This window comes from Phaseolus vulgaris, chromosome 1 (assembly GCF_051622355.1).
Source record: "Phaseolus vulgaris cultivar YP4 chromosome 1, ASM5162235v1, whole genome shotgun sequence".
In the NCBI taxonomy this organism is placed as follows: domain Eukaryota; kingdom Viridiplantae; phylum Streptophyta; class Magnoliopsida; order Fabales; family Fabaceae; genus Phaseolus; species Phaseolus vulgaris.
In genome coordinates, this window is record NC_143498.1 from 11554357 (window position 1) to 11626445 (window position 72089).

Here is a 72089-nt window from a genome sequence, read left to right on the forward strand (position 1 = left end):
ATGTTCATCGCTACATGCGATAGTCCACCATCATGGACCTCAACTTACAACTTGTACAATCATAATCATTCCTTTTGTTATTCTAGAGCTTGTTTCAACTAGGCCCTTTTAAATATACAAACTCAAATACTAGATGTGTTGTATTAAAATCATGCTTAAAATGTGTTCATGAATATTTTTTATAACTTTTTCAACTTCAAAATGATTTGTTCGTCTTTTTAGTTTTAATCTAAACCATATTTTTTATAATAAAATGGCCTATAACTTAACAAACATATGTTTATTTTTTATGTTAATATGAGATAGTTTAGAAAAACAATTTTTGTTTTCAAAAAAAGTTTGTTTGTTTTTAAAAATAACCAATTAATAATTGATAAACCATTTTCTTTTGCTTCATGGCATATAAAAACCTACTCAAGAAACAAACTCTTTCCGTTGACAAATGTGCAGCATTTTCTCTGGTTCCCGATTCCTACTCAACTTTGGGCGAAACTCAAAGTCAAAATATAATCTGAGGAGATTCCGTGTGTGTGCAATGGACGCAGCAGCAGTAGCTAGGGTTTCCAATGGCGGTGGCGGCGTAGTTCGCTTCCCGTTATCTGCATCGAGCGCTTTGGTAATTCAGAAAGGGGACATCACCAAATGGTCCATCGATGGTTCCACCGACGCAATAGTATGTGACTTTTCCTCTCTCATATTTTCTTTTCTAAAAGAATGGCTCGTCGAATCAATGAGTTTCACGATCTCGTCCCCTGCAGGTAAATCCCGCGAACGAGAGAATGCTTGGTGGTGGTGGTGCCGATGGAGGTAACTCGTTTCTTATGGATGATGCTTTATATACAGTGAATTATTAGCAAAAAAATGAAGGTGTTTGTTTCTCTTGTTGCTGCGCTCTAACGGTCTTCTTCTATCACACTCATGTTATAAATAAATTATCAATTTGGTCCTTCATTCGTTACTTTCTATCGTGATTACGCTTTAAAATAATGGAATTATATAACAGTCCCTACTGTATTGAATATGTTCACCAGTTTAGTCTCTAAATTCGATATATTGTACTAGCATTGAGGGATTAGTTTGAATGATATTTCAATATTTAGAGACTGTGTAGCATGGTTTCTAATACTCAAGAGATTAAACATATAATTATTTTACTTTAAGGAGTGTATAGGAGAGTAGTACTTTAAGGATGGAATTGATGTTTTTTCTAGATAAAATTTATTGAAAACTACAAAATTATGAGTATTAAATAAGAAGAGGATTCACACAATTTTGTGATTTTCAATAAATTTCACACTGAGAGTGTTAGAAAGAGGGTACTAGATAGCATGTGGGAAGCATTTCTCTAGTTTTAATGGGTGTCACCCCTGCTCTCATCTCAGCTATACATAGGGCCGCAGGCCCACAACTTGTTGAAGCGTGCCGCACTGTTCCTGAAGTTAGGCCCGGAGTTCGGTGTCCAACAGGGGAAGCAAGGATCACACTGTGAGTTCTGCTTTAGCACATGCGGATGAGCTTGTCAAAATAGTTTTTGAATTGAAAAGTTGTCTTATTTTTTTTTAGTAATTAAAGCTTATTTGCAAAAGCTAAAATCAGCTTAACTAGTTCTGCTTGTCTCTCATAGACCTTGTAGTTGTTGATGTGCAGTGGTTTTATGCTGCCTGCTTCTCATGTTATTCACACTGTTGGCCCAATCTACAGTAGTGATAGTAATCCGTCTGCCTCTCTGGCGAGTGCTTACAGGTGGTTTTTTTAAAGATGTACTTGTTCAGCTATTCTTCATCCTCTTTGAATAGGAAAATGTTTATGTTTCATTTTGTGTTTTGGTTCGTTGTCATTACACTTGATTGAGACATTTGTAATGTCATTTGATTTCCAGGAATACTTTGAGGGTTGCAAAAGAAAACAACATTCAGTATATAGCATTCCCAGCCATATCATGTGGTGTCTATGGGTAAGTTTATGCTAACAAACATCCCTATGCCTTTTTAATTTACTCATTCTTCATTTGTTGATCATCAATATTGGTCATGTGGCAAAAGAAGACTAGTGTGAAAAAGCTTAGAAACATAGCCTGACTGTCTGAGATGTAATTGCCTTTCATGATGGAATTCTAAGCACAGTTATTTCCATCATGGTTTTTCATTTCAAAAGTTTGATTATTGGAAGAAGAAACAAGACATACTACTAAAATTTCTAACAAAATAGCTTTCTTTTTAATATACGATAAGCTTGCTATTTGTTATGATGACTAATATAATTTGTTCCAAAACCTAACAATTTGAATCTGTTAGCTCTCAAATCTAATGCTCCCTTTGATTTTTTTTTTAGACACAAGACTTTCATTACAATTGTATAACACTGCTTTGTTTCAGATACCCGTTTGATGAAGCTGCTACAGTTGCAATTTCTACCATCAAAGAGTTTCCTAATGACTTTAAGGAGGTAAGACATTACTTATTTTATCTGAATTCTGATACGAATAAATATAAAATTCCTAACCTAACTGTTACCCTTTTTGTTAGGAGAACCAAAAGCAAAAGTCCTAACACAATATGAATTTCTCTGTTACAAAACAGTGTGACTGAGAGGAATAGTATTTATTCACAACACTTGCAACAATTATCAAAATACAACAGGGTGAACAAAATTAACCTCAAAAGGAGCACTCTCCTTTTCACTCTAGAAAAATCAGATTCACCAATGATAGAAAACAAAAGCTAATAAAACCCCAATTACAATTGAGGATTAAAGTCATTCCCCTTTCTGCTCAGTCCTGCTCCCATTCTCAACAGTGCACTTTTCTTTTAAAACATCCTTGTCCTCAAGGTTGAAATCTGGAAATTGAATAGTAAAGTTTGAATGATCTTAACAAGTAGCTTCTTCTAGAGGTTTGTTCAGCCATGGCACTTGATGAATTACCTCTTTATTCTTCTTCACTGTTTGATTATCTAATTCTTGAAGAGGCTAAAATTGTTGATCTCCCCTTGTAACTTTGCTGGTAGTTCTATCTCCACTGGATGGTGCCTTCCAGCTTTCTTAAGTTGAGAAATATGGAAAACAGGATGTATATGAGACTATTGTGGTAGTTGTAAGTTGAATTTGACTACTCCAATTTGTTGTAGAACCAAATAGGGTCCCTGATATATGGCTGCTAGTGTAGGATGGAGTCTAGTAACCGTGGTAGTGCACCTATGATAATCTTCAAATATACCCAGTCCCCATGTCTGAATTAGTGCTATTTTCTGTGCTTATTAGCATAAAGTTTCATCTGATTTGGTGCTTTCTACAAATAAAATTTTAATTGCTTTAAAGCTTCATCATGATCCATAAATCTTTAACCATAACTTCCACTAAAGTTTCTCCTGGTACAAACTTAGTGAAGAAGGTGGAGGTCTCCCATAAACTACCTAAAAGGTAAGCCTTTTTGTCCCACCACTAACCTCAACGATGATGGCGAACAATGGCATTGATAGCGATTAACAAGGCAGCCGAAACAGGGTTTCCAAGATCGGGACTCTGATACCAACTTGAAAAATAAAGAATTATTTTATTGATATCAATCACAAATTATATTCTCACCATTTCTATTTGTAATAACCAAAACTGAAAAAAAATATGTTGAAATAAATAGAAAAAATTTGAAGATATTTTTTCCTACTTACTATGGAGATATTAAGAATAATTTTTATCCTAGTTACCTGCTATTTACACATATTTCTCCTTGATTTCCTTTAGGTGTCCAATTCTGGTTTGGATTTGGAGGCTTCCTATGAAGTATCCAGCACTTGTCTTGAGTGTGTTGTGACTTCTTCCAATAGGTACACCAAAGGGAGTCCTTATTATCTCCTTTGGGTATATCTATTCCTCCTACCTCATTTCCAGATGAAGTGATCTGCCCTTGTCAAACTTTCTTCCCCTTGTTTTGTACAAGCAAGGTTGAATTTTCAGTTGATGGGGGTTCTAACATTACTCCTCTACGAGCTTCTTCTTCCCAAAACACAACCATTGTCTCATTGAGTGAGGATAGTTGCTTTTGTAGCACTTGAATTCTAACATGGTTAAACTCATTGTTTAATTTATTCATGTGAGGAACTTGTAGATCCTGTCCTTTTCCTTGTAGCATTTGAGTAGGTCAGCATTTTCATTACATTTTGCTTCAAATTGCTCATAATGGTCTACTTTCTGCCGCAAATTTTGTAGTGTATGAGCATACTCATCGATTGAGTGATTCCCTTGTTTTGTATTAGAGACTCTTATCTTAATCGCATAAATTTAGGCAACATCTCCAACTTTGGACTAATTTTCTTTATAGCTATTCCACAACCACCTCTGGTGTGATGGCATTCCACAACCATGATAGTACAATCGCATCTACCTTGTCCCGCCCATGCTACAAATTTGGGATCTAAAGACCATGGAGATTGTTAGTGAGATGACCTGATTTTCCCTTCCCTTTTAAAATGGTTTGGACAAAGTGGGACCATTTCAGGTAATTTTTCCCATTAAGCCTAAGGCTTGGTTGAATATTATGGAGTTTGTTAAAGTCCACTTATTAGCATGGTATCAGAGCCATTTCGAGCATATCATAGTGAGTGTTTGTTGGACGTATCAGGCCACTCGCTATCGGGCCATTATCGGACCACTCATAATATGTCCCACGCACGAGCTGTCACTCTTGGCATGAGGTTGAGGTTTGCACCCACTTATATACAATGAAATGTCCTCATCTCTAGTCGATGTGGGATCTCCAACAAAGTTCTACATTACCCAAATTGTCTGATTGGTTAAGGATTCTTTGATTATAGGACATTTTTTGAGGTTTGAAGTATGACAAGGCAGACTTAGAAGGAATACAATGGAATAAATAAAGGGTTGTGGTGTTGCATGAATGCAAGTTGCGAAGGTGAATAAAAGGAGCAAAGAAAGGGGTGTGGTTTTACAGCAATGCATGCTGCGCAAGAGTTTAAATTGGCTCCCACGGATTTTAGAGTGCTGATACCATGTTAGAAATCCTGTTTTTGATGATATTCATGGAGGAGCAATTGTCTTAAATAGAATACAAAAGCTTAATAATGGAAAATCCTAATTTATGAAGGATATAATCTATCCTTATAATTTAGGATCAAATATCCTTTACAATAAATATAAAATATACTCTCAGTATTTGTCCTCCTAAGTATGGAATATAATTAAATATCCTAATTATGTAATTAAAACTCTACTGCGAAATATTATGTGTAGCATAAATCAAGGTTTCTGACAGTAGGGAAACAATGATTCACAAAACTAACTCTCCTAACCTCCTTTTAGCTATTCCCTTTCCTCCTATAATACACCTTTGACCCTTTTCCATTAAAGGTGCTTGCTCTGATTGGTCCTAACAGTTCCCATTTCATAACTTTTCAAATTTAGGAGTTTGTTTGAAAATCAAATCAATTCCTACTTTGTAACTTTTCAGAAAAGATAGCATTTATTTAATTCAATTCCCAATTTTGTGGTTCCAAATCCTTACACTTGTAAATTCTATAGAATTATGAGATCAGGCGAGGCAGCCCAGGTTAAAAGTTTGATTGATAAATTTTGTATATAATAAGGTGAAAATTCTTTGATTTGGTGTTTAGAATATGTATTTACGTATAAATGTTTAAATTTTGTGGTTCTGAACGTACTCTTGTAAATACTATATAGAAGTATGAGATGAGGCGAGATACTTTATTGCTATATCTGAAAGGTCGGAATTTGATTGATAAATTTTGTAATATATAAGAAAGTGTTTATGTCATTAACGTTTTAAAATATGTAACTGCGTTTAAATGTTTGTTTCAGGTGCACTTTGTTCTGTTCTCCCCTGATATATATGACATCTGGTTAAATAAGGTAGATGAGTTGTTGAAAGATTAGTGTGCCACATCCGTAATCAGCTACTCTATTGAACACAGAATCATCTAGTCGTGGTGCAAATGCATTATCGAGTTTCAAATGATTTTGTAAGGAAACGATATAAGCTTAATCTTGCAGATAATATACTCTATGAATAAGATTTTAATTTAATCTTGCAGCCTGCCTAAAGTTTGGTTTCATCAAAATCGGAACAGCTGAGTGCATTTTTACCTTTGGATGAAGGTTCAGGCTCCATTTATTTCCATTTTAGTGTTTAAGGATGTTTGATCATGATCTGGCTATTTTGTCTTAAAAAATTATTTTATAAAAAAAATTGTTGAAGAGCTTTCTAAAATCAAAGAGCAAAAAATTTGGATGAAAACACGACATTAAATAGTTTAGAAAGTTAGAGGACAAAGAAGAGGCATCGTTTGATAATTGGATTTTACTTCCTGCACCCTCTTTTTTGAACATGCACCCCCACAATTGAGTGAAATGACCAACTTGTCCTGCGCGCTTCTCCCTGCCACCCTACCATCCCCGCAAGTTCTTTGTACCATTATCACTGTAGAAGAAGAGAAGGAGAGTGCCACACTTAAAAGAACAAAAAAAAATCTCATTCTGAAAAGTTCTTTTTTGGAATACATTTACGTGTTATGGAAAGTTTGTTTTGAAAAATGCATTGCAGAAGGTATCATTGTGAAAAGTTTGCTTTTAGAATGTATTGTATGCGTTTTGAAAATTTTATTACGGAGATCTTGTTTTGAAAAACTTGTTATGGAATGTATTTCATGTGTTTTGGAAATTTTATTATGAAAATTTTGTTATGGAAAATGTGTTATGAAATGTATTTATTCTTGATTCAACATAAATATCTAGACACAACAATTAGTTCAATGGTTTTTGATTCTTATTTCACCCTCTCACTAATGGAGTTTCTTCTTCATGGTTGTGAAACTAGCACTGGTTGACTTGGAATTTGGTTGCAAAGCAATTGAGGAATGTAATCAAAGTAAAACTCATAGAATTCCCATGGAGTTTGGAGTGGTATGAGATGTATTGGAGAGTGATAGGTGAGGTCTAATCAATTGAAAAAATGAAGAGATCAAAAGGTGTATATCTTACAGAGGTTAGACAAAAGAGAGATAAGACTTACAAATTCAACATCATAACTCTAATGTATTGATATGAATTTTTGAAGAGCCAAGATGGATGGTGATTCAAATTTAAAAACTTCATATGCACCTTTTAGGTTTCTTATCACCAACCTAGGCTTTAAGTTGGGTCATAATTGAGCTCAATTAAACTCTAGGTAGGTTTAGAAATTCTAAACCTAATCCTAGTCTAGTTAAAGGTAATTACAAATCAAATTTCTACACTACTTGACCTAATTGTGTAGGTCATCATTATTTTACAAGAAATGAAATTCTATTCTAATATTTAATAACTAGAACAAAGTCTAAGATATGTAGGATCATCTGACCTATCTTTGTTAATTTTGTTGATCATGTGTTTGTCAGGCTGTGGGAGAGTGAGGTAAGAACGGAAAACCCTTGAATTAAATTGTTGTGATTTAGATTTTATGTTGAATCATATTGAATAAATACAAATATTTCTGTTAGGATCAGGAAAAACTAAAATTGGTCTCTCATGTAGAAAGTTAGGGAAATTTGGATGCCTAGCTAAAATTGAGCCTCTTGTCCTTAATTCTGGATTATTGCCTTTGTGCAACATTAGCTATGAGGTGGTGGACAAAGGGCTGATTTTTGCCTTTGTGGAGAGGTGACATGAGGAGACCAACACCTTTCCATAGGTGATATGACAATAACACTTGATGATATGTTGTTTCTTTTACATCTATCCATTTTGGACCAATTCCTTACATGTGTCCTTTTGGAATGCGGTGGAGCTGTGAGTGTGTTGGTGGAGTTGCTAGGGGTGGATGAGGGTCATGGTAAGGCAATGTCACATCACCTATGTATGACTGAGTTGGGTAAAAAAGTTTTATCGGGACTGTTGCATCTGTCACTCCTAGGAGTGTGTTGCAAGGGCATACTTGTTGCATCTAGTTAGATGCACCACATTGGCTAATAAGAGCGCCACATACACACAGACACACACACACACACACATATATATATATATATGTTTCATACTTGTTGTTACTTACTCATTTGTATGCTATGCAAATACGAAGCAGTTGGATAGTTATGTGATGCTGATTTAGGTATGAAACTATACAAATAATTTTAAAATACTTAGAGTCCAAAATGTCATATTAATTCCTATATAACTTTTTGTTCGAATTTACACATGCATGAATATATGAACACTTCCCAGACATGAGAATGAGGGATATTAATCCCAACTATGATGAAGTACACTCGTGGGCAACATGATACCTCATTGCAAATCATATTTTTGTTGTTGTTGTTGTGCGATGTAGTTGGATGAAATTACATATAATGCAGTCACTTGGACTCCGTATGGTAACCACTGCTTGAGTAGGCCTTTCGAGTTTATTTATTTATTCTTTGGCCACATTTGATTGAGCAGTTTATTATAGACATATGCTCAAGTGTGTGTTGCGCCAATATGGCTATGAGCATGCCATTCCACGACCTCTAATGTCATCTGAACCGACTTGATTGCCACTTTACCACATATATAAACCTGTTTGAACTGACTTTAAATGATGTCAAATTCTTGTTAAATGGACAACTCAGACGATGAATCACATTGCGATATATCTAGTAAACCTCAATCTAGTCCACACAACATTAACTTCATTCAGTGGGATGATACCCATAACATATCTACCTAGTTCACAAGCACATGGTAGATCGTGAGTCTGTCTCAGTACACATCCACAACGTTCACTATCAAAACTCACATGGTTCACTCGATCAAACTCTTCGGTAATGTGCATCAAAGCATGTTTAGATACAAAGCTAACTAGTCTTTTACACAAGTTCACATTGAATGTGTATCCTATAACATGTAAACTCATGAAAAGATGCCTTAATTTTATTAAGTTGAAGTATAATAACGTGTTTTGTTGCATCCCAAAACAAACACATGTCTCCAATGCTATTCTGTAATACTCGCTTCAAAGACCAGTGAACAAATTCAACCCTGCATATTACAAAACATAGAACAATTATACAGTCTACACCTTGTATACAAAGTAAAAGCATGCTAAACAAAGTTCATCACAAGACGTATAACCATACCTACTTGATGTTGTATTTTCCAAATGCATCAACGAATTTGTCCATGTCTTTGCAAACTTTTTCTTGTGTGGAATGACTCATCTGTTGTTGCATATTCACAAATAATGACCATGGTGAACAAATACTTTGAAAATGTTTAAGAAACTCATCAAATTCAGCAGACACAATACAATCAATCACAACCCCATGAATCCATGATAACTTGCCAAACTTCCACATAATCAACTAACATTTAACACTTTGCTTTGATATTCTTATTGATGTGAAATCAACACAAAATATTGATAACTTTAAGAAAGACAATGCTAATTGCATTCATCAAAGCAAGGTCTCTATCACAAACAATGACTTTAAGTCTGACATTCGATGTCAACAATGAGCATGTAAAATTTTTCTAATGCCCATATGAAGTTCTTTTCTCTTTGATAAGAACGCAAAATCAGCAGAGAAGGTCAGGCCTATGGAGGTCACATCGACAATATTAAGCAAATGCAATCTACATTTGTTGGTTTTGTAAGTGATATCCATCAAGAACACAATGCTAAATGCATTCAACAATTTCACAACATCTGGATGAGTCTAAAAACATCGCTAACAACTTGCGAATACTTAGGACACCTACTCTAGTGAATATAGTTGTCACAGGTTAACACCATCATTAATTGTTGTAATTCAGTTCTTGGTTTTCTAACTGATCTCCTGTATGAGCATCTCGCATTGTATACTTACTTTATTGTTGTCATATTATACTTGCTATTCTCTTCCAAATTACGTAATTTGTTAGACAACTTAATCATGCTTTTATTCATGTCAACAATAATGGAGTGTTCATTCGCTTTTAATCTGCCGACATAGGGATGGCCAACTAATGTTTCATACAAATCATGATTATGAGTACCACATATTACCTCGAGTATCCAACCTTCACCCTTTCCAATAGGTTTACCTTGTAATTTAGAGGGACAATGACATTTTTGAGTACTTGTTACAATAACCTCCAAATAATTCTTGTATTTTCTATACCTACTACCCCTTTCACAACCTAAGAAGACACATGTCTTTCTCCTTGCTTTTCATTTGCTGTATCATATTTAATAATGACTATCACAAAACCAAGTTCATAACCAACCCTATGCACCTATTGAAGTAAGTATTCTTATGTAGCAAACACAAAGTTATTACAACATAATAATACATCACTTGTTAAAATTATAATATACATCAATGAAATGTTATTCACCTCATCTGTTGTAAAATGGCTACCGTAGTCCCCTTCAACTAGTTCATGTTCAATGGGCACATAATTTACTAACTCTTCCATAACAGACATCTTATCTACTTCATTGGATCTTTTGGTAAAATTTTTGGATTCCATGTCTATACTTCAACAATCACTCTCCTATATTTACATTAACTAATCATAAATAAACATTTTATTATAATTTGAACAATAAAATGATCTTTATGTCTTACAAAAAACGTTCCATAGTAGAGCGTCTAGCGTTTGACTTCTGGATTGGCCAATCTAGAAGGTGTTTTTGGATTGGACAATCCAGAAGGTGTTTTTGGATTGGCCAATCCAGAAGGTGTTTCTGGATCCACAAATACATTATAGATTGGCTAATATGGAAATCAAATGTTAGGCACTCTAATCTAGAAGGTATTCTAGATATGAGAACACCTTCCACATTAGGTTTTCTTGACCATTGCACTTGAGATTGGCCAATCCAGAGCATTTTCCTAGATTCAGAAACACGTTCTGGATTACACAATTCAAAATGATTTGAAAATTGTTTATACCTTTTGCATTGGACAATCCAAAACTTGTTCCTAGATATGGATAAACATTATGAATTACGCAATATGAAATACAACATTATATTACAGATTGGTCAATTCGAAATGTTTCTCTGGATCCGAGAACACGGTTCGGATTGCCCAATCCGAAAGGTATACAAAAATTTCAAATTATTTTAGATTGTGTAATCTGGTGGATCTCCATATTACACAATCCAAAATATAATTAAAACCAAACCAAAACTTACACCAATAAAAAAATCACTGTAAATGCAAACCTCTAACTATTACCACCATGAAAAAGAACCACAAACCATCTTGTAACTCACGATGAAAGCAACGACCACCATGACCTTCACCAAACTCTTCACGCACTTATCCCACTCATCTCCACAAAGAAAATATCATAAAATTAATTGTTTTACATAAAGATATTTCTAAATTAAATAAATTATGGGAGTATTATAAGAAGATAAAGGTGCCGGAAGAAAGAACATTTAATGGATTGTTTCTTTTTGCATCATATAGTTTTTTTTTCTACACTTGCATAGGTGATGAAAAGGTTTAAATATCTAGATTTAAGAATATTTTAGATTGTAAAATTTGAAAAATCTTAAATACATTTATATTTTAAATTGAATAATTCAAAAATATATTTTAAATCAAATAATTTAAAAACGTATTTTGGATTATGTCATTTGAAATTCAAAAATGTAATATTGATATAGTATCTAAATATATTTTGGATTTTATAATTTAAAATACATGAAAATGTATTTTGAATTATGGAACTTAGAAAACGATTTTATATTGTGCAATAAAAAAATCTGATCTGATCCTATGGATGATTTAAATTTCTCCAAATTTTATGAGGATGTATGCAAAAATTATGGGGTGAAGGAAGAAAAAATATATTTAATAAACCAAGAGTTCTTACCCGTGTTTGCTAGATTTTATTGTTGTCATACGGAAACTTTTCTAAAGAAGTCATTTTTCTTAAATTACCAAAATTAGTTCTTGTACGTATAAAAGTAATTATATTATTAAATTTATTTTCGGCGTCACAATATTTGTATCATGCACATTAGGCTTTTATATGATTTATGAGAAGGTAAAAAAGTTGCATAAGAGATATGCTAACAAAATATGATAGATAAGTAAATTGGGGGTGGGTTGCCACCATTGTAAAGGGGTTGCTTGAAAGGAAAATAAAAGATAGAAAGGATTTTATAATACATCATGGTTAAGGTGAGAAATTACTAATTGTTATAACTTTGAGGTTTTTTTTTAACCTAACTCATGAAATCCATGGAGATATGATATTGACGAGAGAAAGAAATAATAGAAAATAAGATTTGAAAATAAAAATAAAAAATGAAGAAATGAAGAATAAATCACCTTACAAAAGAAAGATAATTGTTATGATTTTTTTTAAAGAGAAAATATGAAACTTATCAACACAGAACACATTTATTTCACTAAAGTGATATATTTCATATATGACTTGAATGTTAAAATGGTCTTGAAATACCTATTTCATTAACTACTTTAATTATTTATAAGCCAGAATCCACTATAAAAATTAAGTCCTTCTAGGAGAATATTTTCTAATTATACTAACTTTTAACAAATATGGTTAATACTCTCACGTAGTCAAATATACATTAAGAAGGCTGCTTTTTAGCTTGATTTAACTCTTAAATTTGTCCTAACTTGTTTCTAAACAAGAAAGAATATTAATGATATATAGGATAATGTTTATTTAATTGGTTTAAGCTCTTCTTTATCTCCCCTTCAAACACTTTACTCTTGTATCTTGTTAATATTCCTTTTTGCATTCTCTTGTATTGTGTGTAATTATTGTTTTTTTTTTCTTTCTCTTTTGCCATGCATTTTTTAGTTTCTTCTTGAGTGTTAAATACTCTTTTTTAGTGTTTATCATCCTTTCATTCTTAGATAAATCAACTTGCTAAGAGGAAAAACATACTTATACAAACACATGAACACACATTATATAAACTAAATCTTCATTCTTCATTTAAGAATAGGATTATAATTGGCAAAAAAATGGAGAGTATGCTTTGCCTCCTTGGTCATGCTTTCCTTACTCGGGATTTATCTTTCTATTTACTTTGTTTTAACCTTGGTTACACATGTGGGATGAAATGTCCTTTCTCGAGAACTAGTGGACTTCAGAGTTTTTTTTTTTTTTTTCTATTATTTACACTTCTAACTTTTTTTTAAACATATAGACTCAATTACATAAATGTATTATTATTTACATTTATTTTTACATAACAAAATTATAATTTCTCTCATAAAAAATACTACTTTACTTTACAAACATTTATTTATTAGAAATTTATTTAAGATGCTCTATCCTTCACCCTCAACCATCCACACGTGTGGTATATCTGATTTATGACATATGACACTACTATAAAATCATTAAACATAAACTAGTTTTTGAAAAAAAATAATTAGTTAGTATATTGACTAAATTAGATATTATTTTAGAGACTAAAAAATTATTGGTATCTAAATTAGTGTTTACTATTTATAAATAGTTTGTAAATTGATATCTAATTAACTATAAGTTTTAGCTACTACTTATTTAGATTCTAAAGTTGGTAGTTAAAATCTTGGTACCTAATTAGATACTAATTTAGAAACTATTTATAACCAATTATGTCACCCAAACTAAACCTAAATGAAATTTAAATGCTTATAAAAGACATAAAAATGTAGGTTAAGTTCAAGAGGGGAGAGTATGAATTGAACAATCAATATTTTCTTTGAAAAGTCGAGCTTAAAATGAAATTCTTTCCAAAATCAATTGATTAAAATATTTTAGGTTACAAAACAACATATTAAAACCAATTAGAGTTTAGAATTAAGGAAAATCACCCAATTAAAACTATTTTAGATAATGAGATTAACTTGTTAAAAACTTATTTTAATCAAGAACAATTAAAAAACACAATGTAGAAATTAAAGAGAAAGCGAGAGAAATATCACACGTTCAAGTTTATATAAGTTCACTCTTCCACAACAATTTCTTAGTTACACTAGTCAAGATTCTACTATATCAAATCTTTTACAATACACAAAAACTCCAAGAAAATCACTCTTGAACCCTAAGAGTGTTCTACCCAACAAGTAACCCGTAGTTACCCTACTGTAATTAGACACCCTATCCAATCACAATCAACACTATAGAAAACAAATACAATGGAGTAGTCATGCTTGAACCAATGCAGAAACAACAAGGTTATCAAATTCAAGAAATCTCCCTTAGTAAAGAATGTATGATCGAAAGAAACTCCAAGAATTTCTCCAAGAAAATAGTTTTTTGAAGAAGAATAACTATCTTAAAAGTTGAAGTATTTCTCAAAATTGAATTTCAAAAATCTCTAAAACAAATATTATAAAGGAAAGTTATATAAAATTTGTATGGTTTGTTTTAATGAATTACAACTTCATTTTAATATGTTGATTTGACTTGATTAATTTGTGTTTTCAATGTGTTAAGACTTAACATACATACTAAGCACATGAATTTTCAATCTATTAAAAACTAGTTTTAATATATTTAAAATACCTTATTAGAACCACTTGAGGTCTTAAGTAATTTCAACCGGTTGATTTGATAAAACAATTAATTAAAACATTCACTATAGTGTTTTAGGACCTTAATTAAGAATATTTTAACATATTAAATCATCATATTAATCCATTAAAATATCTTAGTGCCAAAAATGAGTTTCAAACAATTTTAAAACTTTTAAAAATTTTCTTTGATACTTTTAATAGATCAATCAACTTGCTAAGAGGAAAAACATACTTATACAAAACATAAACACTCATTATATAAACTAAATCTTCATTCTTCATTTAAGAATAGGATTATAATTGGCAAAAAAAGGGAGAGCATGCTTTGCCTCCTTGGTCATGGTTTACTTGTTCGGGATTTATCTTTCTATTAACTTTGTTTTAACCTTGGTTACACACGTGGGATGAAATGTCCTTTCTCTGGAATTAGTGAACTTCAGAGTTTTTTTCCCCTATTATTTACACTTCTAACTTTTTTTAGACGTATAGACTCACATAAATTTATTATTATTATTTACATTTATTTTCACATAACAAAATTATAATTCTATGATAAAAAATACTACTTTACTTTACAAACATTTATTTATTAGAAATTTATTTAAAATTCTCTATCCTTCACTCTCAACCATCCACACGTGTGGTATACCCGATTTATGCCATATGACACTACTATAAAATTATTAAATATAAACTAATTTTAGAGAAAAAAAATAATTAGTTACTATATTGACTAAATTAGATATTATTTTAGAGACTAAAAAAATATTGGTATCTAAATTAGTTTCTACTATTTATAAATAGTTTGTAAATTAATATCTAATTAACTATCAGTTTTAACTATCACTTATTTAGATTCTAATTTGGTAACGCTTAGAAACTATTTATTAATAATATAAACTAATTTAAATATTAATAATTTTTTTAGTTTCTAAAATAGTATATAATTTTGTTAATATAATAATTAATTATTTTTTTTCTTTAAAATTAGTGTGTTTATTTAATGATATTCTTGTAATGATAGAAAATAGGAATTATCTCCAGTAAAGTATGGGAGAGGTAATGTAAATATGTATTCATTAATAATGGTAAAAATAAAATAAGCTATAAATTATAATTTGATATACTACTTCAAAAACACTTTAAAAGGTTACTTTTATTTTAGTTAAATAACTTTATAAACCAAATAAATAAATAAATAATTAGCTAGCGTGATTAGTTAAATGCAAGTTTCATATTCATTTTTGTCTATATGAAATAAAATTAGTTTTATTTTAGTGAAGATAATTAAAATGTATGGCTAAATTAATTTTATCCACGAATTTTATAATGAGATCGACGACACAGTACCAAAATTGATTGATTAGGATTTTTTTTTAAATAACTTATCTTTTGGGTCAGAATCTTATTATTACAGGAATTTGTGCACGCGCAAGGTTAGATATCAATTCAAATTATTGAAACCCAATGTGACTTCTTGGAAAGGGGCATGCCTCCTTTTCAGTTAAGAGTTTTAATTGAAATGAAACAAATTTTGGTATTAGCTTATAAAATTTCTTAGTGTAGTTGTTTTAAGGAAAGTAATGATTAGTGGTAAAGACCAAGTCTTAGTCTGCAAGATTATACATTGTCTTCTTATAGAGATAGATATATTATTTTCATAAAATAAATTGAATGAACACTAGTTAAGAGAATCAACAGGAGTTATGATGGATGGTTAATGATGGTCATGAACTTACTATTTGCCTTTATATTTTTATTATTTGTTAAGATTTTCAAATTTTCTTGTAAAAAGGATTTTATATTTTTTGTTTAATTTCAACAGTATTATTATTTTTTTCACAAAACAAGAAACAAGAATATATTAATATTTAATAATTCAGAATAAAATATACTAAAAAAAATTAAATAAAAATTAATTTTAAAGATAAAAAATAATTAATTATTAAATTTGATTAAAAAATTATTGATATATAAAGTAGTTTTTATTTTAAAATATTATAAATTAATTTTTAAATTTGTATTTAGTTAGTTATTAATTATTTTATATTCTAAAGTTGGTAGTTAAAATCTTGATATCTAATTAGATATTAATTTTAAAATAAATTTATAAATTTTTATTAATACTAAAATTATTTTAATTTATTTTTTTAATTTATAAAATAATATATAATTTAATTAATATAATAATAATTTATTTATTTTTAAATTATTTTTTAATGGTTTTCTAGTAATGATAGCTTGTTGTTGTGTTGAGGTTCCTTAAAAAATAATATCAGTAGTAATTTAAGTGTGTAAAGTTTAGAATTTAGAATTTAGAAATGAAAAAAAACATTGACTTGAGAGTTAATTAGTTTTATTTTATAAATGCAATGAAGGGGAAAAAACATTATAATAGAGGAAGGGATTTCAATAAGATGTAGGTAAATCATCTAAGTGTATTTTCTTCAAAATAAGATATTATTTCTTAATAAACTTGTGATTTATATATATATATATATATATATATTGATATATATATTAAAAATTATTCTATTTTTGTTATATATAACTTATTGGTAGATTTTAAATAATGAGTTATTAACTGAGAATGCGCAGCTGACTATTAAAAAAAGAGTTTATTAGACATAAAAATGTTATTTAATTCATTTATGCATGAAATAAAGAATAAAAAAAAAAGAAAATTGAACAATAATCTAAATCTAAAGTTTGGGAAACCAGCCTATTTCTAAAGAAGTCTTTTACAGTAAAATTAGAATGAATCTTAACCAATAAACTTTCAATTATCTAAGTGATAAATTTAATTTTTATCTAATCCACTTCTAACTTAATTGTATTTCTCAATTTTTTTTCTTTTTTCAACTACATACTTATCTTTCTATTTTTCTTTTCTTTTCTACCAAACCACGTTTGAGTAATAAAAAAATACTAATCTATAACAAGTAATAAAAGTTAATTTAACTACAAAGTCATAAAAATATAGACTTTTCACTTTTCCAATGTAATTTTTAATATTTAGTTTTTGTAATTTAAAAAATAATATATTATTCTTTAATAAGATTTTGGAAACGGATTGAATTATCTTATTTCGGAACAACCGCAAACAGTGCAATCACATCACTTTGGATTTTTTTCCGACAATAATGCATGTCTCGTTCTATATATTGCTTTATTTGCCAATGGTAAAGTATGTATATTTACATTTTAAAAAAATCTGGTAATTATCTATTTGTTGTCAATCAAAAAATAATGATCAAGAGATCAAGTTGATGATATCGATATATGTTAAAGTTTTAGTAAATGAAAGATATTATGAAAATGACAATACATTATCAACAATTCATCATTAGAAATTATACAAGTTTTTCTAAATTAAATAAGGGTTTTTGTTCTTACAAGTTGAGCTTCCTCTTATAGTGACTTCTTTTATTTTCGTTTTCTGGTCTTCATGGTCTCCAAGCATGGTGATCTTTGGTTAGTTCTTTCTTTTATTGAGATGAGTGGGGGGAACCTACAAAGGCACTCCTACGATCAAGTTAGTCCCAATACAATATGCATGTGAGTTGAGAGTGAAAAATTACCTTTGACACTAGGTCTCTTATGGTATTTATACCTTTTGGGTGGGTCTCAGTTGTCATGGGCTTGCTCGTGGGTCCAAAAGAAGGTCCAATCATGCCTTAATCATGATTTACCACTGACATGGCTTAATTACAATTAATTGTGGATTTACAGGTTGTGTTTGGATTAAGGGGGTCATTTGGCCTTCTCGACAATTAAGCCATGTTGGCTTTCTTGGCAATCCGGTAGTACATTTGCCCTCCAGGCTCGACTGGAGTGATTTGAGTGTATCGTAGAGTTTGTAAAAGAAAAATTGCTTTATTTTTGGCTAGGCTCATCCCGGGTCATATACGCCCCAGACCCTAGTAGAGGAACTTTATGTAGGGTCTTATATGGCCGATAGACCGAGTAGCCGCTACTCGGACTGGCATCTCCACATGATTGCTAGTCGTTTGATTGTGTATATGTGCTGGAAGCCAAGTAGGAGAGCTCATTGTGGTGTTCGAGGCGTGTGGATGTGACTTGTTGTCAGGAGTTGCAAAGTCGCGTGATCTGGACTGTTGATGCCGAGTTGATCCAACAGTGCAGATCCAGATTGACGGTTCATATTTGCCCTTTCCCCCACCTATAAATAGGAGTGGTGGTGGGTTCCATTTTTCACGCGTTAACCGTGAATTTGCTTCGAGAATCCAAGAGTCGAGTAAGTTTTCTTTACAATCTATGTGTACCGTTTGAAGAGTCTTCGTAGGTAACCATGTCTTCCCTTTCTGTCACCACTTTATTTTCATCTGTGTCAGGGGTCCGAGTAGGGGAAGGCCAATGGCGTAGATGTTAGTTATAGTGATACCGAGAGCACTAAGAAGTCCTCTCGGGTTGTCGGTCCTGTAAGTAGGAATAATCTGGAGGCAGTAGTGTCATCTTCTTCTTCCCTAAGTGCATATGAGGGGGAGGAAACCCGAGAGGTTGAGTATGTATGGGTAGATAATAAGGTTCGAGAGTTTTTCTCCAAGTATAAAGAAGCATCCATGCTCCAAACTTTTGCCGAGAGTGTGGATATCCTTTTAGAGGGTGTGCCGGATGGTGCATTATCCTTACGAAGGTGTAGGGAGTATGAAACCGTTTGTATGGGTAGGGGGAGAGAATCCAAAGATTTTCTTTTATTCTTGGTGATCTCAGACATGCATGTTCGCTTTCCTTTTGATGAGTTTACAATGGAGGTTTTGCGCGTTTTAAACGTGGCTCCAACTCAGTTGTATCCGAATAGCTGGGCTGCACTTTAGGCCTTTCAGTTACTCTATAATGTGCTAAGTCTTAAGGCCACCCCTATGTCTTTTTTACATTTTTCGATACGAGGTTGGAGACTGGATAAGTTGGGTATCTTTAGTCAGCTAGTCGAAACACAACCTCCTTGCTCCTTTTACCACATCTTATAAGAACTTCAAGGGTAGTTTCTTCAAGGTCGTGATTGAGGAGGAAGGTCGCCAGTTTTTTTATGATGGCGAGACTCCCAGGTTTCCCTTATTGGACAAATGATTCGACATGTTTTTGTTAGAATGTATGACTTTAAACTAGAGGGGGGGCGGTGAATTGTTTAAAGGGGGTTTTCACAAACTTTTTAAGCTAGAATGAAATTCTTTGGAAGAAACCAGATTAGGAATTCAGTTAGCTAAGAAACAAAGCTCAAAACAGTAAAGCACCAGAAAAACAATCAGTTGTTTCGCAGAAACAATCGGTTGTTTATACCAGTAAAAATAACAACAACTGAATTTAAAGAGTTTAAGGAAGAAAGAGATGCACAAACAGTTTATACTGATTCACTCTTAAACCAAGAGCTACATCCAGTTTCCCAGAAACCACTAGGGAATCCACTAAGTAATCAAAACCAGATTAAATACACACACCACCAAAGAAGTGACCTTGATCCCCTCAAGAAACACACTTCCTTTGGCTCAACACACACACCAAGAATGTTGATCTTGACAACCTGAAGAGCTCACAAACCTTCTTGGCTTTACAACAGAATGTGTTATTATGTATGACTTTAAACTAAAGGGGGGGTGAATGGTTTAAAGATGTTTTTCGAAAACTTTTAAGCCTTGAATGAAATTACTTCGAGAATATATTGATTAAGAAATCAGTTTTTCAAAAACAATCGGTTGTTTATACCAGTTTACAAAAATAAAAACTGAATTTAAAGAGTTAAGGGATAGAGAAAAAGCACACAGAGATTTATACTGGTTCACTCTAAACCCAGAGCTACATCCAGTCTTCTCAGAAACCACTGAGGAATTCCACTAAGCAATCAAACATAGATCACTTACACCACAACCAAAGAAGTGACCTTGATCCCCTCAAGACACACACTTCTCTTGGTCAACACACCAACACTAAGAATGTTGATCTTGATCCCCTCAACAACACACAACACTTCTCAGTAATCACACAAGGTTTCTTTCAACAGATACAAGGATTACACTTGTTATATAATGAATCTGAAATCAATACAAGAGAAAATCCTAGCTCACACTCTTTGATCAATCTCAATCTCTAAGCAATCTCAACTTTTCAAAAACTCAAAATCAGTGAAAAACTCAAATATGTTTTTCTGTATATATCAAAGATGTTGTTTGTTATCAAATCTTAACAAACTATTAATTGCATTTAAAGATTGGTCAAAGCATTAAAAACTGGAGCGTAAACAGTTGGAAAATCATTTAATGCTCAGTCAAAGCACAAACCATTTTTCTGTTATGGTACCAAAACAAACAATCGGTTGTTTCCTCGAATCAATCGGTTGTTTTGGTTTTGACAGCTCAACCATTTGAAAAACAGTTTTCAACCTTTTCTAAAAACACCTAAGTATAAAACAATCGGTTGTTTCGAAAAAACAACAAGTTGTTTTTCACTTAGTTTGAAAAACACTTTTCTTTTAAAAGGATTGAGAGTGCTTATGCTTTGTATTCAATCAAGAGTGGATTACATATTAAATCTGCCTCAGATCCTATCTAAAGGACAACTCAGCAACAACAAGCACAACCATCCTTCGTCATCCTTCAAAGGGTTTGGATTCTTCAAAGCTTGAACACCACTTGGTTCAACAATCTCCCCCTATTTGATGAAAACAAATCCCTGGTGATTGTGTTTGATCTGATTGAATCTGAAGCAGTACCTGCAAAAATAACATATATACAATCCAATGCTTCTTACAGCAGCAGGTTAGATTTTCACACATTGAAAGAATAAATCTTGATAAACAATCAGTTGTTTACTCGAAACAATCAGTTGTTTCTATCAGCAGCAGCATAAAACATTTTATATAAGAGATTTTAACAGAAATAAACAGTTTCAAATAAAGATATACCAGAACCAATTAATTCTCCCCCTATTTGTCTTTACAAATAGACTTTAGCATGTATTTAAAACAGATTTAGGAGAGATTATTAAGATCAAGGATACCTAACTCATTTCTTAGGAAGAAGAACCTTTCTTTTGGTAGTGGTTTGGTGAAGATATCAGCTAATTGCAGTTTGGTCTCCACAAACTTCACTTCACAGTTCCCATTGTTTACATGATCCCTGATGAAATGATGCCTTATCTTAATATGTTTAGTCCTTGAGTGCTGAATTTGATTTTTGGTAAGATTGATGGCACTTGTGTTATCACACATCAAAGGGACTTTGCTGATTTGTAATCCAAAGTCTGCAAGTTGTTGTTTGAGCCACAAAATCTGTGCACAACAGCTTCTGGCAGCTATATACTCAGCCTCAGCAATAGAGAGAGCAACACATGCTTGCTTCTTGCTATGCCATGAGATTAGGCTTGAGCCAAGAAGGTGACAAGTGCCACTTGTGCTCTTCCTATCTAGCTTGCAACCTGTAAAGTCAGAACCTGAACAGCCAATTAAATGAATTGGAGTGTGAGAAGGATACCATAACCCAACATATGATGTTCCTTTGAGATATTTCAGAATTCTTTTTGCAGCTTTGAAATGTGATTCTTTAGGATTTGCTTGATATCTTGCACATAGACACACCACAAACATGATGTTCTACCTACTAGCTGTTAGATATAGCAAAGAGCCAATCAATCCTCTGTATTTGGTTTGATCTACACCCTTTCCAGCAGCATCAACATCCATGTAGCAGCTTGATGGCATTGGAGTGCTTGCTTCTTTGCAACTTTCCATTTCAAATTTCTTGAGAATCTCCTTGCAATACTTTGATTGACATAGAAAGATCCCATCCTTTGTTTGCTTAAACTACAATCCAAGAAAGAAAGACAATTCTCCCATCATAGACATTTCAAACTCACCTTTCATTGCAGCCACAAATTCTTTACACAAACTATCTTGTGTAGCACCAAAGATGATGTCATCAACATAGATTTGCACAAGAATTATTTCTGAATTTGACATTTTGATGAAGAGAGTCTTGCCTACCATTCCCCTTTCATAACCATGAGATAGCAGAAAGTTGCTAAGCCTCTCATACCACTGCCTTGGAGCTCGCTTCAGTCCATACAAAGCCTTCTTCAACTTGAAGACATGGTTGGGATGTTGATGATCTTCAAAGCCCGGTGGTTGATCCACATACACCTCCTCATTGATGTAGCCATTCTAGAAGGCACTCTTTACATCCATTTGGAAGAGTTTGAAACCACTCATACAAGCAAAAGCCAACAGCAGCCTCACAGCCCCAAACCTTGCAACAGGGGCAAAGGTTCACCATAATCTATGCCCTCCTCTTGATTGTAGCCCTTGGCAACTAGCCTTGCTTTGTTCCTTATGATCACACCATCTTCATCCAACTTGTTTCTGAACACCCACTTCGAACTCAGCTCAGCTGTTCTAGGTACAAGAAACCATACCTCATTCCTTGTAAACTGATTCAACTCTTCATGCATAGCTTCAAACCACTTTTCATCCTTGAGAGCTTCATCAATTAACTTTGGTTTAATTTGTGAGACGAAAGCTGTGTGCCTGCAGAAGTTTGAGATGGAGCTACGTGTGGAGACACCTTCCTTTATCTGCCCTATGATGTTTTCCACTGACAGATCTCTAGGACTCCTCCACTCTTTGGGCAACTCACTCTGTTGCAGAATTTCAATCGGTTGTTTCTGCGAATCAACCGGTTGTTTTTCTGCACAGATTTCCAGCTTCTCCAAACTGATGTTCTGTTCATCCTCTTCAGCACTGGTCTTCGGGATTTGGATGTTTCTGCGATCTACCTCATCAAAGACAACGTGAACTGATCTTCTACAGTCATCAACCTGTTGTTGTAGATTCTGTATGCATGACTTGTGAGAGAATACCCTATGAAGATGCCAAGATCATCTTTTTCATCAAACTTCCCCAAGTTTTCTTTTCCATTGTTGAGAACGAAACAACTGCAGCCAAAGACTCTGAGATGATTGATGTTAGGCTTCCTTCCATTGAAGAGTTCATATGGAGTCTTCTTCAGAATAGGCCTAATAAGCACTCTATTAATCACATAACAAGAAGTGCTCACTGCATCCGCCCAAAAGTACTTAGGAATAGATGATTCACTAAGCATTGTCCTTGCTAGCTCTTCAAGAGACCTGTTCTTCCTCTCTACCACACCATTCTGTTGTGGATTTCTTGGAGCAGAGAAGTTGTGCAGAATCCCCATCTTTTGACAGAACTTGCTGAACTTCTCATTTTGGAATTCTCGTCCATGATCACTTCTAATAGAGCCTATGTTGTTGTTCTTTGTATTTTGCAACCTTCTTGCTAGCTTCTTGAATGCAGAAAAGGCATCACTCTTTGCTTTCAAGAAAAGAGTCCAAGTGTACCTAGAAAAGTCATCAACAATAACAAGAGCATAGTAATTTCCACCAAGGCTCATAGTTCTTGAAGGTCCAAAGAGATCCATGTGAAGTAGCTCAAGAGGTTTTAAAGAAGAGACAACATTTTTTATTTTAAAAGATCTTTTCACTTGTTTCCCTTTTTGGCAAGCTTCACAAATGTGATCCCTCTCAAACTTGAGCTTTGGTAGCCCAATCACAAGATCCCTTGAAATTAACTTGTTTAAGTGATTCATGTGAATATGAGCAATTCTTCTATGCCAAAGCCAAGATTCATCTTGTTTGGATAGAAGACAACCAATTGAGCATGGTGAAGAGATATCTAGAAGATAAACATTATTGATTCTCTTACCTACCAACATTACCTCTTTGGTGTTGGGTAGACAGATTTCACATGTGTTTGTCTTGAACATCACTTGATATCTCTTGTCACACAGTTGGCTAATGCTCAACAGATTGTGCTTTAGCCGTTCTACACAAAGCACATCATGGATGACCAAGATGTCTTTATCTCCTATGGATCCTCTCCCAAGAATCTTTCCTTTGTTGTTGTCCCCATAGGTGACATGCCCTTCTTGCCTAAAGGAGATACTCAGGAACTTTGATTTGTCCCCTGTCATATGCTTGGAGCATCCACTGTCCAAGTACCATTGTTGCTTGCTCTCCTCCAAGTTTTCCTACAAAGAAGATTTTCAAGTACAAAGATTTGGTCCCCTTATGAATGTGGGTCCATTTGGTTTACATTCATTAATTGAACCTTTACTGCATTTAGGAATCCACTTCATAAAGCCCTTAGGAAATGCATATTTTCTAATTTCATAGAACCTCACAGAATGGTCTCTTTTCATGCAATAGAAGCATGTAACAATCGGTTGTTTTGATGGTCCAATCGATTGTTTTTCTGGCATTTTCGAAAATGATTTGAAAATCTATCTTGTTTGTTTTGTGGGTTAAAACCCAATCCAGCTTTTCCAAATACACAGTTTTGAGATGCCAAGACATTCTCAAAGTTGGATTGACCTTTAGAAAGCTTATCCACAATTTTGACAAGATAGTGGACCTTCTTTTCAAGATTTTCGCAATTTTCACAAACAAGAGTATCACTCTTGCAAGAGGAGTTTTTGTAAACTATTTCAAGGTTTTCAAAATTTGTTTTTGAATTTTCTAATTCCTTTTCTAATGATTTGACTCTGTTTTCAAGCCAGCTATTCATTCCCTTTAACCGATTGTTCAAGAGGGCCAATCTGTTGGCTTCTTCATGTGTTTCTTGAAAGGCTTGAAGCAATTGACCATAATTTTCAGAGTTTGAGGAGTTAGATGAACTTACACTACTTGAGTCATCTTCCTTTCTGGCCATGAAGCAGAGGTTGATGCTTTTCTTGTTTTGCCTTCTTTTCCTTCTTGCTTGACTCTTTGACCTTGCCTTCTTTTGGTTCATTGTTTCCATGAGCAGCCTTGAGTGTGTCCCACATCTCTTTAGCAGTTTTGCATTTTGATACCCTGAAAAACTCATTAGTATATAGTGCAGAAGCTATTATGTTTTGAGCAGTACAATCAAGCTTGGCCATTTTACATTCATCATTGGTCCATTTTGAGACCAAGGTTTTGCAATGAAAGAACCATTCTTTTTGAACTTTGGAATGTAAGGACCATTCTCAATTGAATCCCAAATTCCTTGATCAATAGATTCCACAAAGATTTTCATTATGGCCTCCCAATACTTGTAATTCAATCCACAGAATAAAGGTGGTTTGTAGATTGAAGCACCTTCCTCAAAAGATTGTTTTCCAGCCATAGAAAAAAGATTTTTGGATCAACTTGAATAATTTTCAAGAACCAAGCTCTGATACCAATTGTTAGAATGTATGGCTTTAAACTAGAGGGGGGTGAATGGTTTAAAGATGTTTTTCGAAAACTTTTAAGAATTAAATGATTTTCCAACTGTTTACGCTCCAGTTTTTAATGCTTTGACCAATTTTTAAATGCAATTAATAGTTTGTTAAGATTTGATAACAAACAACATCTTTGATGTATATAGAAAAACAAATTTGAGTTTTTCACTGATTTTGAGTTTTTGAAAAGTTGAGATTGCTTAGAGATTGAGATTGATCAAAGAGTGTGAGCTAGAATTTTCTCTTGTATTGATTTTAGAATCATTCTGTAACAAGTGTAATCCTTGTATCTGTTGAAAGAAACCTTATGTGTTTACTGAGAAGTGTTGTGTTCTTGAGGGGATCAAGATCAACATTCTTAGTGTTGGTGTGTTGACCAAGAGAAGTGTGTGTTTTGAGGGGATCAAGGTCACTTCTTTGGTTGTGGTGTAAGTGATCTAGGTTTGATTGCTTAGTGGAATTCCTCAGTGGTTTCTGAGAAGACTGGATGTAGCTCTGGGTTTAGAGTGAACCAGTATAAATCTTTGTGTGCTTTTTCTCTATCCCTTAACTCTTTAAATTCAGTTTTTATTTTTGTAAACTGGTATAAACAACCGATTGTTTCTGCGAAACAATCGATTGTTTTTGCGAAACAATCGATTGTTTTTCTGGTGCTCTGCTTTTTGCTTTGTGTTTTGAAAAACTGATTTCTTAATCAATATATTCTTGAAGTAATTTCATTCAACAATCTCCCCCTATTTGATGAAGACAAATCCCTGGTTGCTTGTGTTGGACTTGATTGAATCTGAAGCAATCTCTGCATAAACAACACATATACAATCCAATGTATCTTACAACAGTAGGTTAGTTTTCCATATTTTACAAAGCAGTATATCAGACAAACAATCGATTGTTTGCACGAATCAATCGGTTGTTTCTATCAGCAGAAGCAAAAACAGTTTTGATTTCAGAGTTTCCAGCAGTTTAAAACAATTTTCCAGAGAAAGACACACAAGAACCAATCAATTGTCCCCCTATTTTTCTTCACAAATAGACTGTAACAGTTATAAAGCAGTTCTAGGAAAGATTTTGAGAGTCAAGAATGCCTAACTCATTTCTAAAAAAGAAGAACCTTTCTTTTGGTAGAGATTTTGTGAAAATATCAGCCAGTTGCAGTTTTATCTCAATGAACTTCACTTCACAGTCTCCATTGTGTACATGATCCCTTATGAAATGATGGCAGATCTCAATGTGCTTAGTTCTTGAGTGCTGAATCTAATTTTTGGTAAGATTTATGGCACTTGTGTTGTCAATCATCAAAGGGACCTTGCTAATCTTCAATCCAAAATCTGCAAGTTGTTGTTTAAGCTAGAGAATTTGTGCACTGCAACTTCCAACAACAATGTATTCAACTTCTGTAGTAGAAATGGCCACACAAGCTTGCTTCTTACTATGCCATGAAATGAGACTTGAACCAAGAAGGTGGCAAGTACCACTTGTGCTTTTTTTGTCCAGCTTACACCCTGCAAAATCAGAATCTGAATAGCCAATTAAATGTATGTGAGAGGGATACCATAGAACAACATTTGTTGTTCCTTTGAGATATTTCAGAATCCTATTTGGAGATTTGAAGTGGGATTCCTTTGGATTTGCTTGATATCTTGCACAAAGACATACCGCAAACATTATATTCGGTCTACTTGCTGTGAGATAGAGCAATGAGCCAATCAAACCTCTATATTTTGTTTGATCTACCCTTTTTCCAGCAGCATCTGCATCCATATAACAACTTAAAGGCATAGGTGTGCTTGCTTCCTTGCAACTTTCCATTTCAAACTTCTTGAGAATTTCTTTTCAATACTTTGATTGGCATAAAAAGATTCCATCCTTTGTTTGCTTGACCTGCAATCCAAGAAAGAAAGAAAGTTCCCCCATCATAGACATTTCAAACTCACCTTTCATAGCTGCCACAAATTCTTCACACAAACTATCTTGTGTAGCACCAAAGATAATGTCATCAACATAGATTTGCACAAGGATAATTTCAGAGTTTGACTTCTTGATGAAGAGAGTCTTGTCAATCATTCATCTTTCATAACCATGTGACAAAAGCAAGTTGCTAAGCCTCTCATACCACTGCCTTGGAGCTTGCTTAAGCCCATACAATGCCTTTTTCAGCTTAAAGACATGATTAGGATGTTGATGATCTTCAAAGCCCAGTGGTTGATCCACATATACTTCCTCATTGATGTAGCCATTGAGAAAATCACTCTTTACATCCATTTGAAAGAGTTTAAATCCACTCATACATGCAAAAGCCAACAACAACCTCACAACCTCCAATCTTGCAACAGGAGCAAAGGTTTCCCCATAGCCAATCCCTTCCTCTTGATTGTAGCCTTTGACAACTAGCCTTGCTTTATTCCTTGTGATCATTCCATCCTCATCCAGTTTGTTCCTGAAGACCTATTTTGATCCAATGATGTTCATCTCAGCTGTTTTAGGGACAAGAAACCATACCTCATTCCTAGCAAACTGATTCAGCTCTTCATGCATAGCTTCAACCCACTTTCATCCTTGAGAGCTTTTTCAATAGACTTTGGTTCAATTTGAGAGGCAAAAGCAGTGTGCCTGTAGAAGTTTGAGATAAAGCTATGTGTAGAAACACCCTCATTTATCTGCCCAATGATGTTCTCCACTAACAAATCTCTAAAGATCCTCCATTCTTTGGGTAACTCACTCTGCTGCAGAATTTCAATCAGTTGTTTCAAGCATTCAATCGGTTGTTTCGAGCATTCAACCGGTTATTTTTCTGCACAATAGTCCAGCTTCTCCAAATTGATGTTCTGCTCATCCTCTTCAGTGCTGTTCTTTGAGACTTGAATGCTTTTGCGATAAACTTCATCAAAGACCACATGAACAGACTCTTCTACAGTCATTAGCCTCTTGTTGTAGATCCTATACGCATGACTATTTATGGAATAGCCAATAAAGATTCCATGATCAGCTTTTTCATCAAATTTCCCTAGGTTTTCCTTTCCATTGTTTAGAACAATACAGCTGCAACCAAATACTCTGAGGTGACTGATGTTTGGTTTCCTTCCATTGAAGAGTTCATAGGGAGTCTTCTTCAAGACTGACCTGATTAGCACTTTATTCATCACATAGCAAAAGGTGCTAACAACATCAACCAAAAAATACTTGGGTAGAGAAGATTCACTTAGCATTGTTCTTGCTAAATCTTCAAGGGATCTGTTCTTCCTTTCCACTACACCATTCTGTTGTGGAGTTCTTGGAGCAAAGAAGTTGTGCAGAATACCCATCTTCTCACAAAATTTGCTGAATTTCTCATTTTAAAATTCCTCTCCATGATCACTTCTTATTGAGCCAATGTTGTTGTTCTTTGTATTTTGCAACCTTCTAGCAACCTTCTTGAAGGCAAAGAAGGCATCACTTTTTGATTCCAAGAAGAGAGTCCATGTGTACCTAGAAAAGTCATCCACAATAACAATGGCATAATGATTGCCACCAAGACTCATGGTTCTTGAAGGTCCAAAAAGATCCATGTGAATTAACTCAAGGGGTTTTAAAGAAGAAACAACATTTTTGATTTTGAAAGAGTTTTTTAAACTTGTTTCCCCTTTTGACATGCTTCACAAATGTGGTCCTTCTCAAACTTGAGCTTGAGCAGCCCAATCACAAGATCTTTTGAGATTAATTTGTTTAAGTGATTCATGTGAATGTGAGCAATTCTTCTATGCCATACCCAAGACTCATCATGCTTAGAAAGAAAACAGCCAATAGAACAAGGAGAAGAGATATTCAAGAGATAGACATTATTGATTCTCTTACCAATCAACATTACCTCTTTTGAGTTGGGAAGACAGATTTCAATGAGTTTGTCTTGAAGATCACTTGATATCCTTTGTCACACACTTGGCTAATGCTTAACAAGTTGTGCTTTTAAGCCTTCTACAAATAAAACATTATGGATGATCAAGATATCCTTGTCTCCTATAGAGCCTCTTCCAAGAATTCTTCCCTTGTTGTTGTCTCCATATGTTACATGGCCTTCTTGTTTAAAGGTGATGCTTACAAACTTTGATTTATCTCCAGTCATGTGTTTTGAGCAGCCACTGTCCAGATACCATTGCTGCATGCTTTCCTTCAAAGTTTCCTACAAAGTAGATTTTCAAGTACAAAGATTTGATCCCCTTATGAATATGGGTCCAATTGCTTTACATTCATCATTTGAAACTTCACAACATTTGGGAATCCACTTCATGAAACCTCTAGGAACAACATATTTCCTTATTTTACAAAATCTGACAGAATGGCCTCTTTTCATGCAATAAAAGCATGTAACAACCGGTTGTTTCGACAAAACAATCGGTTGTTTTTCTAGCAGTTTTGAAAATGACTTTGAAAATTTGTCTTGCTTGTTCTGTGGATTAAAACCTAATCCTACTTTTCCAAAAACACAATTTTGAGATGCCAAAACATTCTCAAAGTTGGATTGACCTTTAGAAAGCTTATCCACAATTTTAACAAGATAATGAACTTTCTTTTACAATTCTCACAAATAAGAGTGTGACACTTGCAAGAGGAGTTTTTGTAAAGGATTTCAAGGTTTTCAAAATCTGTTTTTGAATTTTCCAATTCTTCTTCCAGTGTTTTGACTCTGTTTTCAAGCCAATTGTTCATTCCCTTTAACCGATTGTTCAAGAGAGCCAATCGGTTAGCTTCTTCATGTGTTTCTTGAAAAGCTTGAAGCAATTGACTTTAATTTTCAGCATTTGAAGAATTAGAGGAACTTACACTGCTTGAATCATTTTCCTTTTTGGCCATGAAGAAGAGGTTGAGGATTTTTCGATTTTGCCTCCTTTTTCTTCTTGCTTGACTTCTTGTCTTTGCTTCCTTTTATTGAGTGATGTTTCCATGAGTAGCTTTGAGTATGTTCCACATTTCCTTAGCAAATTTGCATTCTGATATCCTGAAAAATCATTAGAATCCAATGCAGAAGCTATTATGTTTTGGGCAATACAATCAAGCTTGGTCATCTTACATTCTTCATTGGTCCATTGGGACCAAGGTTTTTTAATAAAAGATCCATTCTTTTTAATCTTTGGAATGAAAGGGTCATTTTCAATTGCATACCAAATTCCTTGATCAATGGATTCAACAAAGATTTTCATTCTAGCCTCCCAATACTTATAGTTCAAACCACAGAACAAAGGTGGTTTGTTAATTGAAGCACCTTCCTCAAAAGATAGTTTTCCAGTCATTTGAAAAAGATTTTAGGATCAAACTTGAGTATTTTCACAATCGGTTGTTTCGCAGAAACAATCGGTTGTTTATACCAGTAAAAATAATAACAACTGAATTTAAAGAGTTTAAGGAAGAAAGAGATGCACAAACAGTTTATACTGGTTCACTCTTAAACCAAGAGCTACATTCAGTTTCCCAGAAACCACTGGTGAATCCACTAAGTAATCAAAACCAAATTACATACACACACCACTAAAGAAGTGACCTTGATCCCCTCAAGAAACACACTTCCTTTGGCTCAGCACACACGCCAAGAATGTTGATCTTGACAATCTCAAGAGTACACAACCCTTCTTGGCTTTACAACACCAGAATGTACAAAGTTCTTAGAACGAATTACACTTGTTACAGAATGAACTGAAATCAATACATATGTAATCCTATTCCACTTCTCTCTTGAAATAACCAAAACTCAAAGTGAAAACTCAAATCTTTGAAAAGCTTTTTGAAAAACTCAAATATGTTTGTCTTTCTTCTTGTTTGTTATAAAACATTAACAAACTATTTATAGCTTTCAAATCTTGGTCAAAGCATTTAAAGCAGGAGCATATTCAGTTATAAAATCATTTAAAGCTCACTTAACTAACAAAACTGTTTCTGTTAGGATTTCAATCAAACAATCGGTTGAAAGAGCGAATCAATCGGTTGTTTTGGTTTGACAACAAGTCAACCATCCAAAACAGTTTTCAAACTTTTTCAAAAACATCTAAGTATAAAACAATCGTTTGTTTCGACAAAACAACAAGTTGTTTTTCACTTAGTTTGAAAAACACTTTAAACTTAAAAGATTTGAAACACTAAAGCTTTAGATTAAAAAAAGAGTGGATTACAAAGATAAACTACCCCAGATCCTACTCTAAAGCACATCAGCAACTTCAAGCAACTTCAGCCTTCCATCAAATTCTAGGATTTGGATTCTTCAAAGCTTTTGATCACACTTGATTCAACAGTTTTCATATGTGGCCGAGATCTCTGATGGCCGAGGACAACCTTAAAGTGTTGTCGGTCTTGGACAAACTTCCCCACAAGATCCCAACCCGACCTCTCCTCCATGCCTACTTGTCCCCCCAAAAAGTCATTATGTTGATGGTATATCATTTTACTCGTCTCAGAGTGTTTTTGAAATGTGACGTTAACTTACCCTTTTTTCGTGTGCAGGAATTATGGAAGGCATGGCACCAGAAGGAGGTAATAAGGATTACTTTTGAGAGCTTCACCTGAAGAGACAAACACAAAGGGCCAAGAGAGGTGTTGGATCTTCCACACTTATCGCGGAGGCAACCATTCTAATAACTGTGGTACCGACATCAGAAAACACCCTTCCTCCCGTCAATCCAAAGAAGAAAACAAATGAAGACCATGGGAAGGATCGTGGTCGTTCTTCTTGGCATCAGGGAGAGCACTTCTCTTTGGGCAAGTCTCCAAGAAGAGGTCGTGTGACTGGGGGGTCAAGCTCAATTGATCTTAATTTCTTGGGTCACGATCTACAAGTGGCCAAGGGGGTGACAATTACATCCAACCCCTTCGAGCAAGACACTTACTTTTCGGCTCGGCCTTCCCAAGTCCATGATGCATTCATGGAGTTATGCTCGTGCACCCTGGTACTCGGTAAGCACATGACTTCCGACTTGATGAGGTGAGACAAAAACACAACCGAGTTGGATAACTTGCACTCTTAGATGGAGGAGTTGGTTGCCAACCTTTAGTCGGCCTTAAATGGGAACAATAATCTCTTGGTTAGGAATCAAAACCTAGAAGTCGAGATGAATCACTGAAAGAACTTGTGCGCCGAGGCTGAGAGGGTGGGTAAAGAGCTTTCTATGAAGGCGAATGAGGAGATCTGAGGGCTTAAGGAGAACCTTTCGGATATGACCCTCTCGAACTACCAGTCTGAGGAGAAGGTAGAGAAGTTGCTAAAGGACTTGGAGGTCGCCGAGGATAATGTTTTGGACCAACATGAACTCGGCTTCCGGAAGGCTCTTGAACAAGAAACCTTCTTCTACAACATTCCCTTGGACGAGGGAAAGTTCGATGTTGACAAGGACTTCTATCAGGGTCAACTTGTGACCATTGAAGAAATTCCGAGTGGCCGAGAAGTCGTGTCGACTCTGCCAGGGATTCTAGGCGCCAAGAAAATAGATGTCGACTCTTATGCTATTTTGTTTCTCTTTTTGGTTGGGCACACATGTTTAATCTTTTGTAAACATGTTCCCTTTTTTTTTATGTAAATAGGCCAGCTTTCAGCCTTTCGAGTTATATCTCCTGGACGCCCTTTGATTACATGTCTCTTCCCGTATCTTTGCTTTATCGTGCAACTCCCGCAGTAGATCCATCTCGGTCTTCAGGCATTCATCATTCAGATTGAGGTTGTCAAGTTCACGTTGAATTTTCTGCTCTCCGAAATCAATTGGTAAGATGGTGTCTGTTCCCTAGGTAAGGTTATATGGAGTTTCCCCTGTAGCCGAGTGCGGGGTGCACCTATAGGCCCAAAAGACTTCGAGGAGCTCTTTTGTCTACCTTCCCTTCCCGCTGCCTTACCTTTTCTTTAACTCGATTAGAATAACTTTATTTGCAGATTCGACCTGTCTGTTAATTTGTGGGTGTTCCACTTAACTTGTTTTGTGCCGAATGTGAAGGCTGTCATAGAACTTAGCAAGCTTTCGATATGTAAACTGTCTTCTGTTGTCGGTGATAATAGTGTGTCGGATGCCGAATCGACATACTATATCTTTCCAAACACAGTTTTGAACCTGTCGAGTGGTGATTTTTGCGAGAGGTTCCGCCTCAATCATATGAGTGAAATAATCCACCGCCACCAGCAGGAATTTTATTTTTCCATTTGCTGGAGGAAAAGGGTCGACTATATCTGTCCCCCATAAAGCAAACGACCATGGAGAATTGATATTTTTCAAGTCGTGAGGGTGGAGGTGTATGAGAGGACCATGTTCTTGGCAATTTTGGCATCGTTTAACAAAACCAACACTATCCACTCTCAAGGTGGGTCAGTAATAGCTTGCTCTAAGTACTCTCATCGCCATTGTTCACGCTCTCGAGTGTAGGCCGCGTGCACCATGATGTAGCTCCTTTAAGATGTATTCGGCCTCCGATTTGGATACACATTTAAGCAGCAAAGCCGAGAAACCTCTTTTATATAAGTCATCACCCACCAAGACAAATCGAGAGGCTTTCTTTGCAATTGCGAGGTCGCGACATTCCTTCTCGACCTCCTGGTGTTCCAGCACACCCTTGATCTCAGAAATCCAATTTACTTCCTCTTGCCTTGCCGTCATGCATTCTTCAATTGCAATCGATGGAGGAGATAAAGTTTGTTGTATGACAGTGTTGTGCCGACCTTTCTGCTTACTACTGGTCAATTTCAACAAGATGTTAGCTTAAGAGTTATCTTATCGCTTTATGTGATGTATGGTGGCATTTTCAAATCCTGCCATGATGTCGACCAGTCGGTGATAATACTTCAAGATCAAAGGATCCTTCACTTGATACTCTCTACTAATGTTATCTACTGTTAGTTGTGAGTCTGTCTTGAATTCGACCTTTCGGGCTCTCGTGTCATTAACCAATAACAACCCGGCTATGAGAGCTTCATACTCAATTTGGTTGTTCGATGCTTTGAAACCAAAGTGTAAAGATTTTTCTATTCAGAGACTTCCTAGCCCTTCGAGAACAACTCCTGCTCCTTCTTTGTGTTTATTGGAAGACCCATCAACATACAAAATCCATGGTGCTTCTGGCTCAAGGTTACTTGCAGCTCTGAGGTAAAGTCGGCCAAGCATTGCGACTTTATAGGCCCTTTAGGTTCATACAAAATTCTGAACTCTGATAGTTCTACCGACCAACTGATCATTCTACCTACCAGCTCAGGTTTTCGCAACACCTTACTAATGGGACAGTCGATTCGCATGATAATTTCATGATTGAAAATATAGTCGAAGCCTTCTGAATGCATGAACAAGGGTTAGAGCTACCTTCTCAATCATTTGGTATCTAGTCTCAACATCTTGTAATACCCGACTTACAAAATAGATCGACATCTGGTCATTTGTGCCTTGAACGATTGCAACACTCATGACTTCTGGTGACGCGACAAGATACACCAGTAAAGGAAGTCCTAGGATAGATTTGCTCAATACGGGAGGTTGGGATAATGTATTTTTGACAGCTTTGAACGCTTTTTCACATGTTTCATTCCATGAAAACTTTTCAACTTTCTTCGTAAGATTTAGGATTTGCTTTATCTTATTTGCTAACCTTGGCATAAACCTAAATAATGATCTCAACCTTCATACTAGTCGTTGGACCTCATTCCGGTTATTCGGACTCCTAGTGGTCTCTAAGGCTTGACATTTGTCAAAGTTTTCTTCGACTTCTCGACTAGTCAGCATGAAGACCAAAAATTTGCCACCCTCTACTCCAAATACGCATTTTTCTGGATTATGTCACATGTTGTACCTCCTAAGTTGGCCAAAGATCTCGGTCAGGTCGGCAACATGTAGTTCAGAACTGTCAGATTTCACAATCATATCATCAACATATACCTCCACTATCTTCCCAATCTGTTCCCGGAACATCCAGTCCATCAACCTTTGGTAGGTTGCTCCTGCATTATTCAATCCGAAAGGCATAACTTCATAACAAAAGTTAGCCCTTTTAGTTAGGAAAGTTGTCTTCTCACTGTCTGCCAGATTCATAGGTATTTGTTTGTGCCCATAATATGCGTTGAGAAAACTTAAGACTTTGTGACTGGCAGCTCCATCCACTGGTCAATACTAGGTAGCGGGTATGTGTCTTTAGGGTAGGCCTTATTAAGATTAGCGTAATCAGTACACATATGCCACTTCCCATTATTCTTCTGGACCAACACTATATTTGCCACCCACGTCGTGTAGTGTATCTCCCGGATAAACCCAACATCTAGGAGCCTGCGTACTTCTTGCTCTGCGATAAATCTTTTCTCTTCTCTCATTCTTCTATTCTTTTGGGCTATCGACTTTGCCTCCTTGCAGACTGAGAATTTGTGGGAAATAATTCTAGGATCTATTCCTAGCATGTTGACTGTCGTCCAGGCAAACATATCAGAATTTTTAGTCAACATGGTGGTGATCACACCCTTCTCCTCTTCCTTCAAAGTTGAACCTAGACGAGTATTTTATCCTAGTTGACTCATCTTCCATTAGACAGTCTCTTCCTCCGGTTCTATGCGAGGCTCATCATTCAGCCCGAGGTCCAGATCATTCATGACTGTAATCTGATGAACTTCAGGCCTTCAACTTGGTGTTGGTGGGGAATTCACAAACTTGCGGCATAACATTCTCTCGCAGTCTTTTGATCTAAATGAAGAGATACGATATCCTTGCATCGACTTCCACTCTCAGCGGGGAATATCATGGCAAGATGAGGAGTCGAGACTATGGCTCCCAGCTTGTTAAGGGAAGGCCTCCCTATAAGGATGTTGTAGGATGTTTCTGCGTCCACCAATAAGTATTTGATCCAGATTGTTTTATAACATTCATTACCTTCGCCAAACTTAGTGTCGAGATCAATGTATTCTCAAGTGTTTACTCTTTCTCCCGAGAATCTGACTATTTGTTCATTAAAAGGCTCCACGAAATATTGGGATAAACCCATTTTCCTGAATGTTTTCCTATAAGGAATGTCGACAGAGCTTTCTTGATATATCAATGTTTTCATGACCACAAAATTGGCCACTTCAATGGTCACCACCACCAGATCATCATCCTTCGGATCAATACTTCTGAAGCCAACATCAGTGAAGATGATGGGTGGCATACTTCTTCCCCTCTATGAATGGAGTATATCGAGCTGATAGCTCGAAGATGTCTATTTCGAGACAAAGAAGTTGTCCCTCCTCTAGCAAAGCCACTTGTGATGGTGTTTATCACGTCACGTACAGGTGCGAAATCTCGACGATTACGTACTTCCCTTCTCTCCCGACCATCCCTTCTGATCCTATCCTCACGACGGTCCCGTGTTCTTCCTTCGTCGGCTCTCGACCTCCTGTCATTTTGACTGCTTTTGAACAAAATGAAGTAGGTGACCGACTTGCACCAACTCCTTGATTTTGTCTTTTATGGCCCAACAGTTCTTCGTTGTATGTAAAAAATTTGGTGATAGTGACAATGTTTATCTGATCTGCATTGCGAATAGTGGTCGTTCTCTTTGGTGCCGTCATGAGGTCGGCGTTAAGGGCCTCCTCCAAGGTTCTCGACCTGTCGGCACTCAAGGGGGTGTAGCGAGTGAAATGTGGTGATTTAGGTAAATCTCTCGGCCTTCCGAACGACATAGGTCTGCTCTTGTCGACCTTCCTCTTGGCCTCCTCAGGTGCCCGAGCCTTGACACGAAACTCTTTCAACTATTCCAGCTACATGAACTTGGCAGCTCTTTGACATAACTCATCTAGATTCATTGTCAGTTTCTTGCATAGACTATCTAAGAAAGGACCAAGACTTAGGTTCTGTATATTCCACACCACTTTTCCAAATCTTTCCATATAGGTTCGTGAGGATTCCGTCTTCTCTAGCGTATATTAACCAAAGCAATGGATGTTGTTGAACCAAGTGGTGTTCAAGCTTTGAAGAATCCAAAACCTTTGAAGGATGTTAAAGCCTCTGCTGTGCTTGGTGTTGCTGTGCTGGTTTAGCTTAGTTCTAGGGTAGTTTATATGTTGTAATCCACCCTTTGATTAAATCTAAAGCATTAGCAATCTCAATCTTTGTGAAAGTAAAATGTTTTCAAACTAAGTTAAAACAACCGATTGGTTTGTCGAAACAACCGATTGTTTATACTTAGGTGTTTTGAGAAAAATATTGAAAACTGTTTTTAAAATGGTTGAACTGTTAAGAACCAAAACAACCGATTGATTCGAGGAAACAACCGATTGTTTGTTTTGGGACCATAACAGAAAAACTGTTTTAGCTTTGACTGAGCTTTAAATGTTTTAACTGCTTACACTCCAGTCATTAAATGCTAAGAGTTTTTTAAGATTTGATAACAAACTACATCTTTGAATAAATTTAGAAAAACAGATTTGACAATTAATCTTTGACAAGTTTTTGCTAAGAGTTTTTGAGTTTTTCAAAGAGCTAAGATTGCTAAGAGAGTGTGATTGATCAAATTTTGTGGAATAGGATTCTGCTTGTATTGATTTCAGATTATCTTTTGTAAAACAAGTTTCGTTTCTGTGTTTGCTAAGATTGGCTGTGTGTTCTTGAGGGGATCAAGATCAGCAATCTTGGTGTAGGTGTGTTGGCCAAGGAGAGTGTGTTTCTTGAGGTGTTCAAGGTCATTCTCTTGGTTGTTGTGTAAGTGATCAAGGTGTGGTTGCTTAGTGGATTTCCTCAGGGTTTGTGAGAAGACTGGATGTAGCTCTGGGTTTGGAGTGAACCAGTATAAACAACTGTGTACAATCTCTCTATCTCTAACTCTTTAAATTCAGTTTTATTTGTTGTTTGCTGGTATAAACAACCGATTGTTTCTGTGAAACAACCGATTGTTTTTCTGGTACTACAGCTTTTGCTTGCTGTTTTGGCGAACTGAATTTTTGAATCAATTGTTTCGTGAGATAAATTCATTCTTGTTTTAAAATTTTACGAGAATCCTCTTTAAACAATTCACCCCCCCTCTAGTTTAAAGCCATCCATTCTAACAGATGTGAGGTGGTGTGGATGACTTGTAGCGAATTGAGCTCCAAACTTTGTCACCAAAGTGTCTTACAGTGAGCTGGCAAGCGAGTAAACAAACTCAAAGATGCTCCTTTAAGAGACGTGGGGAATACTCGGCATAACAAAGCATCCTTTGCAATGTATAAACTGACTTGTGTTATGTGCGCATCTACGTGCTCGTTCGGGTCGGTAGTGCCATCATACTTGCCAAGCGTTGGATTTTTTCAGGTACTCGGTTGGGGCACCTCTAGGATAGATTCCACGAAGGGACTCCACCGAGATGGCATTCCCAAGGTGCTTAATCATGTCGACCGAGTATTCTCTTGATAAGAACTCCTGGCTTCTTCAGTTCCTGGATGGGTGCTTTAGTTTGTGGACGCTCCCCTTCTATATTTTCTTAGAGTGTTGGCTCTCTGTTAAGTTTCTGCTTCATCCGAGTATTTGACGAGGACCTGAGAGAGAGCGCACCCACTGACCAAATCTAACCTTCCAAGAGGATGACTCGGAGCATGACTTAAGATACAGGGCTAGGTCAAGATCCACTTCTAGTCAATGCTTCAACACCTAGACTTCCCCAAAGGATCACGAGGAGTAGAGCCCAGGCCATGGGAGTTGAGCATTAGCTAGTGTTCTTATTTTTAATCTTAGTAGAATAGGTTTATTTTAGCATAATAGGGGGTGTGCTTATAATTTTAGCCTGTGCCTTGCCTTTTAGGGTAGAAAGTTGACCTAACTTCTAGAAGATTAAGCCTAGGGTGCGGCCTTGACTTTATCAACCCTAGATGCCGCCCCTCCCTTGTTTACAATCTTGGCTTTGCTCTTCTTGTTTTCTAAGGCACTCATTTCTATAAATAGTGTGCTTACTCGATGTATTCTCATGTTGAATTTTGATATAAAAGGAAAACTCTACACAATATGTGTGAGACTTGTGTTCTCTTAGCTTAGGTCTTATCTTGTGAGAGTGAGAGCTCTTCAAGTGGCAGTCCTCCTCACTTATCTTGGAGAATCCACACTCAAAGTGGCGTGTTCACTCTTGTCCATCACCATATTCTTTCCTTCATATTTTCTTCCATTTTCCATTACACCTTTGCTCATTTTGTTTATGTTCTTGCTTTTACTTCCATTTTTCAATTTGGTTCCCTTTACCATAATTGTTTCATTTTATGTTCTTTCAATTTCGCAACTCTACATCATTTCCACTATATATTGTATTTTTCCCTTTTTCCTTTGAAGTGAACCTTCACACCTACTTAACCACTTGGTTAAGTTCGTGTCTAGTGGGAATCTTCCCTAGGTCTCACCTTACATTTGCTAAAATTCAAATCATAAACAAAGTGTCACCCTTAAAATGGACAAATCTAAAATCAACTCACATCAGTATTTTCCCTCTTCAAGGTCGTTATCTCTTCCTCATTCTTCTTCTTCATCCCTTATATCTCTTCCTCATTTTTCCTCTTCAACATCTCCATCTCCCTCCTCATTTGCATTATCAACACCATTGATTCAAGTTGGCTAGTCTCAGCACCTCTGATAAAATCCAAGTAGCCAAGAAGATGACCAAGGACTCAAGAGACAATTCACATTGTGAGCAGTCATCTCAGCAATCAAGTCAAGACCCCACCAAATATCAGACAGACCTCACTAGAAGAAGAACTTGGCATAGACCAGAACATCAACAGTTCTTTCTTCTGGTCTTCTTATAAGACAAAAACATGTTTGTAAATAACTCGGGCTCACTTTTGGGGTCCAAATAGAAAAATAAGCTAGAGAAAGTTCACATAGCATAAAAGGGAGTGTACTTAGCGAAATGGGCTTATACCAAGCCCATTTTTTACAAGACAAGGCACCTAAAATTAGGGTTTTTAACCTACCTTCTAAAAGTTATGCCTAAAGGTGCAGTTTTGACCGTGGTCAACACCCTAGGCAACCCCTCTCCCTTGCCATTTCTACCCTTCACCCATCTTGCCCACCAAGGCACCCCTTCCTATAAATAGAGTGTTTTGCCTCATGTATTTTCACATTGAAATTTGAAGTAAAGAAACTCTGCTTGAGTGAATTTGTGAGTCTGAGTACTCCTTTTATATGGGTCTTATCTTGGGTGGGCAATATCTTAAGTGGCGTCTCTGGGTCTTAGCTTGGGTGGGTAATATCTCAAGTGGCGACTGTTACATCACTCATATTGGAGTTCATCTGCTCCAAGTGGCGTGACAACTTCCATTCTCCCTAAGCTTTCTTATTCCTTCATCTTTTCTATTTTATTCTCTCTTTTGCGCCACTCTTATCTCTCATCTTCTTTATTTTCGGTCCATATATTATCATCTTCATCTTTGTTCATGTTACCTTCCCGCACCTTCATCATCATAATCACCATATATCTGTGTTTTTTTCTTTGCCCTTTCTGAAGTGAACATTTACACTTACTTAACCACTTGGTTAAGTTCGTGTCTTGTGGAAATCTTCTTAAGGTCCTCACCTTAAATTGCTAATCTCAAAATCATAAACAAGAGCAACCAATTAAAAGGTGCAATCCTAAAATCAACTCACGTCAACCTCCATGCGTATTCCTGTCGTTGTCCATCATGTTCCTTGTTGTTACCATGTGGACACTTTGAAAGGTTTCTTCCTGACCCCACAGTGGATGCCAAAATGTTCTTACAAGGTTGGGTTCCTCCAAGAGTGACTCCTTCTGTCTTCGTCTTCCGGTCTTCGCGACCTTAGTTGGTTCTTCATTCATTGAGATGAGTGGGGGAACCTGGAAAGGCACCCCGAAGATCAGGTTAGTCTGAGTACAATATGCAAGTGAGTTGAGAGTGAAAAATTACCTTTGGCGTTTGGTCTCCTTTGGTATTTATACCTTTTGGATGGGCCCCAACTATCATGGGTCTGCTCGTGGGTCAAAAGAAGGCCACAATCATGCCTTAATCATGATTTATCAATGACTTGGCTTAATTACAGTTAATTGTGGATTTACAAGTTATGTTTGGATTAAGGGGGTCATTCGGCCTTCTCGGCCATTCAGCCATGTCGACCTTCTCGACAATCCAGTAGTACAGGTTTTATGTGGGGTATCACTATATATATAAAATAATGAATGTGAAGATAAAAAATTGAATTTTGAAGATTAAAAATATTGAAGTTAGAGATATAGAAGCAAAAGATTGATTAATTTAAAATAAATCAAGAAGAATGTTATAAAATAAAAATGTTATAAAACAAGTAATCCTATCATAAGCATTTAAAAATAAATAAATACAAAATTATATTTTAAATATTTTGAAAAACTTCTACAGAACTAATGTGAGTTGATTTTAGATTGACACATTTTAGAGGTTTCACTTTTGATTAAGCTTTTTTAGATTAATAATTTAAGGTGAAAACCCAAAGAAGATTTCCACTGGACACAAACTTAACCAAGTGATTATGTAAGTGTGAATGTTCACTTTTAGAGGGTAAATGGAAAAACACAAATAAGATGATTATGACGATGAAGGTAACTTGCGGAAATGAAAAGAACATAAGATGAAGAATGACAAGTGAAAACCAAAATAAAAGACAAGCATAATAACATAAAGAGGAAAGGGAATGGTGGCACAAAAAGAAGATAAAAAAAAGGAAGGGATGAAGGAAGCTTATGGAAGAAGAGGAGTTGTCACGCCACTTAGAGAAGAAGGTACTCCAAGATCAATGGTGAAAGAGTCGCCACTTGAGGTGATGCACATTAAAGATAAGACTAAAGAATAGGAGAACACTAGACTCACTAAACACTCCTGTAGAGTTTCTTTACTATATCCAAATTCAATTTGCAAGTACATGGAGGAAGACACTCTTTATATAGGAAGGAGTTACTTGGAGGGAAAGATGAGTGAAGGATAGAAAGGGAAGGGGAGAGAGGCAACCTAGGGGTTTGACTAAGGTCAAGGTTGCCCCTTAGGCATAGCTTTTAGAAGCCAGGGCTACAAAAGACCTAAACATAGGTGCTCATGAAGAGAAAATGGGGTTGGCACAAGCCCAAATGCTAAGCACACCTTATTCTAGCTATTTAAACCTAATCTACTGAAATTACAAATAAAGAAACTAACTGATGATCAGCTCCCATCAGATGGGCTCTACTCCTGGTGATTCTCTGAGGAATGATAGGCTCTGAGGCACTGGCTAGTGGATGGTCTTGACCTAGCCTTGGGTCTTGTGTCTTGCTCCGAGTCATCCTTTTGAAAGGCTGGGCTTGGTCAGGGTATGTTTTTTCTCTCAGGTCTTCATCATGAGCTTTATTGAAAAACTTTATACTAGACGAAATAGTTTTAAATAGAGTATAATAAAGACCGTTAGACACAATTTTAAGTATAACAAATGTAATATCAAAACCGTTTTTCAAAACTTTTGTTTTACAAATATCTCATTCTTAGATCAGTTATACATAAATAACATGCAATATAAAATATATTAAAAAGGAAAAATATTTACTCTTTAATGTTTTCATACTGGTTTGTTTGTAAACACTTGTCTACGTCCAGTTTTCAATCAACTTGATTGAGTTCGACTAAGCAGACTAATGTTGCAAAGATATAAATGAGTATTGTTTTGACCTCACTCATGGCTAAATTAAATTGAGTATTGGTTGAACATGTAGTCACTCTCGGCTAAATATTCAAGTATTATTCGGATGTAACCACTCCTGGCTAAAACTCGAGAGCATTATTTGGAACACAACCACTCCTAGCTAAACCCTTGTTTGGAACATAGTCAGTCATGACTAAACCTTGAATATTGTTTGGAACACAACCAGTCCTTGTGAAACTAAAAAATATTGTTTAGAATGCAACCACTCGGAACTAAAAAGTACTGAGTATTTTTTGGAATGTTGTCACTTTTGACTAATTGACTAGGTATTGTTTAGAACACAATCACTCTTGTCTAAAAACGTAAAGGTTTACAAGGAAGTGATCTAAAAGATTTATGGGTGCTCCGTAGAAAGAGGATAATGTCTTACAATGGATAGAATATAAAACACACTCTTATGACCATGAACAATGTTCTTTCTCACAACTACAAAGCTAAGGATTGCTTAGGATTACAAGAGTTTGCTCACATTCTTATTGCATCATTGCAATTCCTTTGTAGCTGTTGTGAGGTCTTCTTTTACTATTATTTTTTCTTGCATTTGATCAAGCTTTGAAGCTGAAAAACTCATTAAATGCTCTTGACTTAGGATTAAATGTGGCTTCATTGACAACACCTCTAGAACATGGAAGAGCTTCACAAGCTTCTTTTTCCTTTTTAAGCAAAATACAGGGCCTAACATGTTGCAGACTAAGACTATTCACATTTTGGCAAAGAGTGTGTTTGATGAAGCAAATCGTTTTGAAGATTGTTGTATTGTAATTCATGGTTTCTTGTAGATTAGAGGTGGCTTAAATATGCCTTTTGCATTGTGATCTACCTCATATCTCATAACCAAGGTGATGAGCTTAAGCACAAGGGTATCCTACAAGGTTTTCTCAAAATCTGCTTTAAGTTTTTCAAAACTAGTTTACTGCACACACAAAAAAATCTGTTGTTTTATAAAACAATAGATTCTTTTTATACTGGTGCAAATTTGATAAGCTTTTTCAAAATTCTGTTTTGGGACCAAAATCAGTTTTGCTCATTGTTACCATTGTAAACTGATCTGGAAGTAGTTATGTAACCACCAACTATATTTCAAAAAACAATTTGTTTAGTTAAACTTCAATATGTTATTTTTATAACAACTTTTAACTGTTTTTTGAAAAACTATTTTGATCTAAAAGCTACAAAAGGAGAAATGTATTTCATATCAGATAACACTTAGAAATTACATTTTTTAATACAGTTTTAAGTGCTTTCAGTGATAGTTTGAAATTCTTTTTGGTTTTTGAAAGTTTCTCTAAAAAACTACAAGTGTTCTTGTGCTAGCAACTCTTGTTTTGAGATTTCCGGTTTTGTCACAATGGTGATGCATAAAGTGTTATGTTCTTGACCTCTTGCATCTGCAATTTAGGTGTTTTCATTCCTACTCTTTTCTTCTATAAGGATGTTTGTAATTGCACTTCTTGACAGGGTTTCTTGAAGTGTGGGTGCTGCTGAAATAAAGTTTTTCAGCATTGTGTTCTTTGTTCTTGGAGGGTTCAAGAACCAATAAGGTTTTGTAAAAAATTGATTTGATTTAGTGGAATCCACCTTGGTGTAAGGTGGGACTGAACGTAGCTCTTGTTGATTGAACCAGTATAAACTGTGTGTGCCTTTCTCTCTTTTTGATCTCTACACTTAAATCTGAAAATTGATATTATGTGATAAAATAAATCTGTTGATTTGAAATTGAATTTGTTTTTTTTTTTGGGCTGGTTCATATATTGTTCTTTAAGATTCTGGAAAAATTCTTGTCTGATTAAGAATCACTAAATCTGTAAATACTGGCTGGGTAAAACAAGTAATAAGGTTTTCTAAATAGTTTTGTTAAGGATTCATTTTTTTTTCTTTCTTTCCAAAACTGATTTCCAATATTTGAAGTTGGATTTCTTGGTTTATGATCTTTCTCAAATATCTTTTTTGTTGTTGTGATTGATTGAACTGCTTGTGCTCAGTTTTGTAAAGTCGGAAATTAAACACATTTATTCTAAAACTAATCTGTTTAATTTCTGGAAGTGCTTATGTAATCAGAAAAATAATTTGTTTTACTCTGAATCAATCTATTCTTTTTGTCAGGATTTCTAAAAACAATATTCTTTGCAAAAAATTTATAAGCTCAATTCACCCCTCTCTTGAACTTAGACACTAATAAACCCAACCTAATATAGTTGGCTGACTTTGAAACATTGATATTCACCTTTTTAGAAAAGTTGTTTGCGTGAAGCAACTTTCAACACATTCTTCAAGAGATCTTGATGTAGTCAAAACATTTTGAGATTCTTTTGAACGAATAAAGAAACATACATTCTCTGCAATCATATAATAAGCATTTATTAGTTTAACATGTACTATGAAATGCTCAAGGCTTGCTTCTATTAGACGAAGTATACTTATTGTATGTTTAAGAAAAAAAAAACTTATTAAACTAGGTATACTCGCTTGTGTATTTTCAAGCAAAAGCTTATCTAAAGAAAAGCATACACCCCACGCTTGCATCAATTAGACGAAACACTTAAAAAACAACATTTGCATTTGTTCAACCACTCAACTTGCGTTTGTTAGGCTAAACTTGACACTTTTCGCCTAGCATGATTTTATATAGATAAAATTATGTTCTACACTTAGTTATTCAAGCACACAATGAAAATAAAGTAAAAGATTTGTTAAACTTGGATCTAACATATCAAATCCCTAAATAAAAGAAACTAAATAATGGTCATATTGCATCCCACAAAGAGTTATGGGAAAAAAAGTTATATATTGCAATTGCATAAAAAATACGGATAAAAATCGAGACATGAGTCTTCAAATGTTGAAAAATAATAATTGTTGGTGAGGTATTGATACACACAACCACGATAAGCAAATGACTAAGGACACAACAGACACTTTAAAATTATATGAGTCATCTGAGCATACAAGACCATGCCCCACCAAATATCAAAAGAACCTCAACAAAAGATGAACTAAACATAGGCCAGAGCATTAAATGCTATTTCTTCTGATGTTTTTACTAGACAAGTTTATGTAAATAATTTTGGCTCTTTTTGGGGGTCCAAATAGAAGAATAAGCTAGAGTAGGGTGTGCTTAGTAATTTGGGCTTGTGTCAAGCCCACCTTTCATGACATGTGCACCTAGGTTTAGTGTTTCTTTGACCTACCTTCTAGAAGGGGTTTCTCACAAATGACGCCCCTATCCCTCTCACTCTTGCTCCCCAAGTCACTCTCTCCTTTATAAAGGGTGTCTTGCCTCATGTATTTTTACAATTGAATTTTGAAATAGAAAAGAAACTATGTAAGAGTATTTAGTGAGTTGAGTCTCCTATCCTTGGGTCTTATCTTGAGTGCACAACACCTCAAGTGGCAACTCTTCACCACTCATCTTGGATTAGGCCATCCTCCAAGTTGCGTGATTCATTGCCTCCCTCCATAAGCTTTGTCTAACTCCCATCTTTTCTTTTTTATTCCATTGTGCCATACTCATTCCTTTTTCGATTTGTATCTTGTGTTCATTCCCTTTAAGTTCTTTAAATTTCGCACCTTTATCATCATAGTCACCATACTTTTGTTTTTCTCTTTGCCGTCTAGAAGTGAACCTTCATACTTAACCACTTGGTTAAGTTCGTGTCCAGTGAGAATCTTCTTTGGGTTCCTCACCCTATTCTGCCTAAAACAAGAACTTATAAACAAAGTGTCACCATAAAATTTACAATCCTAAAATCAACTCACATCAGGTATATAAATATAAGGGGGTCAATAGGGTGGAAATAAAAGGATTTTTACAAAAAAAAAACACATATTTTGTAATGCCTATGAATGTGACTAATGAAATTCTAGGTCTTATGTGTCTTTCCACCAATTGATGAGTGAATCTAACTGGATAGATTAAAGTTAGTAAACTTGGATTATTTTATCTTTTTATGAATTATGGAATACAAAATAAGGATCTCTAAGAAGCTTTCCATTGAATACGAGTTTAGTCCAAGGACTATTGAAGTGTGAAAGTTTATTTTTAAGAGAAGAATATGAACATACATATAGAGCAAAAATAGAACAAACTATGAAAAAGAAAGGAAAAAAATAACTTTACAATAAAAATGAATTAAAAAGAAGAATGGAAGAGAGATACTTATGGAATAGTGGAGGGTGTCATTCCACTTAAAGAAACGTCAAGAAAAAGTGTTGTGGAGTCGCTACTTGATTCAAAGATTCAAGATATGACTAAGTAAAAAAATTATCTCTCTCCTTTCAAAAATAAAAAAAAAACTCTAAAAATGCTTAGAAAAATCTCACTTCATTTAATATAAACCAAAAGTTCTTTTACAAAGAAATGATAGAACTATTTATATTCTTTTGAATCCAAAATATGCACATGCTAAATGCATTCAAAATAAAATGAAATTATAACTTGATGTCTTTAGTCTTGGCCAAAATTTACAAAGCCAAATGGAGGGAAGATTAAAATTTCAAATTAAAATTAAAAGAGCTCTCCAATAAATGGTTGAAAAATGAGAGGATATTTCCCATGCTAGGCCATGTTTTCCATGCTTCATTCAAACTTGCAATGCCTAACTTTTTTTTTTTTTTTACTTTTCTTTAGCTTATTTTGACTTCTTTGGTCAAGAATTTGGAGATTTTATTTATTGTAGTTGAGTTTCACTTTTCTCCTTACTTCTTGGTATTCTAACTCCCACACCTCTCTTATCTTATTGAACTTAATAGGTCCAAATACAAAATTGTTATTTGCACCTATTTTTTACATTAAAAAAAATGAAAATAAAATTTTTATTTATAAAATTTTACAAAAAAAGATAAACTCTATTCTATAATAATTTATTTATTTAAGACTATTTAGATTCTTCTTATCTATATACTCATCACTAACTTATTCTATCTTATCTTTACTTTATCTCATTGATTTATTTCTTGTAAGATTTTCATTTGTGTTAACTTTCTTTGAACTTTGATTTTTTTTTCCTATTTTTCAAAACACCATACAGGTTTGCTCTTTAGTTAATTTTAGAGAAGAGATAATTTTAAATAGTTTTCGAATCAATTTTCATTTTCTTAAGTACATTCTAATTTAAAATTATTCAAAATTTATGATAGCACTTATTAAAGATTGTAAATTTGTTTCTGCATATTTGATTGTGAGCCTTTTCTAAACTAATATTAAAATTATTTCTCATGAAAATAACTATTATATAACATTATTTTAGGTAATTTGTTTTATCATGTTTTCATATAAATTGAAAATCTTTTGAATGGCTAGTCTAAATATAAAAAAAAAACTCATATAACTTAAAAATAGAATAATTTGTATATTCATTAAAAAGAAATGTATTAAAATTTTGAGGATGTTTCTTAACATCTCACGCTGACCGCAGGAATTTTTTAGTGAGAGAACTGAAATTGCTAATTATGTATTGTGGACAAATTGGTCGAAAGTGACTTTTATGAACTATTGTGATAGTCAAATCATGTTTATTGAACTATCTTCTAATCAAGATTTTAGGATTAAGAGATAATTGTTTTTAATTCCATATATGATAAATTATTAAAAAATATTTTATAATATATAAATAGATATAAATTTTTATCTTATAAATTGATTTTATGAAATTAAATTACACATCTTAATATAAACGAAAAATGCAAAATGAGTTTTGGAGGCACGCATCATTATTTTTCTTTTAATTTGGCACTTTGTTTTTTGGAAGTGTCACTCCAAAAAAGTGTAAGAATATTTGGCACGTGAAAGTGACCAACGAGACAAATATGTGGGCTTTCACTTACAACTAAAGATTTGTTCATAACTTCGTTTAAGTTCCATTTTCTCTCAATTATTGACTGTTCACTGCTGCTGGGTCCTAGAAGCACATGAACCATCAATGTTTAAGGAACCACTTGATAATGAATGATTTGTTAAACTCAACCACAATGGTTAAGATAAATTTTAATATCGTATTACAATTTAGATCTGCTTAAATATAAATATATATTGTGTAAATATAAATTGTTCTGACCTCAAGTCAAGTCTGCGAGATAGTACTAGAGTAAATTACCGCATCTGAGATATTGTCCGTTTTGGAGGTCGGTGCTCCGTCACGATTTTGTTCTTAAAAGGCGCTTCGGTGAGTATAGGAAGGAGGAAATATATAAACTGCCATTGGTCTCGACTCCTTAACGATATGAGACTATATTAACATACCGAAATATAAATAATAGATAGTCTACGTACAAAAAGAATAAAGAATATATCATTTGACAGAACAACTTTATCTGAATTCTCTAATCACATTTATTTATTTATTTGTTATCACTTAAGATAATAATTGCCTTTAAACATTTTTTACACTAATATTTTATTATTTTAAAATATAATAATAAATAAAAATATTTTTCTAAAACAACTAGCATGTATCATTAATACTAATATCTATTATATTTTGTTAACATAATTAATACAATATTTTCCATAACTTGAAACTGTGGATTTATATTTTCAATTTTCAATCTTTGAAAAAAATTAATTTATTTTCAATTTAAATAAATTTTTAAATGTAATGAATATTTAAAAATGTTATACATAATGTTACGAAGTAGACTTTAAGCCTAACTCAACCCTAAAAATCGTCTCATAAGGTTGAGGTTTGCACATCTCTAGTCAATGTGGGATCTGCAACACATCCATCACGCCGAGAGTGACAACTCATACGTGGGATAACATATGATGGGTGGTCCGATAACGACCCGATAGCGGGTGACCTGATAAGCCCCCAACAAACACTTGCTAGGATAAACTTTAAATGACTCTGATACCATATTACAAAGTTAACTTTAAGCCTAACTCAATCACATAAAACCGGCTCATGAGATGAGGTTTACACCCACTTTATAATCTCTAGTCAATAATCTCCAACACATAACATTAATTAATATACGTAAAAATTTGGCTCTAAAATCTGATTGCTGGTCTCGTCAATTGGTTACCATATCATTCCCATTTAAAACATTCCACGCACAAGGAGTAGCTCAATAATGCTTGAAAAAAAATAATTACTTGTGTTGAAATTTGTATAATTAATTAACGCACTTAGTTTCATTCTTAATTTAAACTTGAAACCTTCTATCTACTTGTAACTACTTGTAATAAGGATGGAATGAGTCATTTTAACAACTTTTACTTTACGTGATAAAAAAAATTCAATATATACTAGAATATTAAAATATTTAATAATAATTTAAAATTAACATAAATATTATAATATTATAATAGAGTTTACGTTCAAAATTCATTTGTTATATAAAAAAATATTGATAAAATTTATTAAAAATATCCAAAAAAAATTAAAGTTTGAAGTAAGAACAGACAACATATTTATTATATAAATATTATATGAAGTGTGAAGAACAAATAGTAAGTCGTGGAAGCTGATTGGGAGTTTCTTTGCAAATTGCTGTAATGTACAAAGACTCAATTGGAAAGTCGACTTTAAATCGTGTGGCTCAGGCTCAACTAGTTAAATACCACTTGAAAAGCGTAAGATCCTTTCCCTTTCAAGCACATCATATATCAAATTGTTTACATCCCAATGAGTCCAAAAAATGCCTTCAAGTTTGGGCCATTTAGACGAATGTTAAGGGTCCCAATTACCAAAACAAAACCAATGACAATTCTTATAGAACTAGACAAAGCATGATGAGACTGTCCTTCCAGCTGTTTCTTTTACGGCCTTTCTGCATTTGTACCTTTCTTATTTCAACTTATTCATGGATTAAATTCGACAAGACTTTTAAAAACTAAAAATTTTAAATTATCATATGTTATTCAACCATCATAACAAATTTATATAATTCCATTTCTACCATAATTATATAACTATCCAAATTTTCTTATTGTGATTGTGGATTCCAAATAATATACAAAAGTTTAGTCACAAGATTTGATCGTCTTATTAGAAAGATAAGAAGATCCTTTACTAGAGACTGTCTAGTAGTTTTGAGATGAATTAAAGTGTCTAGTACATGTTTGTTATAATTGTCCGAATGGTTATTTTTCAATAATATTGTATTATTCTTTCCACATAGGGTCTATATAGAGAGTTCTTGTGATCTTTGTAAAGATACTTTTGTGTGATAATTCTTTGTGTATAGGCCTTTTGTTATCAATAAAGTGATTTCTTCAATTTTGTTCTTGTTTTCATGCTTCGTTACTGTTGAGAACTCAACAATTGGCGTTGTCTGTGGGAACTAGAAAGGAAAGTAAAAAAGATAAAGAAAAGGCCACTAAGTTTGACATCAAGAAGTTTTCTTGAGATGAAAACTTTGGGTTGTGGATACTTAAGATCGAAACCATCTTGATTCAGCAAGGTTGTGTTGATGCTCTAAAGGGTGAGGCGAACACACCAACATCTATATCTTAGAAGGAGATAGAAGACTCACATGATCAACAAAGCCAAGAGCCCCATAATCTTGTACCTTCGATGATAAGGCACTAAAAGAAGTACATTTTGTCGATCTATCTCGGGTTAAGCTTGATAATTGTTTGTGGCTCGATGGTCCAAGTATTATGTGATTAAAGTGTAATAAATATCTTAATCATTGCTAATATGTGATAATTAATAGGTGCAATAAATAAGTAATAAGGAGAAAAAAGATTTTTTTAAACCTAATGATGAGACATGCATTTTTGAGGTGCCATGTCAGATTAACGAATGATGTTTCATTCAAGACTACAACGAAAGGGTACTTGGCCTTAACCGAAATGACTAGTTTCAAAAGATAATTTTCAAATTTATAGAAACCTTTTGGTGACCCATTTTCACAATCAAAGCGATTTTGTGACACGATCTCATTCACCTATAAAAATATGATTCGATATTGTTTTGACATTTCACCTTCATTCGTTCTCTCCTATGTTTGTGGCACTTCTTTTGCTTGCTTATTCACTTTCATTTTTCTTCCATGTAAAAGCTCTTCCTTTTTCTAGGTACATTTTAATGCTTCTTCTTCATCTTCTTTATTTTACGTTTCTTTTTCCTCTAGTAAGGATAGCCCTCTAGTGAATAGGGTTGTTGACACTATCAAGGCAAACTCTTCATCGAGTCATTCTGACTCATTATGTGTCCAAGATCATTTCTTGGAGATCAAGTCTTCTCTGGTGAATGTAGTTGAAACTGCCACTTTGCGCGGGCCTCTCAAGACCTAAAGGCCAAAGGGTAAGCGAAAGGCTTTTGTCCTAAATATCGTGGAGGTACCTGAGACCACCATGGTGAATAGGAATAGAGAAAACAAGTTTCTACTCATTTCTGATCCTGAGTACTCTAGGGTACTCAGTGAGGTTAATGATTATGCTTTAGTTTTTTACCTCTAAGGAAAAGGTTGGAGAATTCATCTCCTCCTTCCATATTTGTTCTGATTCTTTCTTTGACTTTGTTTTGGTCAAATATTGTTCTCCATCTCACTAGGTCTCCATGAAACCTCTACCTGATGGGGAGAATTTCATTTTTGTATATGAGTATTTCTTTAAGGAGCTTGACATGTCTTTGCCTTTGTCTGCTTTCGAATGTCGTATGCTCACAATAGTGAATGTGGCGCCTAGTCAACTTCATTAGAATAATTGGACTTTTCTGAAAGCTTTTCAAAAATATTATGTCAACATCTTCGTATTAAAACCACCACAAACATTTTTTTGTATTTCTATAAGTTAAAGCATGGTATGGAGGTTGGTTGAGTCTCTCTCAATCAATGGAGTCTAGCATGAACCTCTTTTCACTACTTATGCTTATTATTTCAAGAATTTTAAAGATAGTTTTTTTAAACTTAAGTGCGCACCACAGGACACTAAAAAGAGATTGCATTTTTATCCAAATTTCACTCCACGATTTCTCTTATATTGGCAATGATCGGACAAGTTTAAGTCCAAAGCTAAATACTTTCCCTCCCCCGAGGAGAAAAACTATGTTGAAGTTATTAAGGAGCTATTGAGGACTATAAACTGCAAAGGTCTCCTTAATGTTTCCCTTGCTGAAGATCCTATGACTTTCTTCATAGGCAAAGTACTTGAAATATAGTGATTTTATAATGATGTGTGATCTTGTATTAAATTTGCTCGTTTCTTGTGCAAAGATCATGGGTAAGAGATTTGACCTGAAGAAATTGTTGGCTAAGTTTGGAGTTGAACCTCCAAAATAATTTGAATTGACCAACTTCAGGAAGGGTGATGTATAAAATCCGAGCAAATGTATGAAGGTTGATACTGCCAAAGAGGTTGGCACCTTGGGGGTGAAGAAAACCCAAGGGATGACCAAGAATTTGCTAGTTGGAGCAAAGTTCCTAAACGATCTTGATGCTGCTTCGCAAGGTACTTGGGGGACCACACAACAAACTACTCCTCAAAAAGTCTTTGCGACACTTCTGGTATTTATGGTGTCGACCTTTTTCGGACCTTGCTCCAAAATTTCTTCTAGTGTGATCTATCATGGCAAGAATGGTCAAGCACCCCAACTTGGGCATCTCTCCACCACAGCGGTGGGTTCTAAATCGTCATGGCACGTTGGGATGCATGCCAACCAAGTGCAATTCGGTGGAGGGTTCCCAAACTCAAATGACACTGAGTTAATTGATCTCTTGACATGAACATCTATATGTTTTATTGATAAAAAAAATATATAAAGTGTATTGTGATTTGACATAGTTCCTTTATGTGTAGTAAAATATCTGACAAAAAAAAAAAGCGAGCAAGACTCACTAGACGATACAATAAGAGAAAAGGTTGTAAGAAGAAACAATGTGATCTGTTGATTAGGTGTTCCATTCTTCATGTTAAACCTTGAAATAAAAGATATATTCCAAAAGAGAACATTGGAAAGAACCCCATAAAAGGAAACTTAGATGTCAAAGCATCTCATAAGAAGAAGGGCTCATCAACACAAAGACATATCAAACGAAGCTCGTAAACAGAATGCATCAAAGGAAGGATCGGATGATGGAGCTGAGAATGATCATACCAGATGATCCAAGTGTTGGTAAACACTTTAGAAGCTCACATGAGACGCAAACACCTTGGGCAACTCAAAGCAGATGCATACATTTGCAAATCTCAGACACACACTGGAATTTATACATATCAAAGGTTGAATTGTTTCTATATCAAAGGTTTTTCAAAATATAATTAATGAGATTATATCCAAGTTAAAACTAATTGCACTCAAACCTTCTAAATCAATCTTAACTTGGAATTTTTTTGAACAACGAATTAATTGTGGAATATCTGAATATAGAAATTTTATATAATTAACAAATATTCAAGATATTGTTTTAGTGAGTTTCGCAAGTTAAATTGTAAAAATATTGTTCACTATTATGTATTTTGTTCCCAAAAAATATTAAAGGGAATTGAAGATGTGCACAAAGCTGGAAGAATAAGTTTCCTTTCTTAGTGTCTGATAGAAGAATGATGGAGCTGACAAGAGAGATTTGCGATAATCAAGCATTCAATGAAATGCAACACATAATGAAAAGGTTTCAAGAGAAGAAACCACATTTAAGACGTACATATGAAGTTTCTTATTCCAACATCTAATATGAAAGAGAAAATGAACAACACATAATGAAAATATCCAAGTCTAGATATAAAGGGAGATGTATTTGGAAATCAAATACAATGTAAAGACACAAAGATAAAAAATAAAAAAAAAATCATTTCCTTATTGATTGTTGAACACGTTAAAGACGATGAACAAAACAAGAAAGAGAAAATACAAAGGAGGAATTGATTCAGCCTCAAAGTTTACAACAATATGATTAAAGACACATTTTGAAATGTTTCAAAAGATTCGAAAATCGCAGATAGCACAAGAACACAAGTTTCTATCCAATATCTAACGCATTGAAGAAGAAAGAGAAATGTAGCAGATTGAGTAGATACTGAAGTAGTGAGGATTCAAAACGTCAACCTTCATATTTGTTGAAGATAAAGAAAGTTTTTGAATAGCCTTAAATGCGAAGAACTTTGACATAATAAGTTTTTATATTAAACGTCTAACGAGTGCATGAAGAACTGAGGAAACCTTAAAGCTACAATGTTCATATTTCAGAAGTATGTATAAAGAGCACAAGGGTGAAGAACACAACAACAAAGTACATCTGCACATCATACGAAATACTCAAGTGTACACAAAGCTTTTTTGTGTCTTAGAATTGGGCATAAATTTCATATTAGTTGTTTGAGAGCAACCTTTGTAGATCCTTCACCATTGTGAGGTGTACCCAATGAGCCTTATTTGATTCTCTCTGAACAAGATATTTCTCATTGTATTGAGAGGTCCTTGATCTCAAGGGGAGATTAAGAATACTTGGTGTACCTGGAGAGGTAGAGAATACTTGGTGTATCTAAAAAGGTAAATAATACTTGGAAAACTTGAAAAGGTTGAGAATGCTCGTAACCTGTAGAAGTGTAGAATACTTGATAGTGAAAGACTAATAAGTGAGTTGCTCAAGGGAACTGGACTTAGCCCTTATTGTGAGGATGAACCAATATAAATCTGGTGTGCATTTATCTCTCTATATTATCTCTTGTTAGATTTTGTGTTTGTTTGTTTCCCAGGTTTGTGAATAGAGTTCAGATGCCATCCAACCCCCTTTCTAGAGCCAATTGTACCTTCATTGTGAATAACATGAATGCGATTGAGGTTATGTTGGTGATAAGTGTCATATTTCAGTAGTATTTCATATTAAAATGCAGACACTTATGGATATTAATTGATAAAATAACTATAATATAACCCATAATTTATGAATTTAAACCTTTTTACATTTTTTGTGATTATAAGTTGAATAAGAACGATTTCCCCAAATTTGTGTTAATTTTAGGATTCTAAGGAAGAATGAAGATGAAAGGGAAAAAGGAGAATAAACAAAGCTAAAGAGAAAAAGCTAGAATGCTCCAGCACTCGCCCCAAGGCAGAAACTCCCAGAGGATCTCGCCCAAGCGAGCCCAATCTCGCCTAGGTGAGATCACTCCAGTGACGTTGGGCCTGTCTAACTTGCCCAGGCGAGCCTAATAACACCCAAGCGAGAAGTCACTTAGCCCAAGCCCAACTAGGTTAAATATGAGGCGTGAGGCACAAACCTAGACATCATTGAGTGGATTGGAACATCAATTGGGAGAATAGAAGGTGTTAAAAACCGTAGAGGAAGCAACCGTCAAGGAGAAACATCCTGGATATTTTTTTCTTGCGCTTCATACTTGTAATAGACAATATGAGTGGCTAATTCTACCATTTGGGATTGGGAGTAATATGTTCAAACTCTTATGTATTGAGGTGTTATTTAAATATAATATTCTATTCTTGATTGATGATTGACATTGTCGTTTTATTTGTAATGCTTGTTTACCATGATCAAGATCCTTAGATTTGACTGGAAAGTACTTATAAGTTTTTGACCCAAATCATAATGCTTAACATATTTGAATGCTAAGAATAGATTTGAAATGTTAATTGCTATCAACATCTAATCGTAATGATAAGAAGTTTTTAAAAATATGCGAGGAATCAATATTTAGGAGACTCTCTTAATAATTTTATATGCGAGGAATCAATACAAATGACTTTTATATGGGCATCAACATCAATCAAATGATAGAATATTACCATGCTAATAAAAATACAAAAGGGTAAGAAGGATGGACCCCAATCACAATTTTCCCAATTGAACCAACAAACTCTTTGACTTACTTTCTTTTTAATTATTGCAATCATAACAAATTCCCAACAAACTTTGTTATTTTGCTTTCTATTTAGTGAATCTTTTACTTGATAATTCAACTTCTCCTTGTGGGTTCAATATCCGTCCTTAGGGACAAATTATTACTTCTAACAACATGGTACACTTATCATAAAATAAGTCATCACATTTTTGGCGCCGTTGTCGGGGAACAATTGAATATTTTAGTACAAATTCTTAAATATTGTGAATATTCTAACTATTTTTAATTTTTGTTTATTTTATTTGTTTTTGTCTATTGCTTTATTTTTGTCTATTTTATTTTAATTGCAGATTTGTTTTATTTTATTTTCATATTTATTTTGAATTTATTTTCTTTTATTTGTTTTCATTTTAAAATTCTAAAAAGAATATTCTTTTTATTGCTTGTGAACCCTTGTGTTAACCCTTGATTTAGTTGTCCTACATGATATTGAGAGGTCAAATTCCCAAAAACCAATTATTATTTAAATAAAAAATTGAAAGGGCATATAAAAGAAACAACAAGACAAAGACACAAAAGAGACAAGGAGACACTAGAGAAGTATCCTTAACCACTTCTTCTTTTCCCATTAATATTTTTTATGAGGAAAGCAACATGACATAAGAGCAAGCACCACCTCCAAGGAGAACCATTGGAGATTATGTCATGCAGCAGGGGCCAAGGTATTTTTCTAGTATTGCAATACTTGCTACCACCAGGGCTTTGGAGATGAAACTCACTTTTCTTAGTCTTTATCAGTACCCATTAATTTATAGCAATGGATCATGAGGATCCATTTTTACATTTCTCTATATTTTATGAATTGGTGGGAACAATGGGTTTTCAATCAATCTGATCTTGCAAAGCTACTAAGAGAAACAACAAAACTTATTTGGGATGACACACCCATGACTAACATATATGCTTTAGAGGCATTAGGTTGATCATTAAAGGACATTCTAGATTGCGATGCTCCATTTGGGGGGAAAGTGATGATATTAGGAGGAGATTTTCTCCAGATACTGCTAGTTGTTCAAAAGGGTACAAAGGCACAAATGATTTCTGAATGTATTTTCATGTCTCCTTTTAAGGCACAAATGTATTTCATTTACAACAAAACATGCGATTATTACAAGATCACAATTTTGCAGAATATCTCATGTGCATAGGAGATAGGATTGAACCTACAATGCTTGATGATATGATGAAAATACTCCATGAACTAGCGATACAATGGGAAGGAGAGAGTTCAATACAAAAACTTATACAAGAAACATTTCCCCAATTGCAATTTCATACATGGTATGCATCTTATATGGTTCAAAGAGCCATATTGAATCCCAAAAATGAAGATGTTGAAAAACTTAATAACATGATTATCGACCATCTTCCAAGAGAACAACATAATTTATTGTCATTTGATGAAGTTGAAGGAGACACACATAATCTATGACAACAAGAGTACTTGCACTCCATTGCTCTAGGTGGCTTGCCACCCCATATTTTAAAGCTTAAATAAGTTGCACCATTAATGTTGTTGCGAAACATAAACCCTAAATTAGAGTTATGTAATGAGACGAGATTATTGTGTCGTGGGTTCTACATGAACATGTTGGATGTTGAAATCTTTAGAGGTCATCATGCTGAAAAAAGATCTTTCTTACTAAGAATTAAACATAAAACAACAGAAATTGCAGGTCTCCCATTTGTGCTTATTAGGAAACAATTTCCTGTGAAACTACGTTTTGTCATTACTATAAATAAATCACAAGGACAAACTATACCCAATGTTGAAATTTACCTTGGACGACACGTTTTTAGTCATGGTCAATTATATGTTTAATTGTCAATAGGTGTTTCTCAAGCCTAAAAAAATCTTATTAAAGAAGGACACATTGAAGGAGAAGATGAAAATTTTACCGAAAATTTGAGAGAGAGAGAAATATATGTTATGCTTGTTCATGTCATTTGTAATTTTAATACTAGTAATATTAATAATAATTACAATAATATTAATAATAATAATAATTATTATAATAATATTAATATTATAATATGAAGAATATGAAGAATAATATTAATAGGAATACTAATGTTATTATTAATAATAATTAAAATAATTATAATAATATTAACATTAATAAAAATATTAATAATAACAACTTATACAAATAATAATTAAAATAATACTGCTAATAATAATAATAACAATGTTAACTTTCTTAATAAATAATATTTTTAAAATTTTAATAATATTACTAATTATCGATGGGCTAACCGACAAGCATATTATCAACGAATCTTTGCTCGCTCTTCCGTTAGTAATTTTCATTACTGATCGACTTTTGGCACTAGCAACGGATTTTGACCGTCGGTAAAACTAGTTGCTTTTGTTGTGTAAAAGATGAGTGAAAATCCATTTGCAAACGACTTTATGATGCTCAAGTCCATAAGAATATAAAAAAATAATAAGTGAATTGTAAATAAAATTATTGAGTAAATGAGAATACTTTCTTGGATGATATTTATAAGTCTTAATCCTTATTATAATATCTCAAATAATTAATATAGTTATAAGTTAGTCATGAGGTTATCACATATTTGTGTCGAATTCTATGGAAGGTGAGTCAGTTACTTTCTAGTATACACGATATGTATGGTAAGTGCATGTACTTATGTGTCACATCATAGATGAATAATAACTGCTCTGAAATTCTTAAAATTGGACGGTACATAAATAAATTTAAAAATAATTACCACATTATTTCTTACATTTTTTTCATTTCTCAATTTTTTTCGTAGTTTTTTTACCATTAAATACTTTTGAATTTTAACTTGCACTACAAGAAAATCGGGTTCTAAATTAGTTTCTATTATTGATAAATAGTTTCTAAATTGATATTTAATTAACTATCAAGGCTTTTGCTACCAAATTTAGGATCCAAATAATTAGTAGTTAAAATGTTGGTAGCTAATTAGATATCAATTTAGAAACTATTTATCAATAATAGAAACTAATTTAGAAACCAATAATTTTTTTAGTCTCTAAAAGAATATATAATTTAGTCAATATAACAACTAATTATTTTTAGTTTCTAAAATTAATTTTTATTCAATTATTTTTTAGTAGTGTTGGGTAAGAGACATTAATTGTACTCTCATACAAGAAAAAAAAACTCACGTTCAATCATATCATATTTACAAATTTTGTTGATTCAATCATAATTATATTATCACGAGTTTCTAAACTAAAATATATTTTGATGAAATTTTTCATAAAACATTTATAATAAAAAATATGAAGAGAAAAAGTGTAATAAGTTTTTTTTCATAAGCTAATATTTCCTTATATACATTAATTCGTACATGTTCTTATATATATAAAGTTAATATTTTTAACTTATATACAAGTTAATTTAAATTTATGAAAAACTCTTCTTCTTTTTTTTTTCTCTTCTAAAATTACTTATTGAGAATTTTCTGGAAATAGACTTATAGGATAACCAAGTTACTGGGAAAAAAAATTAAAGACTTTAAATTACTATTCTATATGTACTCTTTTTTGTTTGCATCGATTCCATTCTTCTCCTATACACCAAATTGGATATTTGTGGACTGATACAGACATTATTGGATTAGTTAATTCAGCACACAGTGATTTGAGTAAGGACTAGCTGCAATTAGCGTGTGGAACAATATTGAAGATGCTAATTTAGCAGTGCAAATTACAAATAAACATGACCAAATTCATATAATCTTTTCTCACGAAGTCAATAATTTTGTTCCCAAAGTTGAGTTGGAGGCCAATCATGGACATAGTTATATTTCGAAATTCATGTTATTTCCATGTTAATCATCATTTGGGTGTAAAATTCACGAACCATAATTGTAAAGAAATAAACACGTTTCCAACCTAAGCAGGTGGTGAGGGCAAAGTGCAGTAATAATTTCCCCCAACAGTATTAAATTTTTGTGTGGTTCTTAGAAGCATCCACAAATATCACCTAATGCAGCTGCCAAATGGTGCGCTCAGAAGCATCCACTTATACCCAAACCACTATAGCAAATGTCATCATCAATGGACATGTAAAACGAGTTTTGTTGCATTGCATATTGCTACAGGACTATTACCTAGCACGTTGCATCAGTGGAATTTTAATGAAAGTGTAACGCTTTTTTTTATTAAACGGAATTGTTTTGAAAAAAATTATCAAAATGAAATAATGTCAAAATATCATAAAATTTAAATTGATTAGATTGAAGTTGTGTTATCTTGGTACAACTTTATCTTAAAATATCAGAAAGTTGTGTGTGATATTGGCATAACTTTTACATATTTAAATTTTTTAAAAATAATTTAATTTTGTTAAAAAAAATGAAAAAATTACTCAACTTAGCGTGTCCATCAGTACAATTATAAAGTGGTACCCTAGGACTTACTTAAAAAAGGGTTTTCTTTTAGGTAGGTTCATAGATAGTTACCCTTTTCACAAATTACGTACCCTTTTTTCCCAATGTGGGAATTTTAAGGTTCTACTTCAACGATCCTTCTATCTGAACCTTCCTAACCTGAAACTTCTTTAACTTCTTTCTTCCCCTCATAGCTCAAAAAGAAGGAAAAAGAAGCATATGGAACTCTTTCCCTGCTTTTAAAACTGCGGATGAAATTCCTTGCACCCTTTTTCCCGCGTTAACTTTACAACCCAACTTCATATTCCCCATAACCCCTCATCCAATTGCTTTATGAGTGGACAACAAAATCATATTTAATGTTAATTCCATTAATATTTTATATCTTTAATGATTGAAGTATGCTTGAAACCGACATCAATAAGTGTAAAAATTAATTGAAGGAAAAAAAAAACAAAATATTATAAAAATTGATTGAAAATAATTATACAAAATTGTAAAACTGCTGTTATTTATTTTGATTTACTTCAATAATATATATATATAATAAAATTACAATTATTTGAAGTTATAAACTAGGAATACTAACAACACTGTAAACTGACCATTAATACAATAATAACAGTAAAATAATTTAAGACTAATAAAATCATAATTAATAATAATAAAATCAAATAACCAACAATAACAATATTATCGTTCATTAATTTCTTCATTTCTCATAAAAAGTATAATACAAGACTTCACTTTTATTTGTATTTCTATCGTGAAGTTAAATAGAGAAAAATATATTCGGGGATTTGACATTCTTTTATTTGTTCCCACAACTAAACACCCTTAAAAAGGTTTAAAGGGAAATCACTTGAATGGAAGATTCAAGTACTATAGGATTTTCTTTTGGAACTTTTTTTTATTATGTTTCTTTGACGTAACTAACATTTTTCTTTACGCTTGAGAAAAGGACAAAAAAATTAAGTTGTCGCTTTCTAAACTAATGTTTAGTAAACCCATTTAGCAAATGTGGAGGAATAGGGCTCACCACATTGAATAGGAATTTGAATAATTTCATCGCAATGGAACATAGAATCTCTCTCTTTTTATTTCATTTTACAGCTAATAATATCAAATGAATTGTCGTTTTCTCTTTTTACATGTAAGAAGAAAAGTTTGACCAGTGACCTAGGTTACAAAATTATCCATGCTTTTATTTTTGTTTTAGATGTTAACAGATCTCATTCTATTTAAAAAAACAAGCCTTCATTATCGTGATCTCTTCCCTTACATATATTATAATCTAGAGGATCTTTCAATGTAAAATTTAAGTAGAAACCACAAGATCCCATGAAGCATATGAAAAGACCTAATCCATGCTGTTTTACTGTATATGATTTAAAAAAAATAAATCCTCAAGCTTTGTTTGACTAAGGAGAAATAGAACGAAAGAAAAAAAAAGTAAAGAAGTTATTAAATATTTGTTATTAGCATATTTACACATTTTATGTTGGATATTTAGTTGTTTGGTAAGAGTCTGATATAGAAGTAGGAGACGTAAATTTACAACAGAATTTACCGCGGACAAAATATATCATGTAAATTTATGTTAAACCATACTTATGATGTACATCCAAAATTTAATTGGACCATGCACTGATCAACGTATATTTTGGACGTATCTTTTTAATTGAGTTGGTTTTGGCTTATAACCAAAACCTAAAATACAAAAAATATCAACTTTATTTACATACAATAAGGAATTTAGTTCAACAAGTTCACTAAAAAATATAATGTAACCTAAAAAATAGCTAAATAATAAAATTAAACTAACTACATTATCTATGTTGGAGAAGGAAGGTTGGATATTGTTGTCTTATTTGTAAGATGTCTTCTGTTTCGTCCGGTTGATCGGGACGTCTTCGTGCGCGACCTCAACCGTCAGCTAGGGACACCTTCCCACTGGTTGCCTGTGGATTCCTGCAAAAAAGAGGACAAAGGGGCGCCCTAGCGGCCGTGTGCACTCCGACGCTCAAGTCAGCCAGCAAGAAACACCAAAAACTGTCCACCTCCGTGTCTGAGCACCGCGTGTGGCACTCTGGCGGTGGTGAAAGAACTGTGTATATGTGTGTGTTGTCTCCTCCAGGCAAAAATATTCCCCAGTCACTTGTACGCAACCTTGAAGCACGAGCAAGCAACTAGAGAGTTCTCTGGTAAATTTGCCGAAGGTTCCAACCCTTTTTCCAACATTCTCTGCGCTATTTAAACTACCCAAGCATTTAAAGCGCCTTAAAGCGCTTTTGCTCACAAACGTAACGCACTCATTAAAGCGCTTAATTAGAAAACGTAGCGCATTTAAGACGTTTGAAACGCTCAGGAGCCATTATAGTACCTGAATGCTCAAAAGGGAAACTGTATTGAATAACTTTTAATTACCTGGCACCTGACTAAAGGGTGTTTCTATTCTGGCATGGCTGTCGTACACGTGGAGGGCCTCACGACGCCATGACCCCATCTGGGGGCGCTTCGGCCCACCTGGGGACGTTTCTACGTGTGAGTCCTCCTGCTGGGAGTGCTACTGCGCTAGGGGTGACTTTTTGGGGTGCCAACTCATGCCCCCAAGTATCTAGTCACTTACTTTGAGAGCGTATCTGCCCTCCTTTTGTACTCTGCACCCGGTTGCCCTGGGCGTGACTTTCCTCTTGAGTCGTATCTGCCCTACGGGCGTCTCTGGGGCGGCAGGAGCACGTCACGAGTCAGGCTGCCCTTCACTGGTACTGTTACTATGGCCTTGAAGCCACCTTTTCTTTCTCTTTACTGCTGCCCCGTGCTATTGGGACCTGAGGCCTTCTCACGGCGTCGCTCCCTCCATGGTCTTTCCTACCCATGGGTATCGGGGAACCACACCGTGATTGCCTTACTTTAGCACTGTTTAATCTGGCGACGCCCTAGCGAGGCGATGCCTCCATCTGGGCTACGCTTTGCCTTGGCGACGCCTTCCCCTGGCGACGCCTGGCCTTGGCGACGCTTCCTCTTGGCATCTCTACACATAGGCGACGCCTTGCGTTGACTTTTGACCTTCCAGTCGTTGACTTTGACCTTGACTTAGTCAGTGCCCGGATACGGGACAGTACACAAGCCCCCCAGTCTTAAGCCGAAGACTTGTCTTCAGCGCAAAGACTAAAGCCTCGCCCACGCCGTCCACATGCCTTCCTGATGACGTGTCATTCTCTGCTGACTCAGCAATTTTTTCGAATTACTGACGTGACAATTTCTGAACCAGAGGTATTCTTAATGGCTAATTGGACATCTCTGAAATGGGAAAAATGATGTCTTTTGAAGTTGCGCTTAATCGCGTGCCACGTGGTTCATCGTGCGGTCGTCTTCAGGAACCCCTCGCGCTTCCCTTGAGCGCTTAATCTTGCAACACATGGCGTCATCACACGGTTACCCCTTCGCGCTTCTCGTAACGTTTAAGTTACCAAACCCCGCGATTGCCACTACTGTTACATTCACTTTCTTTGCCCTCAGTCACTGTTCATCTTCTCTAAATCCCTTCTCTTGCGACCCCTGTTCGTTCGTGTTTCCGCTCTCCACACCCTTCAGCCCCCAAAGGTACGGTTTTTCCCTCCTTGATGATTCTCTTTACTGTATGAACTGCCTGGGACTGTCCATATTACCGCATTTCTCTGGATATCGTTTGTATGTTTCTTTGTTCCTCTCGTTTCCCTTCGTTCTCTTGTAGGTAGGGCGCTCCTAGGGTTCTTCCATTTTTCCCTTTTCTTCTCCCAAACCCCTTTTCTCTGAACCCTTTCTTTCTCTTTTGATCTTCAGCATTGGCATTGATGGCGAAAACTAAAACCACCGCGCCTCCCCCGCTCCCCAAGTCTCATTATAAGGGCGAATACGACTGGGCCCCCGACGAACTTCTGGACGAATGTTCCCTCCTGAACTCTGTTGAGGACGTGGAGGCTCATAGGGGGGACCCTGCTCTCTATAACTTCAATGCGTTCCACAAGAATCACGACTCCCAAGTCCTGGTAAGTCGGGTGCGACCTGGGATGCCCGTTTGTGCGGACTCACGGGATACTGGGGGATGCCCTTTCTTCTTCCTCTATCAGATGGTGCTCAAGAGGGTGGGCCTGCGTCTACCCCTCACTCCCTTCGAAAAAGAGCTACTGACAGAGATAAACACTGCTCCCGCCCAACTCCATCCCAACAGTTGGGCTTTCGTGAGGGGGTTTCAAATTCTCTGCGGCTATCTAGGTGTTCCCTCCTCTGTGGACGTTTTTCTTCACTTCTTCGAGGTAAAGAAGCAAGGGAAGAGCCTTTGGATGAGCTTTTCTGGCATCGCCGGGCGCATCATCCTTACGCTCTTCCAGAATTCGTTCAAAGGATGGAAGGGGAAATTCTTCAAGGTACGCGCGACCAAGCGCGATCCTACTATCCTAGAGGGCTTTCCCCTGTACTGGACAGACAAACCCATAACCATGAAGCCCTTGGCTCTGGACGAGCTCGCCCCGCCTGACCGGGATGTATGCAAAGCCTTGGCGGGATTGGAAATAGTCTTCGATACCGCCAAACTCATCGCGAACGAATTCAATGCCCATGGGCTTTCTACCTACTTCGGTATCTGCTCTTGGTGATTTATGATGCATTAGTTGTTGTGGTTATCTGCATGTATTTGGCCATATAATCTTCCTTCTGATTCATCTGAATCAAACTTATGCTACCAATTTTCGCTGTACAATGTTACTTGCATTTCACGCCTCTTCATGTATTGTGAATTCGCAGAACTGTTCTAGTGCTAATCCTTGTTGATTGGCCTGTCTTGATGTAGGATCGGTGATGGGCGTTTCCAAAAGAATAATGTTGGCGAAAGCACTGAAGGAGGCTCGTGCCGCCAAGGCAGGCGTCTCCTCCAGCCCTGTTGCCAATCCGGTTCTCCCACCGGCTCCGTCACCGCCACCCCCAGTCATTGCTGAAGCTGCTTCTAGCCCATCTCCGACGTCTCCACCTGGCTCCGCCGTGCTTCCAACTCCCAATTCTCCTCCGCCTATCGCCGCTGTTCCCCTAGCTGCGGCCTCGTCACCGGCTCCAACCCCCCTTGACAAAGGGAAAAGGGTTTTGGAGATTCTGTCAGATGACGAGGATTCGGAAGGGGTGGCGCCCTTCAGAAGGAGAAAATCTGCGTGGGTTCCTCTTCTGGTAGGGACGTCGCCGCAGGGAGGGAACCCCTTTAGGGACAACCCTCCAAGCGCAACCTCACTCCCTCCTATGATACTCCAAGAGGAGAGGGGCGAAGGCGCCGAATCTGCCCCGCCTCCGCCGCCGCCAGAAACCACTGCTTCCCCGGCTCCCGACGCTGCTGCCCCCGACTTCATCGCCATCCCTCCTCCAATCATGCATCTGATGAGGGGTTTCAGTGGCGGGACTATGCCAGAAGGTACCGACAGGAGGGAAGGCATGCCTTTCTACTTGGGGGCCTTCTTGGTGGTGGCTCTTGAATGGCGCTCCCAGGCCAGAAACGCGGTCCTGCAAGCTCATACCCTCCAAGCCTTGGAAACAAAAGCATCTACTCTGGAAGAGGAAATGAGGACCCTGGGATGCCAGAACGAAGCCTATCAAACTTCCCTGAGACAAATACAAGAGTCCAAAGCGGAAACAGAGAGGCGACTGGCGGAGGCATTGGAGCTCCAGGCAGGCTTCTACACTCGGGAAGTTGCTCTTCAAGTGCAGGTAGCGGGTCTTCAGGAAGTGGTCAAAGCGGATGCAGAAACTCAAAAGGACCTGAAGGACTGTTGCTGCGAACAGGCTGCCAAGGTGGAGCGGATGGAAGAGGAAATGGCCACCTAGGCCAAAGCTATGGACCTTCTCCGAGTTGACTACGACAAACTGCAGGTCGAGGTTAGCCGGCTTCACGTGGAGAAAGAGGCTCTGGAGAAGCAGGTGACCTCTGGAGACGCCGCCATTGAGGAACTGGAGAAGGAGAAAAAGTCCCTTATCCAGGAGATGGCGGGTACCTTCGAGGAGGGGTTCCAAGAGGCCCTGACCCAGGCGTCCTGCGAGAATCCGGGCGTCAACCTTTCGAGCTGCGATCCCACACACCACGTCGTTGACGGGAAGGTCGTGCCCATGGATCTGGATGACTGAACCGCTGCCTCTCATCCGCCGCCTTCCTCTTCAAGCTCCACTCTTTTATTCTTTACCTTCGTTTCTTGATTTTATCTGTCAAAACTTGTAATTCTTTGAACTATCCGCACTCTTGTTACTGATTTGGGACGTTCGTATGGTTGCCTTTATTTCTTTGTCACATACGATTCTGCCTATGCGATCTCATTCTCTTTTCCCTCCACACGCTTTAATTATTTTATCTGTGTTCTGCCCATTTCTTTCACTTCGTTGGGCGGTTTGGTATGATCGGGAAAGGTTGCGCGCCAACCCTCACGCCCATGGACAGGCTCACTTAGTGACGCCGTATCGTCCACGGGACGTCTCTGATACCGAAAGGCCCTTTCTCTGATCCTTAACGCCCGGCGCCCACGCCTAAGGAGAGGCCTGCTAACAGCAGCACCGTTTCGTCCCTGGGTGTCTAAAACGCTGAGCGCTCTGGAGAGGGTCTGTTCCCTCCATGGTCTTTCCTTCCCATAGGTATCGGGGAACGCCCTGCCAGCGATTCGCTGGCGATTGGCGATCTCATCTCCCTCCACAGTCTTTCCTACCTGTGGGTATCGGGGAGGTGACGCCTGTGACTGACTTTGCCTTTCTTTGATTTCTTCTCCCTCCACAGTCTTTCCTACCTGTGGGTATCGGGGAACGCCCTGCCAGCGATTCGCTGGCGTTTGGCGATCTCATCTCCCTCCACAGTCTTTCCTACCTGTGGGTATCGGGGAGGTGACGCCAGTCGGTACTTGGGTTGGCGACGCCCGCGACATCTCGCGCTGTCGTCGCCCTTTACGTCCTTCCTGGCAACGCCTCGGGCGTTACCTTTACTTCGACATTGACCTTAATTCTTGCCTTGGTCAACGCCTGATAACAGCGAAGAGCCCAAGGCTTGGTCTGTGCCATCCACGTGGCGCTCCTTGTATAGCTGATGGGACCTTCTGTCATTCGACTTGATCCACGTGGCGCTGCTTGTATGGTTGATGGGGTATCTAGTCATTCCATTTTCTGACTCCTGCTGTACCCCTGGCTCACTTTCGACGGCGCATCGTACCACTTGATATTCTGCTAATACGACGTTTTCTGATTTAAACCAGTGGTGCCAGCGTCATCCTTCCATCTTCTGCCACGTGTATCAATCGCGCGGTGCATCCATTCACGTCGTTTGGCGCTCTAACCGCTTTATTTAACTCTTCAATCTCTGGAACTGTCTTCATCATTTTCTCACTCTTTATAACCTACTTGCGTTCTTTCTTCTTGCATCCTTCCTTCTTGCACCCTTCCTTCTTGCACCCTTTCGTCTCTGTCGAAGGGTTGTTCTAGCCTTCGCTCGCCTCACTCAACTCTTGCGTTTCTGGCAGTCCTGAGCTTGTTAAAGAATGTCCTCTCACGCTGCTTCCTCCAGAGTTCGTCCCAAAGACTTGTACCCTTGGGCTTCGAATGAACTTCTTGACGAGTGTTCATGCTTACTCTCTACCAGGGCCATACGGGAGCACAAAGGAGAGTCATGTTCCTACGACCACCGGGCCTTTGCGAGGAGGCATGACGACGACATCGCTATGCTCCCTTGCACTCTAGGGGAGCCAGTATGTGGAGACGATCAGGCCAACGAAGGGGTCCCTTTCTTTTACTTTTACCAGGTGGTGTTCAAGACCATCGGGGTGCGCTTACCCTTTTCTTGGTTCGAGAAGGAACTGCTGACAGAGATCAACGTGGCTCCGGCCCAGTTGTATCCCAACAGCTGGGCCTTTGTCAAGGCCTTCGATGTCCTCTTCGGGTCTCTGGGTTGTGCGCCCTCGGTTGACCTCTTTCTTCACTTTTTTGAGGTGAAGAGACAGAGACACAACCTCTGGGTAAATCTCAGTAATGTGTCCGGGAGGGTTCTCTTCACACCCTTCCAGAGCTCGTTCACCGGGTGGAAAGGTCGGTTCTTCAAGATCTGTCGTACTGACCTTGTCCCCGACGCTCTGGATGGGTTTCCGCTGTACTGGGTGAGAGAGGAAAAGGTCCTCAAAGCCAAACCCCTCAAGAATCTAGCTCCAAGTGATCAAATAGCTTGCCGGATTCTTGCTGAGGCGGGAGGTTTTGACTCTGCCACGGTGATCAGCCTGGAGTCTAATGCCGGGACTCTTGAGAAGTACATAAGTAAGAACCGCTGCCTTGGCAACTCCGGCCTTTGTCGCCTTTTGTACGTGCATGACTTGCCTTGGTATCTCTAACATGTCTTTTTCCCTGGTGCAGGTTCGAAAATAAACAAGGAAAAGAGGGCACGACTTATCCGAGCTCTGCGGGCCTGAAAAGAGGCTTCGTCTTCCTCTAGCGATGACTCTGATGACCACTGAGGAATGGCTTGTTGGCCTTTTTGTATGATTTGTAGCGTTTGCTTCGTTTGTACCACTCCCATTGTATTGAACATTGTTTGTAACAACAACTTTCAATATCATACTTGATTTTTTGGCAACGCCACTTTACTTTGCATGTGCCTCATATACCACGCGCTTTCCTTTCGTCTCGTTCCGCCCACGATGCATGCCTTCACTTCGGGCGACGCCCTCTTACGGGGCGATGCCACGACCTAGGCGACGCCTTCTTCTTTGGCGACACCATGCGAAGGCATCCAGGTGGCACGAAATCACTTCTACCACCCCTTCCTGTTCTTCTGGGCTTAGCGAACTTCCTAACTTGAAAGCTTTGCCGCCAATCTCCCTTTCTATGACGTTAGCTGCAGGCTGCTCCCTGCTATCATCTTCGACGGACGCCGCCTCTTCGACAGGCGCCGCCTCTTCTACGGGCGCCGCGTCGTCAGGGCCTTCCTCCATTGGCACATCTGCTTCGGGCCTCGCCCTCTCTTCTATGGCCGCTTCAGGCGTCAGCCCAACGGGCGTCGCCTCAACCATCGTCGTGTCCGCTCTTGGCGGACGTTCATACACCATAAATACGCCTCTCTTCGTCTTCAGGCTGTTTTCATAGCATTTCCTCGCCTCCTCTTGGTCTGACCTGATGACTATCACCCGGCCACTGAGGTCTGGTAGCTTCATCTTCATGTGACGGGTGGAGGACACTGCACTCAGATGGTTTAACACCGGTCTGTCCAGCAAAATATTGTAGGCAGAATTGGCGTTCACGACGAGGTACCGGATGCTCTCTGTACGGGAGGCCTCTCCGTCCGTGAACGTAGTCCTCAACTCCAGGTACCCCCGGACCTCTACCTGGTTATCCCCGAACCCATACAAACATCCCGTATAGGGACTCAGCAGATCGGGGGACAACCGTAACTTATTAAAGGTCGACAGAAACATGACGTCTGCCGAGTTTCCTTGATCAACAAGCACTCTGTGGACCTTCCTTCCAGCTGTGACGACTGAGATGACAACGGGATCGTTGTCGTGGGGCACCACATCTCGGAGGTCTCTTCTTGTGAACACAATATCTGACTCCCAGGGCTCCCCCGAGAGCCTCTCTTCGATTGAATTCACCCCCCTCGCGTATTTCTTCCGCTGGGAGGCGGTGGGTCCTCCGCCGGAAAAACCTCCAGCAATGGTGTGGACCTCACCAAGCACAGGCATCTCGTGTGCTGGCTCATCTGCCGGTCGCGGCAAGGTGGCGGTCGTTGGGGAATCTGCGACATAATCTTTCAAAAACCCAGTCCTCACCAGCTCATCTAGCTGGTAGCCCAACGACAGGCAATTATCAATTTGGTGCCCGAAAGCCTCGTGAAATTCGCACCAAGAGTCTTTGCGGGGCCCTAACACCTTGTCGGTCTTCGCCGGTCGCCTCAGCCTCTCGGCTATGTTAGGTACGGCGATCAAATCCTTCAACTCAACTACGAAGTTGTACCTCGCCGGTCTTGCTCTTTCTCTGGCGGGGCGTTCGCCTCCTGCTGGGCCCCGAGGCTGGGGCTTTCTGGCCTCGTAGGGGCGTCTCACCTCTGGCTTCTTTCTCCCCGTCGTGGTCTCATTGACTCTGACGGGTTGAACTCGCGCCGGTCCCCTCGGGCGTGAGGGCACGGCGCTGGTGCGCTTCACACATAACTCCCCTTCCGAAGTAATGTGCTCTACTGCCTTGTGCCGTAATTCAGCGAAAGTCCTAGGGCGATTACGAATAATGGATTCCCCGAAGGGGCCGGGGCATACGCCTTTCACAAATGCGTACACGATCATAGGCTCTTCTGTTGTGCCAACCTTCACGACCTGGGCCCCGAAGCGATTGATATACTCCTTCAGGGTCTCCCCCTGATATTGCTTCACGTCGAACAGGTCGTAGGAGACCGGCGGCGGGGCCTTGTTGGCTAAGTACTGTTCTCGGAATAACCGCGACAATTGGC

The 72089-nt window shown here is 36.1% G+C and overlaps 1 protein-coding gene across 2 annotated transcripts; it reads left to right on the top strand.

Annotated features, from left to right (window-relative positions):
- Positions 1–382: 382 nt before the first annotated feature.
- LOC137813545 (appr-1-p processing enzyme family protein) lies at positions 383–6089 on the top strand. Of its 2 annotated transcripts, none has more exons than XM_068615874.2 (7): positions 383–673; positions 759–807; positions 1383–1485; positions 1648–1743; positions 1880–1954; positions 2376–2445; positions 5830–6089. In XM_068615874.2, exons 1-7 carry the CDS (start codon positions 443–445, stop codon positions 5902–5904), a joined length of 699 nt encoding a protein of 232 aa, XP_068471975.2. In that variant the 5' UTR covers positions 383–442; the 3' UTR covers positions 5905–6089. The 2 variants fall into 2 exon arrangements, 1 of the variants encoding a protein (XP_068471975.2); XR_016519487.1 differs by having other exon boundaries at positions 404–673; positions 1634–1743.
- The last annotated feature ends 66000 nt before the right edge of the window (positions 6090–72089 follow it).

Excerpts from the sequence above, each read along its gene's own strand:
- LOC137813545 (XM_068615874.2), top strand. The coding sequence starts at position 443 with ATGTGCAGCATTTTCTCTGGTTCCCGATTCCTACTCAACTTTGGGCGA. Across the intron at positions 808-1,382 it reads TGGTGGTGGTGCCGATGGAG|CTATACATAGGGCCGCAGGC; the intron begins GTAACTCGTTTC and ends CTCTCATCTCAG. Across the intron at positions 1,744-1,879 it reads TCTCTGGCGAGTGCTTACAG|GAATACTTTGAGGGTTGCAA; the intron begins GTGGTTTTTTTA and ends TTTGATTTCCAG.